Below are 69,123 nucleotides of genomic sequence, written 5' to 3' on the forward strand. Positions count from 1 at the left end.
ACTGATTCGGGCAGAAACCCAGATAGAGTTCTGATTAGGGGGTGAAGGCAAGGGGCTTTTATAAGAATGGGAAGGGGAATAATCACATTAATAGAAGGCGGGAATTTCTATAGGTGCAAATAAGTTACTCTTCAGCTATCCACAGTGCTGCTAGTTTCAGCAGTCAGAATGTGCACTTCGCAGTTGTTTGGAATACCATGTTGCTTTGTCCCAGTTATTTTGCCCATTTAAAACATTTCAGCCCTGGCTGGTGTGGCTCAGTGGATTGAGTGCCAGCCTACAAACCAAAAGGTCAAAGGTTCGATTCCCAGTCAAGTGTACATGCCTGGGTTGTGAGCCAAGTTCCCCACTTGGGGGCGTGTGAGAGGCAACCAACTGATGTATCTCTTGTACACTGATTTTTCTCTTCCTCTCTTTCTTCCTCCCTTTCCCTCTAAGTAGATAAGTAAAATCTTTTAAAAAATTCAAAGTTTGAGAAATCCAATGGACAAGGCAGTTCCTCTGGATGGTGACTCCAACTCCATTTTGAAGTGGCCCTATTTATATTATTTTTCACAGCTGAGATCGTCATGTCCTCAGAGAACAGAGTGAAGACTGGGTGTGTAACTGTAAATGTACTGTCTCTTTCGTAATCCACTCAGTGGGCATTTATCCTTTGGCTGCAAACTAGTTTTGTTTGGATATGAGGAATCTAGTCAGGAGCTGTTGAAGATTTCCTCTAGGCTGAAATGGGTGGATACAGGAGTTCTATTTATGAGGACCACCATTTTGCAAACTTTTTAAACACTTTTTTGTTGTTGTTCAAAAAACTTATTTACTATAAAGACAAAACACCTTTTAAAAATATTTTTTTAAAGACTTTTTAGATAGAGGAGAAAGGAGGGAGAAATAGAGGTAGAGAAACATCAATGGGTGAGAGATACATCCATCAGTTGCTTCTCACATGCCCCCTAGTGGGGAACCTGGTGTACTACCCAAGCATGTGCCCTTTGGTTTGCAGGCTGGCACTCAATCCACTGAGCCACATCAGCCAGGGCAAGATAAAAACTCTTTTAAAGAGAAACATCTATAAATACAGTAGCGAAATGGGAGGGCAACTGAGTCCAGAGCTCAAGCTGCATGTCACAGCTTGCCCAAAAAGCAGACATAGGGACTGGATTAATAATTGCACTTTTATTAATATCAGAGGCCAGCAATCTAAGAAGTTGGTGGGTTAAAACCCTAACATCCACTTGCCCTTGAGCTTTCAGAAGCCAGTTGAGGGGAAACATGGGAATTTAGGAAGGAGAAATTGCTAGGGGGAGATGAGAAGGGAGTCTCACAGCTTCTTCCCATGTTCTCCATCTTTGTTACAACACCTGCGGTTTATGGCCAGGAAGGTTATATATTCTCTGGTTAGGGTGGAGAGCTAGAAACCATTTGCTCTCAGGTGTCTTTGGTTAGGGGAGATAAGGTCTTGCGATTGACCATCCAGCCGGCTGTAAATTGCTCACACCTTATGGCCTTGTTTAATTTTCTTGCCTCTTTTCCCATTCCACATGCCCAGGTATTTTCCTAGCACCTTATTGTCCTGTCTCAGTAGGAGGGAGAGAACAAGGAGGGTGGTATTTGTTAGAACTTATTGTCAGTTATGAAGTAAAGTACTTTCAATGGTTAATCTGATTAATCTGAACCTACAACACTTTTGTGAGGCAGGGAAAAAACCCAGTTACCGAAGAAGAAGAAACAGAGAATTACAGAAATTTGGAAACTTGTTTAGTTAAGGAGGAACAAAAGAAAATCAATCTTATCAGTTTTTTTAAAGGTTTTTTTTTATTTTCATTTTTTGAGAAAGGGGAAGGGAGTGAGAGAGAGATGTAGGTGAGAGGGACAGGTGGATTGGTTCCCTCCCATGTGCCCCCAGCCGAGGATGTGGCCTGAAACCCAGGCAAGGGCCCGAGACTGGAATGGAACTGCGGGATGTCGCCACACACTGGGCCAACCCCAGTTAATAATGCCCAGTCATACCAGTTTTGATGTTGATGGGTGGTGAAAGATCTCCTGCGTTACAGTGGGGCGGTCAGGACCCAAAATGCTTTGCGACCGTGACCAGTAAGAAATTAGGACAGAGAACCCAAGGGTAGCAAGGTAATCTACAGGGAAGGAAAAGCATGACTTAAATGCATTTCCAGCTGAAATTCAGCAATTCCTGGTATAGGCGTGACAAAGATGCAGGCGAACAGAGTTCTTCAGGAAACAAGTAGGGACGTTTTCAGCAGCCACTACCGCACACTTTGTCCGGGTAACTGTAAGATCAACAGACTGAAAGTCGCCAGCCAACAGGAAGAATGTATTTGCTTACCCTGCAGGGTTCTTCCCTCGCAGACCCCCGAGGATAAAAGGAGCCAAGAGCTGTTTCTCCCAGGGGTTTACTCTCCTTTGGAGGAACCCGAGGGGAGAAGGCGTGGCCAGCGGTGGCCACGCCCTGCGAGAGGCTGGATGCTCGCCTGGTCCGCACAGGCACTCTCTCGGTTCATCTGCGCTTCCCAAGGTCTTTACAGCAGACTTCGCTCCAGGCTCAGTGGCAAAGAAGCCATGGCGAAGTCCAGAGGCCGTCTGTACCTTTGGATGTGTTTGGCTGCCGCGCTGGCGTCTTTCCTCGTAGGATTTATGATGGGTAAGTGTACAAACTCCTTCTCCCCAGCCCAGGGCCGCGCTCCTCCGCGGTTGGGCTCTGCAGGGCTCGCCTGGCCAGCTGAGCTTAGTTAGTGCAGACGGTGAACTCCCGGAGTTTCGGTCAAACTGGAAACCGAATGGAATGCACTTGGGCCTTTCTTCTGAAGTGTGCCTGAAATCCAGATTTATTAAATGCTCGGAGTCAGGGTACTCATGACGATTGTTGGAAAGACAGAGTTGTCACTATCCGCAGGTATGAAGACGGTGGTTTCAGATCCAAGCATTAATGAATCAAAGTTTGTAGTTAATGTGTGCGGCACTGCAAAAACTGTCCTTCCCTCATCATTTATTAAATAAGTATTTGTGGAATGCTCCATGTATGTCAGAGACTAGTTCCCTCAGGGAGAACAAGACAAAGGTCCTTGCCTTGATGTCTAACGTGAGAAAATGAAAAGAACTTCCCTCAAGTAAAACTTGCTGTAACCAACTCAAAATTACATCATACAGCAGAATTGGAAGTTTCCCTGCATTTCTTGTGAATATTCCTGTAAAGCTCACCATAATCTATTTCTTACTTAGGGAAGGGCTATTTTTGGCCTTTAGCTTTTATAAAAGTATAAAAAAGACTTTTAGGCATTATGTGTATACATTACATGGTGTGTATATGTGCATGTGTGTATTCGTCCCATAGGCTGGTTTATTAAGCCTGTCAAAGAAATCGACACGACACTGCGCTATCATCCAAGTATACGGCGGAACCTGGTATCTGAGATGAAAGCTGAAAATATTAAATCATTTCTTCGGTAAGTTTGTTTTGCATATTTGATCTTAAAAATGAAGTGTTTAAAATATTGCAGAGTGAGAAGTGTATTAAAAGTGGTTATATTCATGTGGGTAGTCTTCTTTGTGTGAAATTATACATCACATTCATTTATGGTAGTTTAAAATGTCCCTAAACCACTCTTAGGGTAAAATCTATTTGAATGTTTCAGGAGTCTTTCTTCCCTAACTTTATCCATAGAAAAATTATCTCAATGCTTTATTAAGAGATGTTTCAACTTTATGCAACTTTGGATTGCAACTGAATGTTACTTTTGTTCCCCACTGCCTGGATGTAATCAGCGATGTTATTTAAACATTATGTTCTGCCAGAAAGACTTAACTGGTTGTAAACGCTGATTTCGAGGAAAGGAGGTTAAAGTTTCAGATTCTGTCTGCCACAGATTAAACCTCTCTCTCATGTTGCAAATATACATAACACAAATAGGACAAAACAAGAGCAAAGGAATAAGTGAAAATCCACTAGTCTTCAGGCATGAAAAAGAGTAATATTGGGGGGAGTGATTATGAACTCCTTGAAGGCAATCACCATGACATTCATTTCTATGCTCAAACTATTTTAAAGGATTGTCATAAAAAATACCCCAGCTTTACTGAAGTGTAACTTACATAAATTTCTTCTATATAAAGCCTACAATTTGAGAGTATTGACAGTTGTATAATATACTCAACAAACCACCTGCTCAATTCTTAATACAGAAAATTTACATCATGCCCTTCGCATATTCCTCCCTTCACCCCCGACCCCAGACAATCACGGATCACTTTTATGTCACTATGGATTCCTTTGCATTTTCTAGAATTTTATGCAAGTGACTCATACAGTAAGTTTATTGCTTTTTACTGCTAAGTAGTATTACATTGAATGAATGTATTACATTGTGTAGATGATGGATGTTTGAATTTCTAGTTTTTGATTATTGTGAATAAAGCTGCTAAGAGCTTATGTTTACAGAATTTTGTGTGTATATATGTTTTCGTTTATCTTAGATGAGTGATTCTGGATGATATAACTAGCACATGTTTAACTTTTTAAAAAAATTTATTTATTCTAATTGTTGTTCAAGTACAGTTTTCTGTCTTTTCTGGAATGGGACTTCCATCCCAGCCCCCCCCCCAGTACTCCCCATCTCCCTCCCATTTCCACCCCCCTTAGTTTTTGTCCATTTGTCCTTTATACTTGTTCCTGTAAACCCTTCCCCTTTTCCCCTGAAATTCCCTCCCCTCTCTACTCTGGTCCCTGTCAGCCTGTTCTCAATTCCAGTGTCCTTGGTTATATTTTGCATGCTTTGTTTTGTTGTTTAGCTTCCTGTTAAAGGTGAGATCATATGGTATTTGTCTTTCACCACCTGGCCTATTTCAGCATAATGCTTTCCAGTTCCATCCATGCTGTTGCAAAGGGTAGGAGCTTCTTCTTTCTCTCTGCTGCATAGAATTCCATTGTGTATATGTACCATAGTTTTTTAATCTGTTCATTTACTGGTGGGCACCTACGTTGCTTCCAACTCTTGGCTATTGTAAATTGTGCTGCTATGAACATTTGGGTGCATAGGTTCTTTTGGATTGGTGTTTCAGGGTTCTTAGGATATAATCCTAGCAGTGGAATTGCTGGGTCAAAAGGCAGATTCATTTTTAGTTTTCTTTAAAAATTCCATACTGTTTTCCATAGTGGTTGTACCAGTCTGCAATCCCACTAGGGTCCCCTTTTCCCTACAACCTCTACAACACTTGTTGTTTGTTGCTTTGCTTATGATGGCCATTCTGACCGATTTAAAGTGGTATTTCATTGTGGTTTTAATTTGCATCTCTCTGATAGCTAGCGATATTGAGCATCTTTTCATGTGTCTCTGGATCCTCTCTATGTCCTCCTTGAAGAAATGTCTGTTCAAGTCCTTTGCCCACTTTTTAATTGGGTTGCTTGTCTTCTTAGAGTGGAGTCATGTAAGATCTTTGTATATTTTAGAGATTAACCTTTCGTCTGAAGTATCATTGGCAAATATGTTTTCCCATACAGTTGGTTTTCTTTTTATTTAATACTGTTTTCTTTAGCCACTCAGAAGCTTTATTTTGATGAGATCCCATTTGTTTATTCTTTCCTTTATATTCCTTGCTCTAGGGGACATATTGGTAAAAATGTTGCTGCGTGGAATATCTGAGATTTTCTTGCCAATGTTCTCCTCTAGGACTTTAATGGTGTCACGGTTTATATTTAAGTCTTTTATCCACCTTGAATTCATTTTGGTGTATGGTGTAAGTCGGTGCTCAAGTTTCATTTTTTTTTGCATGTAGTCGTCCAGTTCTCCCAACACCATTTGTTGAAGAGGCTATTTTTACTTCATTTTATGTTTCCACCCCCTTTGTTGAATATTAATTGCCTGTAGAGACTTGGGTTTATTTCTGAGCTCTTTGTTCTGTTCCATTGGTCTATGTGCCTGTTTTCATACCAGTACCAGGCTGTTTTGATTACAGTTGCCTTGTAATACAATTTGGTATCAGGTATTGTGATCCCTCCCACTTTGTTCTTCTTTCTCAAAATTGCAGCTGCTATTCAGGGTCGTTTATGGTTCCATATAAATTTTTGAAGTGTTCTATGACTGTGAAATATACCATTGGTACTTTAATAGGTATTGCATTGAATCTGTAAATTGCTTTGGGAAGTATGGACATTTTGATGATGTTAATTCTTCCAATCCATGAACACAGTATATGTTTTCATTTGTTTGTGTCCCCCTTGATTTCTTTCTTCAGTGTTGTGCAGTTTTCTGCATACAGGTTTTTTACCTCCTTGGTTAGGTTTATTCCTAGGTATTTTATTTTTCTTTTTGCTATATCAAATGGGATTTTTTTCTTGATTTCTGCTTCTGCTGTTTCATTGTTGGTATACAAAAATGCCTTTGATTTCTGGATATTGACTTTGTATCCTGCAGTTTTGCCCAATTCATTTATTAGGTCGAGCAGTTTTGGGATAGAGTCTATAGCATTTTCCATGTATACTATCATGTCATCTGCAAACAGTGACAGTTTTGTTTCCTCCTTTCTGATTTGGATGCCTTTTATTTTCTTTTCTTGTCTGATTGCTGTGGCCAAAACTTCCAACACTATATTGAATAGAAGTGGTAAAAGTGGACAACCTTGTCTTGTTCCTGATCTTAGTGAAAAAGCTTTTAGTTTTTGCCCATTGAGTATGATGTTGGCTGTAGGTCTCTCATATATGGCCTTTATTATGTTGATGAATGGTCAGTCTAATCCCACTTTGCTGAGTGCTCTTATCTTAAATGGGTGCTGTTCCTTATCAATAACTTTTTCTGCATCTATTGATATGATCATGTGATTTTTGTCTTTGCTTTTGTTTATGTGATGTATTACATTTACTGATTTGCCAATATTGAACCATCCTTGCATCCCTGGGATAAATCCCACTTGGTCATGGTGTATGATCTTTTTAATGTATTGTTGCATGCAGTTTGCCAATATTTTGTTGAGGATTTCAGGGTCTCTGTTCATCAGCAATATTGGCCTGAAGTTCTCTTTCTTTGTTGTGTCTTTATCTGGTTTGGGGAGTAGGATGATAATGGCTTCATAAAAAGAATTTGGGAGTCTTCCATTATTTTGGATTTTTTTGAAATAGTCTGTGAGGGATAGGGGTTAGCTCTTCCTTAAATGCTTTATAGAATTATCCTGTGAAACCATGTGGTCCAGGGCTTTTGTGTGGGGGGAGGTTTTTTTTTGTTTGTTTGTTTGTTTTTACTGCTTCAATTTCATCTGCTGTTACTGGTCTGTTCAGGCTTTCTGCTATTTCTTCATTGAGTTTTGGAAGATTATGTTTTTCTAGAAATTTGTCCATTTCACCTAGGTTTTCAAATTTCTTGGCATACAGTTCTTCGTAGTCATTTCTTACAATCCCTTCTATTTCTGTGGTGTCAGTTGTAATCTCTTCTCTTTCATTTCTGGTTGTGTTTATTTGTGTCCCCTCTCTTCTTTTCTTGATGACCCTACTTAAAGGCTTATCGATTTTGTTTATCTTTTCAAAAAAACAGCTCCTGGATTCATTGATCCTTAGAATTGTGCTTTTAGTCTCTATGTTATTTAATTCTGCTCTGATCTTGGTTATTTCTTTCTTTCTACTTGCTCTGGATTGTCTTTGTTGCTGTTCCTCAAGTTCTTATAGGCATAGGATTAGGTTGTTTGTTTGAAATGTTTCTATCTTTTTTTAGGTAGGCCTGTATTGCTATGAACTTCCCTCTTAGGACTGCCTTCACAGTGTCTAATAAGTTTTGGGTTGTCATGAGTTTATTTTCATTTGTTTTCAGAAAGTTTTTTATTTCTTCCCTAATTTCATTCTTGACCCATTTGTTGTTTAATAGCATGCTATTCAATCTCCATGATTTTGAGTGTTTTGTGATTTTTTTTTCTGGGGTTGGTTTCTAGTTTCAGTCCCTTGTGGTCAGAGAAAATGCGCGGTATAATTTCTATTTTCTTGAATGTGTTGAGCATTGTTTTGTGTCCTATCATGTGGTCTATCTTTGAGAATGTTCCATGCACCTTTGAAAAGAATGTGTATTTAGCTTCTTTGGGATGAAGGGCTCTATATATACAGTGAAGTCCATTTCATCTAGGGTGTTGTTTAATGCCACAATATTTTTGTTAATATTTTGTTTGGAAGATCTGTCCATTTTTGACAGTGGGGTGTTAAAATCCTCTACTATAATTGTGTTGCTGTCAAAATCTTTTTTGAAGCCCTTTAAGATTTTCTTTATGTATTTGGGTGCTCCTATGTTGGGTGCATATATATTTATGATGCTTATGTCTTCTTGGTGGATTCTTCCCTTGAGTATTATGAAGTGACCTTCTGGGTCTCTATGGACCTTTTTTTGAAGTTTATTTTTTCTGATATGAGTATTGCTACCTGGCTTTCCCCCCCTGTGTCTTTGCTTAGAAAATTTGTTTCCAGCCCTTCACTTTTAGTCTGTGTAGGTCTTTTGTCCTGAGGTGGTCTCTTGTAAGCAGTATATGTGTGGATTATGCTTTCTTATTCATTCAGCTATTCTATGGCTTTTGATTGGAGCATTTAATCCATTTACATTTAAGGTTATTATTGATAGGTACTTACTTATTCATTGCCATTTTTGTACCTTTGTTCCTCTCTATCTCTCTCTTTTCCTTCCTTTCCTTAGAGCAGTCCCTTTAGCATCTCTTGCAGAGCTGGTTTGGTGGAAGTGTATTCTTTTAGACTTCTTCTGTCTTGGAAGCTCTTTATTTGGCCTTCTATCTTGATTGAGAGCCTTTCTGGGTAAAGTAGACTTGGTTGCAGGCCTTTGGTTCTCGTTACTTGTAATATTTCTTGCTATTCTCTTCTTGCTTGGAGTGTTTCCATTGAGAAGTCAGTAGCTAACCTTATTGGGGCTCCCTTGTACGTTACTTCTTTTTTCTCCCTTTAAGATTCTCTCTTTGTCTTGGAATTTTGCCATTTTAATGATGATATATCTTAAAGTGGGCATCTTTGGGTTCCTCTTGATTGGAACTCTCTGTGTTTCCTGGATTTTTGTGACTTTTTCTCTCATCAAGTTAGGGAAGTTTTCCATCATTACTTTTTCAAATAGGTTTTCTATCACTTGCTCTTATTCTTCTCCTTCTGGTATTCCTACTATTCGGATATTATTACATTTCATATTGTCTTGCATTTCTCTTAATCCCTCTTCATTCTTCCTGATCCTCTTTTTCTTTTTTTGGTCTTTCTGGGAGTTTTTTTTTTTCTACTTTGTCCTCCAACTTGCTGATCCAATCTTCTGCTTCATCGATTCTGCTTTTGATTCCTCCCACTGTGTTCTTCAGTTCAGAAATTGTATTCTTCATTTCCTCTGTCCCTTGCTGATAGTTTCTATTTCCTTTTTCATGTTGATATAGTTTGCAGTGAGTTCATTGTAGTTCCCCTGTAGTTTCTGGTAGCTCATTGTGAGCTTATTAAACTTCCTAATAACCAGTGCTTTGAATTCAATATCTTATAGCTAACTTGCCTCTACTTCATCTAACATTCTTTCCGAGGCTTCCTCCTTTCCTTTCATTTGGGGATTGTTTCTTTGTCTTCTCATTGTTTGTGAGACTCTTCTTGTTAGTTTCAGCTTCTTAAATTGCTTTGTTTTGGCCCGGGTTTATGGTGTGAACTTCTGTGGTATAATACCTGTGAGATTCAGTGGTTTAGTCTCCTTGATCTCCCAAGCTCACTGGTCTTGAGCTGTCCTTTAAGTTGGCTTTGTGTTTGTCTTTGGGTTTTGATTGTTTTGGGGTTTTTGTTTTGTGGATCCTTCCTACCAGTTAACTGATGGTCCCACTGTCCACCACCTCTTATACACTAGTTCTTCCATGCGTACAAGGTTTTGAGGTTTCTCTTTTGCTCTTATTCAGTTGTTTGTACTGGGTAGTTTCTACACTATTTAGTTGTATTTCCAGGCAGTTCTTGGATTGAGGTTTGTGTGGTTTCCACTCCCTCCTTCACCTTCTTCTGTTGTTATCTGTTTGTTGTTGGGTTTCCTCTTCCAGTGGGTATCCCGGTGTTCACTGCTTCCACCTACTCTTTTTTGTGATCAGTTGGAGGGGAAGGCAAAATGGTTTATGACAGCAGGAGAGTATTCTATGATATTTACAGTAGCAGCCCATAGAGAAGAGATAGGAGATCTTTTGGCTATGTATAGTGTTAACTGTAATCTTCAACCCAACTAGCCACTTTTAAGAAAGGATGGAAAGAAGATAAGACTCTTGTTGGGGAGGGAAGGATTGTGAGTTGGATCTAGAAAGCAGTGAGGTTGTGGGAGGTCAGATTCTGAGGTAAGGTGAGAGTAAAGGATAGTAAATAGGTGTAGTGTGTGAGAGACTAGAGCTAACCAGTACAATAATAGAGTTCAGGAAACTGTCAAGTGGGCTAAGATCCAGGAGGGGTATTGTAAAATATTTACAATTGTATGGAACAGCTATTATTTACAATACTATTAGAGCAACAATCATATGACAATCTGTGTGATCTGGATAACATGAATGGGGGTATAGAACTTTGAGTAGTGTGCTAAAGGAACACAAGTGATGTGAAGGATAGTAAATTAGCCATACACTGTGGAAGAGAGAACAGAGGAAACCTGTCAAATGATACAGTATAACAAGCCAAGCAAAGAAGACTATCCTGGTGTCTTCTCTGAAGACAGAGAAGAGGAATACAAAAATACTATTAAAATAAAAGATGTAAAAATAATGAAAAAATACAAATATGCAGTAGTTTGTAGTTTCTCTGCAAAAGCAAAGTGAAATTTGTCTCACTGTCTCAACTGTTGGGATGCCCCCTCTTTGGGTCCAACTCTGGTCCTTTCACAGTTCCAAGTTTTTTGTATCACTTGTGGTTAAAAAAAAAAGGCAGGAGAAGGATGAAGAGATAAGATCGGGAAGAAAGGAAGAAAAAATAAAGCAAGAAAGAAGGAAAGAGAGTAAAAAGGTATTGAAAGATAAAACAATAATAAAATTATAAAAATTAAAAATTACTTAAAAAAAACCATCTGTTGTTGGTTTCAAACTGGCCAAACTGGTTTCCCTGGTCTAACTGGCTAACCGAGGGGCGATTGGTGTGTCCTTTCTTCCTTCCCAATTTGTACTCAGCCAGTCTTGCGAGCCCTCTCCCAAGAGCTAGTCTGGTGCCTCTCCCCAGCACCCCATACAGGGGATCCAGGTCTTCTTCAGAGCACTCTTTCCCCGGGGGTCATTGCCGTGCTGCAGTCCGCTGGGGTGCGGGCTGCCTTGGTGCCACGGGTTTGGGCGCAAACCCTTCTCAGTGCTATGGGGGGACGCAGGGCCTGTCGCCTGGCTGGGTGGGGAGCAGGCCAAGTGGCTATTGCAGGAGAATTCCCCTAACAGTTTTACTTTTTGAAAAATTCCTACTCAAGCCTGCCCCTCCGTACAACCCAATTCTTCAGCCAGACCGGTGACTACCAGGGTCAGTGCATGTCACTACGGGGCTCTCAACTCTCCCAAGTCGGCGACCACAGACTCCACGGGTGATCAAGGCCCTTGTGTGTTTGCCTTTTTGTCCTTATTCCTCTCTCTGCAACTTCAAGCAACCAGGTCTCTCCCAGTGCTGCTCAAACCCTGCTTGGCTGGGGAGGGAGGGAGCAGTTGACCCGGTTCTCTCCCAAGGACTCTGTGGCAGGCCCGCTGCTCCCAAGGAGTCTGTGGGAGACCCAGCTCTGCACACAGGGCACTGGGCCAAGGCTACAGCCATCCCTGTCCCTGCGATGGTCCCTGGGACCTTACTGTCCTGCAGCAGTCTCCTTACCATCTGGTTTTTCAGTGTCCACTACAATTTCTGCTCTCTTATTTTCATATATGCTGGGGTTCTGTTGGCTGTTTGCTCTGTTCCTCCATAGATCGGCCAGGTTTTTCTCCCGTGTGTAGGGGGAAGCAGAATCTGCTCCCTCCTACTCTGTCGCCATCTTCCCTCTCAGTCTGTTTAACTTTTTAAGAAAATGCCAGACTTCAAAAGAGATTCTGCCATTTTGCATTTATACCAATCACTTATGAAGGCAGCAGTTTGTCCCATCCTGGCCAACTCTTAGTATTGTTAGTTGTTTTAATCTTAACCATTCTAATGGGTATGTAGTGGCAATGTATTGTGCCTTTTGCATTTCCCTGATGTTAAGCATCTTCTACTGTGCTTATTGGATAGTTGTATATCTTCTTTTATAAAGTCCTTCCTTAAGTATTTTTCTGTTTTTAAATTTTGTTTTCTTATTTTTGAGTTGTAGGATTTCTCTATTCTGGATATAATACTTTTGTCAGGTGTATGCTGTGAATATTCTGTTCTATGGTTGGCCTTTATTGCCTTTGAAGTGAAGTTTTTGAAGAGCAGGAATTTTTAAGTACAGTGAATTTTTGTTTTATGTTTCATACTCCGTGTGCTGTCAGACTTTGCATATGAGAATTTGGGAAGATTTAAAAAATTTTTAGAAGTTTCATAATTTTAACTTGCACATTTAGGTCAGTGATCCACTTCCAGTTAATTTTGTGTGTGGTATGAGGTAAGAGTTGATGTTTTATGAAATATAAATACTAATTTATTCATGCAACATTTGTTGGAAAAAAACTTTTCTTTTTCTTATTGCATTTTCTTGGCATTTTATTCAAAATCACTTGACCATAAAATTTATGTGGTCTGTTCTTTTACTTTATATTTTCTTCTAATAATGATCTCTTGGTTTATATATCTCTATATCACACTATATTTTTTGGTATAGTCTAGTAGTAAGTCTGAAAATCAGATAGAATTAATCCTACATTTTTTTCTTAAAAAGTGCTTTGACTATTTTCAGTCATTTGTTTTTCTAAGTACATTTTAAAGTCAACTTCTCAATTTCTACAAAAAAAAAAAACCTGCTGGAATTTTAATTAAAACTGCAATGACTCTATGGATGAATTTGAGAGAGAAGTAACATTTTTAAAATACTGAGTTAATCCCTTCTTTCATTCATCTTGGGGGATGTACTACAATTTAACTTTCCCCTCACTAAGGGACACTGCCATTTTTTCCCAGTTTTGAGGCATTAACATTTGTATGCAGGTTTCATGTAATCATAGGTGTTCATTTCTCTGAGACAAATACCCAAATGTGAAAATTGCTAGGTTGTACATTTTTAGTGTTAGAAGAACCTGCCAAACTACAATATAATATAGCTGTACAATTTTATGTTTTCCAGTGGCATCATCACTAGTTTAAATTTTACTCATTCTGACAGGTGCAGAGTGATATTTCATTGTGGTTTTCATCACTAGTTTAAATTTTACTCATTCTGACAGGTGCATAGTGATACTTCATTGTGGTTTAAATTTTCATCCCCCTAATGGCTAATTAATTAATTATATTGAACATCTTTTCCTGTGCTTATTCATCATCTGTATACTGTCTTCACTAAAATGTCTGTTCATGTCTTTTGCCTATGTCTAGTTAGTTTCTTTTTCCCTTTTGAGCTTTGAGAATTCTTACATTTTCCAAATACGAGTATTCTGTAAGTTTTATGGTATATAGATATGCTTCCCAATCTGTTATTTGTCTTTTCATGTCTTAACAGGGGCATTTGCAGAGCAGAAATTTTTAATATTAATGAGTTTCAGTTTCTTGGTTTTTCCTTTTATGGATTATGCTTTGGGGTTTATGTGACTAGTCCTAGATCCGTTTTCTTCTCTCCCAAATTTTATAGTTTACATTTTACATTGAACTTTGTGATTCATCTAAAGTTAATTTTTATATAAGGTAAAAGGTCTAATGAGATTTATTCTTCTGCCTATGGGTATTTCTAGCACCATTTGTTGAAATGCTACCGTCTTTAATTGCTTTTGCACCTTTGTCAAAAATTAGTTGGACACAGCCCTGGCCACATTGCTCAGTTGGTTAGAGTGCCATCCCGATATGCCAAGGTTTGGATCTCTTGTCACAACACATATAAGAATTTGAAAAAGATTTTCTAGGACTATTATGAAATGTGAGGAGAATTCAGCTGAGATTTTCCATGAAGGGGAGAAAAAGAGGGAGAGAGACATTGATATGAGAGGGATAGATAGATTGGCTGCCTCTCTCATGTCCCCAAGTGGGGACCTGGACTGCAACCCAGGCATGTACCCTGACTAGGAATCAAGCCAGCAACCCTTTGGTTTGTAGGCAGGTGCTCAATGCACTGAGCCACATCAACCAGGGTTCTACTTTGTTTTAAAGTTTAAAGTAGCATAAGGTAGTAAGTTATGTATGAAGAATTTGCATGATGATTATCTGTGTGGAGTTGTCTTTACATCTAACTGAATACAGAAATTGACAAGAATAAAGGTAGAGTGAAATATATTGAATCCAAAGCCCAAGATTTGAATGAATGAAAGAGGAGTTACCCAGTTTTCACCACACCTAGCACGTGTAGCAGGAGGTAACTTTTGGAATGAGCTTCCAAAGAGTTGTTATTTTTGAAAGAAGTAAAAGGAAAAATATTTGAAAGAGTCAGTGGAGGATAAGAAGGAATGCCACCTGATCTTCTAGCCCTGAGATATTTGGAGGCATAAAAAATAAAACCACTTGCAGGAGAACAGAGTCCTCTGAAGAAGTCAGTTAAGGCAAGGAGCTGGAAACATTCAAAACTCTGAATGTCTATTCAGAGAAGAGTCTGAGGATGGGGAACTTTTGTCACGGATCCAGAGGGTTCAGGAGAAAAATGAAAGAGCTGAGAGAATCTAGGAGGGAAAGGAGGAGTTCAATTCCATTTTGTTAATGGAATTTATGTAGTAGGAATGGTTTGATTTTTCTCCAGGCTCTTTCTTGTTGGCAGGTCCTTAACCTTTGCCTGTTTGCTCTCCTTTCAGAGGGTGTATGTTTAGTAAGGGTTACCTTCCAGTTCAGAAATCTCTTGAATGGTCCATAATCCAATCATAACTCCCTTTCCTTTGGCAGTGGTTAGTTTGAGAAAAGGTGTATGATGCTACTGTACCTGAGGAAATGTGGGGAGAATTCAGCTGAGATCTTCCACAAAAAGCTTCCTTCTGTTAAAAGAAACACAAAAGAAAACATAGCTGTTCTGGTTTGTACGAATTTGTCCTCGACATTACGGTGTGAGTATGTAACACTGAGAGCTGTAATGGCCACGTCAGGACCATAAGGGAAAATTCAGCTGTAACGGGCATTATGCTCTGCTGCTTTTTCTCTTCTCTTCATTTCTTTATTTCATTTCAGCAGTTCTCTAAAATATGGGAGGGAAAAGTTCATGGGTAATCCTCTATTTTAACTTCAGAAAACATATACTTATTTTTCCTAATTGTAAGGATATTATCTGCTCACTGTGGAAAATGAAACAATTGCAAATTATATAAAGTAGAAATTAAATATTCCCAGCCTCACTTTAATACTTTTAGTCTATAAAAATGTTAATTTTTGACAAATATTGTATAAAGTATTAATATCTGTAACCTACAGTTTTGAGTTAAGGCTAAACAGGGTCTGGCAGAAGTAAGGCCAACTTGAGTGTGGCCAGTAGGGTAATAATATGGTTGTGATAATTTATGGTTTTAATCTGAACATTTCACCTAAAATGTCACATGGTGTGCTTGAGTGTGATATTGTTATGCTACAGAATTACATGCTTATGATTTTGTAATAAAAACAGGGCATTATTTGTGCCAGACCCTGTAGAAAGGGAAGTCTTCACCAAGGAGAAAGAGGCTTGAGGAAGTCCTAATGGACGATTAATAGCCTGCAGGAGGGAAAGGTGAGTGACTCAAAGTGGTTATGGAGGGAGATTCAGGTAAATAGGACACTTGTGTTTGAGTTGAAGACCTTCTGCAAAGGCTACAAGGTGGTCACTTTAGGAGAAAGATGCATCTCCTAAAGATTGTTTTTAGATGATACAGAGTGGAGAAGTTTGTAAGGAGAGGGGTGGAACATGAAGCTGGAAGGTGGAAGGTGCATCATATGAACAAGAGACCCAGCCCTGGCTGGGCTCAGATAGTTGCAATACCTTCCCATACACCAAAAGGCTGTGGGTTCCATTCCTGATCAGGGCACGTATGGAAGGCAGCCGATAGATGTTTCTCTCTCCCTTCCTTTTTTTAAGCATGTCCTTGGGTGAGGATTAAAAATAAAATTTTAAAAAAGAAAAGAAATAAAAAGGCCCCATATGCAATGCTGGAGTATGAACTAATAATGCAGAAGTAGGGAGTCAAGATTTTAAGCAATTGAAAAATAGGATCAGATAAATGTTTTTAAAATAATCGGTTTTTCAAGGTGAAACAACTACAACCTTCAGATTCTAGTCCTGGAGTCAAATCGTTATGGAATTGTGAACAAGTTCTTTAAGTATCCGGTTTTACAGCAGTCGGCTGCCTCTTGCATGCTCCCAGCTGGGACCTGGCCTGCAACCCAGGCATGTGCCCTGACTGGGAATTGAACCACCAACCTTTAGATTTGCAGGCCAGTGCTCAGTCCACTGAGCCACACTAGCCAGGGCTCTTTTCCCTCATTTTCAGAATGGGAAGAGTCCAGGAAGGGGTGTGAGGATTAAATGAGATAACCCATGTGAAAACACCTGGTCAAGTTCCTAGCATGTAGTAAGCATTCCAGGAAGGTTCATTTTCCTTCTTCTTCTTCTTCTTTTTTTTTTTTTTGTTCTATGGTTGATTAGAAAACCAATTTACAAAAGTAAATTGGTTTACAATTTTGTAACAATTTTACAAAAGAGCAACAATTTTGTTGCTCTACCGATAGGGGGGAGAGGGTTGGGAAATTTTTTAAATATTTACCTCAAGCAAAGTATATCTCATTAAGGACCACGGTTTGTGAGGGAACTTAAATGTTTCAAATCATTTAAACCCAGAACTAAGAGAACATTGCCCAAACCCAATTCAACAAACTTGTGTTACGTAATTTTTAGATAATAGGCAGGAACTAAGCTCGAGAAAATATACAACTAGAAATTCATGGACTTTATCCTTTTTTTAGTTTTAATAATGTATTTGTCCCTCAACTACTTCCTTTACATTAAAAAATTAAGAATATCATGAATGTTAGATAAAATAAAAAACACAGAAAAAATTACTCTTTTTAAGAGTAATTATCACCAGATGCAATTCATGGCAAGACTACTGCTTTTCTCTTACAGTCTAACTCTTACTTCATCTTGCTTGCATTAGATGACATCATAATGCCCATGGTGAAAATAATAGATTTTTCAGAAATGGGGGCCCTTGTAGCAACAGTTCAACAAATGCATGTAAATGTGTGTCTGTGAATACATCTGCCACAGATGCTGCACCTGGAAATGAGAACAGGAACCATTTATTATAAAAATAAATTGTATCTGTAATCTATACAGACCCTCCCCCACACAATCCTGAAAAAAATATGGCTTGTTAATTTTAAAGACTCTAGGTCACTAGAAAAGTTAAAGTTTGGAGGATAATCCTCACAAAACTGCAAGCTGTGTATATTTAAAAGATCAACATGTACATGCTTTTAGAGGTTTTCCTTGAATTTACAGTAAGAATGAGACTGAGGTTATCTCGTATCTAAATTAATCTCTAGAAGTAGCTAAACCATGTAAACCTTGGATTTATTTTTTAAATATATTTTATTGATTATGCTGTTACAGTTGTCCCATTTTCCCCTCTTCATTCCCTTTCATACTGCACATCCTCTCTCACCCACATTCCCCTGCTTTAGTTCATGTCCATGTGTCATCAGTTCTTTAGCTTCTACAATGCCCATACTATAAACCTTGGGTTTTTAAAGCAGCGTGGCAATCAAATCGCCGTCAGAGACCTTCGCTGCCTCCCCGTGCCTAGGGACCAGCAGGCACCAGGAAGAAATGAACGTAGATGTCTTTCCCTGTTGGGTGTTCCGAGCTCTTGAGCTTCACAACACTGCGGTGAACTGACATCTCTCACATACGTCACAGCAGCACAGGAAAGATTCTGCAGTGCAACACTGCCCAGCTACTCTCAGAAGCTGCCTGACTCAGGGGCTTGTTGTATATCTGATATCTTTTCTGATGATCTCCGTGTAACTAAATTTTGGGTCCTGTCAACATGGTTGCTTTTTGCTCAGCAGAAAGTACAACTGCCAATAGCCAAAGGCAAGAACAATAGGAATCAGAAAAACTCCAGTCATTTTAATTTTCTCCTCCCACCTCATTCTACTCTCCTTTTTGGCTATGGTTAGATGGGGTTCTTAACCTGGCAGAGGTCACAGCTGATCTGAGAGATACAAACAAACTCTTTTCTTAATTATCCTTATGTATTTTGGGTGCATAGGTTCAAGGTCATGAGAAGCTTGAACATTATGGCTTAACATTAGTCACGTACAAATGAAATGTGTAACAATATTTAAGAAAAACGTTTGTGTCTCTCAGATCAGCTGCAGCCTCCTGAAAGCTCAGGACCACTGCCCACCTCCCTGACCCCACAGACCTGAAGCGAGATGCCAGAAGCAAGGTGGGGTGAGGCTCTGCACTGGCCCTGGCAGTGTCCACTGTGAGGAAAACCAGCCCCAAGGGCCATGGTTGGCTCCTGCCCAGTGTGTATCAGCACAAAACAGTGTAATTGGTCCTAACACCAGACTTCAGCCAGATTACATTTAAAAAGGAAAGTCAGAAAGAAAGTTGCCTCCTTTGGTCAATGTTCCTTAATGTGTCAGCTTTATAAATGGACCTATATATAAAATGACTATATAAAATACCTTAAAATAAGAATTCCTTTACCAAACTATTCAATATAAAATTATATAAACTATCTCAACCTATGAAAACACAGTCCTATATAAAGTGAAGAAAAATAGGTTAAAATACAAAGTTAAAGCTATTATTAAGTTAAAGGTTAATTTATTTATTTTTTATTTTTATTGATTATGCTGTTACAGTTGTTCTATTCCCCCCTTCATTCCCCTCCACCCTACCCCCCGTCCCCACCATTACCCCCCCCTTTAGTTTATGACCATGTGTCTCAAGTCCTTTAGATTCTATATTTCCCATACTATTCTTGCCCCCCCATCTATTTTCTATCTACCATCTATGCTACTTATTTTCTGTACCTTCTTCCCCCTTCTCCTCCTCCCACTCCCCTGTTGCTAACCCTCCTTGAGATCTTCATTTCTATGTTTCCACTCCTGATCTAGCTGTCTTTTTAGTTTGCTTTTGTTTTAGGTGTGGTTGTTAATAACTGTGAGTTTGCTGTCCTTTCACTGTTCATGCTTTTTTAACTTCTTTTTCTTAGATAAGTCTCTTTAACATTTCATATAATAAGGGCTTGGTGATGATGAACTCCTTGAATTTGGTCTTATCTGAGAAGCACTTTATCTGTCCTTCCATTCTAAATGAAAGTTTTGCTGGATAGAGCAATCTTGGTTGTAGGTCTTTGGATTTCATGACTTGGAATACCTCTTTCCAGCCCCTTCTTGCCTGTAAGGTCTCTTTTGAGAAATCCACTGACATTCTGATGGGGACTCCTTTGTAGGTGACTATCCCCTTATCTCTTGCTGCTTCTAAGATTCTCTCCTTCATTTTCATTTTGGCTAATGTAATTATGATGTGCCTTGGTGTGTTTCTTCTTGGGTCCAAGTTCTTTGGGACTCTCTGAGCTTCCTGGATTTCCTGGAAGTCTATTTCCTTTGCCAGATTGGGGAAATTCTCCTTTATTATTTGTTCAGATAAGTTTTCCACTGGTGGCTGTGCCTTTCCCCCTTCTGGTACCCCTATAATTCGGATGTTGGAGCATTTAAAGATGTCCTGGAGGTTCCTAAGTCTCGTGTCATTTTTTTGAATTTTTATGTCTTCATTCTTTTCTGTTTGGCCATTATTTGCTTTCTTCTGGTCCACTCCATTGATTTGAGTCCCAGTTTCCTTTTCATCGCTATTGGTTTCCTGTGCAATTCCATTCATTTCAATTAGTTTCGCCTTCATATGTTTGTCTAATTTGTGGCTATAATCAACCAGTTCTGTGAGGATCCTGATGACCAGTGTTTTAAACTGTGCGTCTGAGAGTTTTGGTATTTCTTCATCACTTAGATTTATAGGCTCTGGGGCTTTGAGATCTTCTTGAGCCATTTTTGGTCTGTTCGCTCCCTTTAAGTGTGAGGAGCGGAGCCTTGGACTCCCAGGTCGCTGGGTTGTGACGGGGTGGGCAATAGGGCAGGGCCACCTGTATGTGGAGGCGGGGTCAGAGCGGGGAAATGGCGGCACGGCTTGCCGCTGGGGCTGCTGGCTCTCGTCCAGTGGCCCACTCCCTCGCTTGTCTCTCCACACAGGAATGCGCGACCCCAGTCAAACCGCAGCCCTGCTCCCTCGCTGTTTTCCCGCGATTGCTCGCTGAGTTGCCCACCAGGTCCAACCCTGCACCTGGATTCCGCGCCTGAGTCCATCTGACCGAGTTTTCCTGTGCAACCCTGCTTTACCAGCTGCTGGTTTCGCCCCTCTTACTGGTCAGGCTGAAGAATTTGTTGTTATCAGACTTCCGAAAAGTTCAATTTTCTGTGTTCTGGTTGTGTTTTCTGTTGCTATTATTTAGTTGTCTCTTAACTTGGTTGTGTGAGGAAGCACAGCGTCTCCACCTATGCCTCCATCTTGGCAGAAGTCCCAAGGTTAATTTAAAAATAACGTAATTACTGGTAATGCCAGAAACCTGCTGTTTGTCTGGTATTACACTTAAAATTCATTAAACCCCCAAACCTTAGCCAATCTCATTTATTTTCATCAAGAATTTATAGAATAGAGGGAATAATCCTAAAGTATGCATAAGACGATATCTCACAATGATGTGTCCTTTAAAAATGAACTCAGAACTTGTTAATGTGTAATATTTCACTGCCTCCTTTCTAGCTATTGTAAGTTAGTTACCCAGTGTACTGATTATTTCAGAATTTTTCCAATCAAAAAGTTAAGCTGATGAGTTTTTCCAGGGTCACCATCCATTTCCCCTTTTGAAAGAAGTTCCTCGATGTGCCCTTTTCCAGTCTTCATGCACCTCATCAGGCCTCCAGGAGTTCTCAGAAATGATACCTAGCGGTTGTGTGATGGCTTCGGTCAGCTCGTTAAATACTCCAGAATGCCAACCATCGGGACCTTGCGGGAGTGAGGGGCTTGCTCAGGTGGATGCTGTCGCGGACGAGCTGATCCCTGGTCATGGTCTTCAGCTTCAGCTTGGGGAAGCTCACCTGCTCCCTGCTGCGAGGGGTAGTCGTCTGGCTGCAGGGGTCCCCGTGGGTGCTCTTGGCCCAGCCCACGCATGGCACCCCCCAGCGGCTATTGGGGAGCGGGATCGCAGCTGGTCTGGGCAGCGTGGGCTGTGGCTGCGGCTCCTGCGTGAAGTAGAGGTCGGTGGCAGCAGCGACTTGTTCCCACACCCAGGCAGGGCTTCCAGGATACAGCGGTGGTGTGCGGGCGCCAGCACCCCCATGGTGTCCAGGTCAGCATCCCGGATCTGTGGATCTGCCTGCACACGTGTAGGTCTCCGAGCGTTATTCAAGAAGGACTCCGCGTGCTGCGGGGGCTGCAGGGCTTTACTGGTGAACTACATTGGTGCACAGGGTCGGACTAGCACCTGGCTGGCAAACTCAGCCGCAGAGCCCTAGGGAAACCGGCCGCACCGGTTCCAGAAATGTTAATCCTCCCCTCCAAGGGGAAAAACGAAATAGCAGTCAAGTTTTCCCTTTAAAAGAAAGGAGAAGGCCAGGCTGGGGTGGTGGGGGGAGGCAGAAACTTAAATAACAATTTTAAAAAATGTTTATTAAAAAAGGAAGAAAGAAAGGATAGGGCCAGAGACAAAAAAAAAAAAAAAAAAAAAAAAAACCATTATAAGAATCCTGAGGACAGAGAAGCGTAAGAGCGGCGAAGTGAGTTCCCCAAGCATCCCGGAGCTCGCTGGACTTTATCTTTTATGAGATAAAACGTTGCGTGCAATGTAATAAAACAACAGTAGACATATATGTTAAATAGACTGCCCAACTGGTTTCTGACAAACTTTTTTTCCCTCCCCAAGAGTGCCCTCGGTCGTTTACTGATGAGCAGCGAGAAGGCATGCCGTTGGTGTTAGAGGGGTGTTTGTCCAGGGTGGTGTCATACCTGGGCCCCTGCTGATGGTATGGATTTACCTTGGAATGCGTTCTTTTCCAGGGGAGCATAATGGGAAAACTACGGTTATGCACAAACATTTAAAAACTGGGTTAGGGCAGAAACATAAAATTTCCTCCTACTTTTCCAAGGTCTTCTGACTGGATTAATAATCGAACTAACATGAGGCAGATTAACAGGAAAAAATGACCAAATTTAACACACATGCATACATGAGGGTTCCATAAGAATATGGGGCTGAGCACATATCAGACAGTGAAGGCTCACAGTCCATCTCGAACTAAGATGGGGCATTTGTGGTTTTGGGACTTCAAAGGGCAGGAAGGCAATTCACATGGAGATGAGCAAGCAAATGTTTGCTAAGTACGTTTTCTGGGCTCTCTTTAACAATGGGGCACATTAGATGGGCTTTGTTACATTCCTCCCTGTCTGTTACACTTCGTTCATATAAAACTATAGTTATCTATAGTGATATCTTCCCTTCCTAGAACAGGTCCTGTATCGAAATTCTTTTAGTTCGTAAGAGGGAAGGCAAAGGCTTTCTTCTGAGATTTTAATTTCTTGAAAATAACTGGCTTAAAATAATCAATATCCCAAAAGTCTGGGGTGGCAAACTTTGCTCCCCCTCACTAGAAATTGGTAACGCTAGTGAGTTTCTTTATATCTCTGATATAGAAATGATAAATTAATGCCAAAAGAATGAGTAATACATCTTGACTACTTCTTATGCACCTCATTTGAATATAGTAGTCTTTAACTCTCCCTTGTATTTCATTTTAGTTCTTTCACAAAGCTTCCTCATCTGGCTGGAACAGAACAAAATTTACTGCTTGCCAAGAAAATCCAAACCCAGTGGAAGAAATTTGGACTGGACTCAGCCCAGCTGGTTCATTATGATGTTCTCTTATCTTACCCTAATGAGACAAATGCCAACTACATATCAATCATGGATGAACATGGAATTGAGGTGATGTAGAATTGTTGGTACTTCTCATACTTTAGAGCTCCACCTACTTATGTGAATTGTAATTCAGGGTCAAATGAAAATAAATTCGTTCATAGTGCAATGGAATTCATTTTCTAGAAAAATTATTGTTGCAAACTAATTATTCAGTGTTTACTATGTGAGTTACAGTGATAGGTCCTGAGACCAGAATGAAGACTAGGACATGGTTCCTTTGCTTAAATAAGGCGAGGCAGACATTAGAATACATATTTCAAATCAACGCAGTAAGTGCCATAAAGAGTATGATTAGGGTTCTTTATCTACAATAAAAAGGGCCATTTGGCCAAGCATTGACATAAGAATGTCCGAAGCTATAGAGAATTTTTATAAGAGTTTATTTGAGCCAAATTAGTAATATGATGGGGTGCAGCTTTTTATGCATTTGAAATTAAGAAGGGAACACAGGAAGATTACATGGAGGTGTGAGAAAACATGAGATTGAATTCAGGAAAATTAACAAGATTGTGTTCTCTCTTGAGGGTAGTAATTTCAAACGTATGTTAACCAGATGCACAGAAATAAAGGACAGAGCTTGCTTTAAGCAAAGATAAACTTTTTAACTAAAATTTTGTATGACTATTTTTACAAAAGACAGTTATGGAGAAATGTAGACATGAACATTGTATTTAAATGGAATAATAAACATTTTTTAAAGGAAAAAAGTTATATGACTAGAGTGTGACTACCCACCATGATCTCCCCAGTGAGGAATTTATGATCAGATCATCCTGTGAGATTACTTTCCATAGAACTTTTTTTTGTTCACATTGCCCTATAATTCAGAGAAGGCTTCCTGAAAGAGTTGATATGTGAATCATGAAAGATTCTAAAGGGTTCATTTATTCCATGAAAAAGCAAGATAAGAGAATTCTAGGTGGAAGAGAAAATATTGACAAAGCTTGGAGACATATACTAGTTTAGTGTTGTTAGGGGAATTTAAAGATTTTCTTTATTTCAAGAGTGTAAAATAGGAAGTGAGCCATGATAAGAGATAAATCAGTGCACAGTTGACTCTTGGATCACATGGGGTGAGGATAGCCAATTGCCATCCATGTATAACTTTTGATTCTTCAAAACTTTAATAATAGTCTATGTTCACTGGAAGCCTTACTGAAAACAAAAACAGTCAACACATCTTTTGTATGTTATATATATTATATACCATATTCTTACAATAAAGATAGAAAAAAGAAAATGTTATTGAGAAGATTACAACAGAAAATACATTTGTGGTACCATTTGTATTTATCAAAAAAATCTGCATATAAGTAGACCCATGCAGTTCAAAGCCGTGTTCTTCAAGGGTCAACTATATATGTTTTAGGGACAGGTCATAAAAGGACTGACTAGTGCATTGTCCTAAGCAGTGGGGAATTCAACCTCAGTCAATGGAAACCACTGACAAGTCCTAAGCAAGGAATGGTATGGCTAGCAAGCCATTTTAGAGAGTTTGAGCAGTCTGCACATTAGACCTAAATGAAGATGAGGCAAGGAATTCAGGTTGGAGTCTAAGACAAAAGTGCAGGTAAAAATAATGAAGCCCTGAATGAGGATGTTAGCAGGAATGAGGAAGAGGGGTGGTAGATTTAAGAAATATTTGGGAAGCAGTATTAGCAGGTGTTGATCAGTGATTGGAGGAAGGAGGTGAGGACAGAGTTCAGTTTGATTCCTAGGTTTCTTGTGTGGGTGGCTAGCTGGTGATGCTAACAATAACAACAGAAAATGCAGAGCCAGAAGCAGGCTTGGGGTGAGAGAGGATAAATTCACAGTTCAATGGCTGAGCTTGGACATGCCAGCTGAAATGCCCATCAGGCCCTTACACATATGAGGCCGAAAAGCCGGGCATCAAAGGTATATTAGGTATGGATAAAACTTTAAGTGTCAATAAGATCTGGCAGGTAGGGAGTAGGAAATGAAGCTAGCACTGTGCTGGGAATGAAACATAGGGAAACATTATTTAAATGCAGAGGAAAGAAAAGGGGCCCTCAACGAAGGTCAAAAGGAATAGGAGATTCATGAGAATGCCTCCTTCAAAGCCCTCTTTTTATACTTCAGCTGGGAACTTCTAGTTACTGAAATTGCATGCACTTACAGAAGTTTCTACTATTTTAAAGACAATGACGATGATAAAGCTCTTTCTCACTGTTGCTAGTGGAATTTATCTATTTGATCACAGAATCTAGTTTCAGGATGTTCTATCTTAAGTGTATCCTTGAGGGCAAAATGCATTACTGTTTGATAGCAATCTAGAAAATTTCTTTCTAACTTCGTGTGTTTCAATGCTTGCTAGATTTTTAAGACATCGTATGCTGAGCCACCACCAGATGGATATAAGAATATTACAAACATTGTACCACCATATAATGCTTTCTCAGCCCAAGGCATGCCAGAGGTAAAATAAAAGATATTTTCGTACTCAACCCTTTAAAACTTTTTTTGTCGTATAAAACTTACGTGGAGGACTAAACTAAGGGGATTAGGAAGGTCATACATGCTTATCTTTGAAATTCAGGACTATGTACACACTTCCTAAAAAAAAAAGAAGAAGAAGAAAAGCAGAAGAACACCAGAAAAAAAAATACATAAAAACCTGAGCCCGATGGAGCAGATGCTACTCTTTGAAACAAACTGATGAACATGCCTTTAATTCAGTAAAAGCAATGGATGTTTTTACATGCTTTTTCCTTTGTTCATTGGCTGACTTTGTTACATTATAGATTTATGGATGTGATTTTATGGATCACACTACAGAAGTTTTAAGATGAACACCATGGTTGGAAATTAAACATAGTTTTAAGATGAACACCATGGTTGGAAATTTTTAAAAAGTCATTTTAAAATGACTTTTATTTATTTTCTGTGACTCACTATCCACTGATCATTTCTGCAAAATAAAACACATGCTTTAAAGTGTTTTATGTGTTGTCATTTTTAAAACTTGTGAGCATATTGGCATATTTTCTGGCTGTTTCTACAGAATGAGCATGCATCTGTTTCTGTCACCCAAGCCAGGGAAGATTACTTTTGATGGTGCAGTTTTGTGAAGCATACTTATTTGTTGGTTTTCTCTTTAACTGGAGCAGTGTTATGTATAGTTTTTCTTTTTTGTTTTCCCTGCAGGGAGATCTTGTATATGTAAACTATGCTCGTACTGAAGATTTTTTCAAACTAGAAAGAGAAATGGGCATCAACTGCACTGGAAAGATTGTTATTGCCAGATATGGGAAAATCTTCAGAGGAAATAAAGTACTGTTATTTGTTTTTCTAGAGGGAAGAAGATAAAAAATATACCCTGTAAATGTAAATGAACATCTTACATCCCAGTTTCCAAAATTGCTTTCACCATATGGATATATGTATATGTGTTCATGGTTGCACAGGAAATCCTGTTTTTATGTTACCTCACATACCTAGAGAGGGAAATTATTTTAGATAATTTTACTACCAAAGCAATATTTGCTTTTTTATTTAATTAAAAAAATTATGCAAACTAAAAAATAATAAAACTCTCTCCTGTATTACCCACCCTCATTGCCCAATCATAATTGATCTTAACAGCTCTTTCCAGACCCATTTCTGTGAAATATGAATGTAAGTGTATGTCTCCATAATAATTTTAGATGTATTATTTTTTAACAAAGAGGGCATCAGAAACTATATACTATATAACTTCATTTTTCACTCAGCAATAACTTGTGGGTATAGTTTCATGTTTAAGAGTACAGGACTCGAGATCCAAGCAACCTAAGTTTTAGTCTAATCTGGGCTCCTATTCTCTTGATCTTGTACTGTGAGCAAGTTGCTTAACCTGCATGTTTCTTCATGAATAGAATGGAACTAATAATAACATCTATCTCTTATAATCCTCATGATGATTAAATGGCTTTAAGTTCGAAAACAAATCAGATAGTGACTTGTGCTTAGTAATTTCTATGTAACTATTGGTTAGGTAAATATCTCATTATTTTAGATGGTTACATAATGTTTCACAGAATTGATAAATAATTTATTTAACTCTCTCAGCAGATGCTTAGTGTGTCTTAAATTCATTACTATTGCAGATAATACCATTGTGAACATCTTTGTCAATATGTACTTCAACATTTGTGTAAAGGTTTTTTTCGCACTATAGATTCCTAGAAGTTGAATGCCTGAATCATATTGGGTATTATTTTAAAATTTTGACAGGTGTCTGATTACCCTTCAAACAAGTTGTGACAGATTGCACTCTCACTAATGTATGAGTGCTTTCTGAATATTAAAATATTTCAGTGGATCAAAACTGATCCATCTTTTACTACAATACTGGTAATGAAGAATTCCATATGTATAGGGTAGATTTTCTTATACATGGTTGATTTGGATTATTAGAACAATGTTTTCAAAAACACTGGGCCATTTTTCACCCACTATGACTATTTTGCATAGAATTTTAAATTAATTTAGTTCCACACATACTTACAGTGTTTATGATATGCCCAATTTTGAAGGGGAGACTGTTAAAAGTAATTAACTGTGCGGGTTCTCACAAACGCCCTCCATGCCATTGTTTTCTTATACATAAAACAAGAATACTAATAATAACACTAATCCCTTAGATTGTAACCCTAGGGGAGCAAAATATTTAAATGATATTTTAAAATACTTTTATCTGTCCTAACATAGAAATATGTACAAAATATACAAGTATAAAGAAGGGAGACATTAATTTTGCACTTAGGAACACTAGGAATGTTTCGCAGAAGTATAACTTGTTTGGAGTTGTGTAAAATACATGAGAGTTGTTAGGTCTACCAGAAGAGAAAAAATATTCAAGGCAGAGAACAAAATGAGTAACAGCATGGTAAAATGCAATGTCCAAATTTCCTTACATTATTAAGTGATTTTTCTCTTAGGTGAATAAGTCAATCATTTGCCATTTCTACATCATTGATTGCATACTGCCCCTGCAGGTTAAAAATGCCATGTCAGTGGGAGCCATAGGAATCATTCTGTACTCAGATCCAGCTGACTACTCTGCCCCTGGGGTGCAGCCATATCCCAAAGGATGGAACCTTCCAGGACATGCAGCCCAGAGAGGGAACGTGTTAAATTTGAATGGTGCTGGCGACCCCCTCACTCCAGGCTATCCAGCTAAAGGTAATGCTGTCACGGTCTACCCTTTTTTTTTTTTTTCAAAAATAGTACTTGCCTGCATAAAAGGCATAAAAGTAAGCAAGCATCCACAGAACAACATTAAAATTCTGTGCAAAGATAATATTTGGGATTGCTGTTGCTAGGAATTCAAAGACATTTCCCTTGTATTAGTTTCGGCTTTTCATTAGGTGTAGACATGGAGAAGGAAAAGTCAGTTGAATGATCTCTATTTTCTTTCTACCTTTAGTAGAGAGGAGATTCAGAAACAAGATCCTCATATCCAAAGTAATATTGTCCTTACCAAACTAGAATATAAAATTTCTCTTTTTTTAGTATATTTCATTGATTATAGTATTACAGTTGTCTCAATTTTTCCCCATTTCCCCAGTTCCCCCCTTCCCTCCTGTGATCCCCGATTTAGTTGTCTATGGATTGTGCAGGTAAGTTGGCTTCTCCATTTCCTTCTGTTCATAACATCCCTTCTGTCTATCTTGTACCTACCAGATTACATTTCTAAATCCTTGTATCTTTTCCCCTGTTCTCTCCCTTCCCCCTCCTGGCTGATAACCCTCCAAATGATCTCCATATATATAATTTTATTCCTGCTCTAGTTGTTTGCTTAGTTTATATTTGTATTTGTTTTTGTTTTTTAGATTCAGTTGTTGATAGTTGTGGGTTTGTTGCCATTTTAATGTTCGTAGTTTTGATCTTCTTTTTTCTAAATATGTCTTGTTAACATTTCGTATAATAAGGGCTTGGTGATGATGAACTCTTTTAGCTTTACCTTGTCTAGGAAGCACTTTAGCTCTCCTTCAATTCTAAATGATAACTTTGCTGGATAGAGTAATCTTGGTTGTAAGTCCTTGCTTTTCATCTGTTTGAATACTTCTTGCCAGTCTCTTCTTGCCTTCAAGTTTTCTTTTGAGAAATCAGCTGACAGTCTGATGGGAACTCCCTTGTAGGTAAATAGCTTTTTTTCTCTTGCAGCTTTTAAGATTCTCTCTTTATCTTTAACTTTTGGCATTTTAATTATGATGTGACTTGGTGTGAACCTGTTTGGATCCAACTTGTTTGGGATTCTCTGTGCTTCCTGGACTTGCTTCCTGGACTTGTCTATTGCCAAATTAGGGACATTTCCTTCATTATTTTTGCAAGTAAGTTTTCAATTTCTTGCTCACCCTCTTCTTCTGGCATCCATATGATTTGGATGTTGGCATTTATGGAGTTGTCCCAGTGTCTTCTTAAACTCTCCCCATGTTTTTGAATTCTCATTTCTTCATTTTGTTCTGATTGAATGTTTATTTCTTCCTTATGTTCCAAATCTTTGATTTGAGTCCTGTCTTCCTTCCCTTCACTGTTGCTTTCCTGTGGATTTTTCTTTATTTCCCATAGTAGAGCCTTCACTTCTTCCCTTATGCTTTTGCTGTATTCAATGAGGTCTTTGAGCATTCTGACCACCAGTGTTTTGAATTCTGCATTTGATAGGTTGGCTGTTTCCGAGTTGCTTAGTTCTTTTTCTGGCATTCTGTTCTTTTCCTTCATTAGGCCATATTTCTTTGTCTCCTGATTTTGTCAGCCTCCCTGTGTCTGTGTGCTAGGTAGAGCCACTTTGATTACCTTTTAGTATACCTGTTAAGTCATATGGGGTGAAGCCTTGGGTATTTGTCAGAGTGGGGTAATCATGGCTCTGTGTATGTGGAGGAGGGGTACAAGAAGGGACAGTGCCACTGCTGGCTGACTTCTGGGGACTTGTCTGGCCCTCACCCCATTTCAAGTCACTTCATCCACTTCCCATGTGAGACTGCTGTCCCTCCAGCTGCTGCCCTAGTTGTGGTTCCCAGAGTGGGTGGGTTTGCACATGTTCCAGGCTCTCTTGAGAAACTGGCAGTTTCTTCCTCCCCCTCCGTCCCCCTCACTGGGTTTCCAACCAGAAGTTATAGGGCATTCTTTTTCCTGGTGCTGGAGACCTGGGCTGCGTGGCCTGGCCTAGGGCTGGGCTTGCTGGCTCCCAAGGTGTCTCCCTGAGATTTATCCAACACATGTGAATGCAGGGCTACTGTTTCCACTGGCCACCACCACCTTGCCACCTGTCTATTGCCACCCCTGTCGCCATCCTCCTACCCATCTGGACGAATATAACTTCTTTAAATCCATGGCTCTTGGACTTCCATACAGTTTTGGGTAGTTTTATGGCAGTTCTGGGTGTTTTTCTGTTTTCAATGACTTGTGTTCCTTCTTCTGGTTGTGTAATGAGGCAAAGCTTCATTCCTACACCTCCTACACCTCCATTGTCCCTCTACACCTCCATTTTGATCAGAAGGTAGAACATAAGGTTTCTAAATGCCTAGTGATTTTATCCTTCTCTAGATCATATTTTTTCTTTTAAAAATACCAGTGAGTTTTTGTGTGTGTGCTATTTAATATCTAAAGTGTGAAAATTTTGACAACTATGTAACTATCTCTACAGTCAAGATAATGAACTTATTCATGACTCAAAAGTTTCCTCTCATCTCTTTGTAATGGCTCCCTCTGACCCCTTCCTGTTCCCTCCCTGCTAATCCATGGAAAACCACAGGGATCTGCTTCCTGTCGGCAGCGTTATTTTGAGGTCTATCCATATTGATATGTGTCTATACATTCCATTTTTGCTGGGCAGTATTCCATGGAATAGATATACTAATTTTTTTATTCATTTACTTGATGAAAATGTGGATTGTTTTCAGTTTGGGGGCTATTATACATAAAGCTGCCTGAGGAGTTGTATACAAATCTCTTTGTATGCAGGCTTTCATTTCTCTTTAGTAAGTACATAGAAATGGAGTGGCTGGGTAATATGACCCAGGTATGTTTAATTTTTTTAAGAAATTTTAAAATGGTTTTCTAAAATGGTTGTACCATTTCACATTCCAGGAGCAGTGTATGAGTGTTCCAATTGCTACATCCTTACCAACACTTAGTATGGTAAATCTTTTTGACACTATATTCTAATAGAAATTTGGGCTCTCCAAGTTGCAATTCTTTTTCAGTTTTTGATTTCTCTCAGCATATTTATAGTTTCACTGTACAGATCATGTATACCTATTTTCAGATTTATCTATAATCATTTAATATTTTATGCTCTCTTAAATTACATTTTCTTTTTTTAATCTATTTTTTAATTTGTATAGTTTTTTTTTCATTACCATTTAGTCCCTGTATACTCCCCTGCCCCCAGCAATCACCACACTTTGTCCATGTCCATGAGTCCTTTTTCCTTTTTGCTCAGTTCCTCCATCCTCTTAAATTAACATTTTAAATTTGTTTCCAACTATATTGCTAGTAAATAGAAATATTATTGTATTTCTAGAAGAAATATATTGATATTCTATCCTGCAAACTTGTTAAACTCACTAATTAGTACTTCTAGGATTTTGTAGATTGCATCAGAGGATTCCATCTTCTAGGATTTTGTACATAGAAAATTGTGTCACCTGCAAATGAAAACATTTTTCCCCCAATCTGGTTGCCTTTTATTTATTTTTTATTGCCTTTTGCACTGGCTAGTACTTCCCAAAATTTGTTGAAACATTGTTAGAGTATATATTTTTGTTAGAGTAGATATTCTTGCCTTGTTGCTGCCCCAAAGAGAAGTCTTTCTCTGTTAAATATGATATTATGTGTATGTTTTTTATAGATTCTTTTTTGTCAGATTGAGGAAGTTCACTTCAATGGTAATGAGATGAGCTTTTGTCTTAACACATGTATCTAGAAATATATATTGGATTTTTGTCAAATACTTTTTACTGCATCTATTGAAATAAAGTTGTTATATACTTTTGTTAAGTTACACTGATTGATTTTTGAACCAACCTTTTTATCCTGGGGTAAACTCTACTTGGTCACAATATATTATCCTTTTATATATCATTAGTATATTGTTGAATTTGTGCTAAAATTTGGTAAAATATTAGTCTTTAGGGATATCAGCTTATAGATTTGTTTTCTTGTAATATCTGTCATTTTGGTTTTTTTTAAGAGTTTATTTATTTTTAGAAGGAGGGGAAGAAAGGGAGGAAGGGAGGGAGAAAGAGAGGGAGAGAAACCTCAGTGTGTGGTTGCCTGTCACGCACCCCCAACTTAGGACCTTGTCTGTGACCCAGGCATGTGTCCTGACTGGGAATCCAACTGGGGACCCTTTAGTTTGCAGGTCAGCAGTTCGCAGGTTGGTGCTCAGTCCACTGAGCACACTCAGGGCTAATATCTGTCATGTTGGTATCCATGATGCTGACCTCATGGGATGAGTTGGTGACGGTCCCTCATCTTTATTTTTTTATGCAAGAGATTTTTGTGGTTTTTTAAAAAATTTTACTTATTTCTAGAGAGGCAGGGAGGGAGGGAGAAAGAGAGCAAGAGCAACATCAATGTGTGAGAGATGCATCTATTGGTTGCCTGTTGCATGTCACCAACTGGGGGCCAGGCCTGCAATTGGAGCATCTTCCCCGCTGGGAAATCGAACCAGTGACCCTTTGGTTTTGCAGTCCAAGTGCTCAATCCACTGACCCACACCAGCCAAGGCTATGCAAGAGTTTTTAAGAATGGGTTTGATTTTGTCTATGAATGTTTGGTAGAATTCCCCACCAGATCCATCCAGTCATTAAGGTTTATTTGTGGGAATGCTTTTAACTACATATTCAATTTCATTAAGAGATATATGGCTGTTCAGGTTAGCTCTTTATTCTTGAGTGAGCTTTGATAGTTTGTGTCTTTCAAAGAGTTTTTCCATTTTATCTAAGTTACTGAATTTATGGGCATAGATTTGTTAATAATATTCTCTTGTTATTTTTTTGTTTGCAGGTACTGGAGTGATATTCTCTTTATTCTTGATATTAATGATATATATTCTTTATTTTCTTTGTTCCCTGATCTGTGTTGCTAGAGATTTATTGATCTTCTGAAGGACCATTTTTTAGTTTTACTGATAATTTCTATCCTTTTTCTGTTTCCTATGTCTTACGTTTGTTCCCTGGTCTTTTTTATGTCCTCTCTCTTACTTTTCTTCATTTATCTTTGTTTTCTAGCTTCTTAAGGTAAAATCTGCAGCCATTTGTTTGAAACCTTCCTTTTTTCTAAAATAGGTGTTTCAGTGCTATGATTCTATTTTGGTTGAAAGTCAAAGTCCTAAGGAGGTTTTTAAGCCTGGCAATATTTTTCCACCTTTCTTTAGTGAGCATATTGTGTTTGAATAAAATCTTTATTACTTTTTTCTAAGATCTCTTTAATTCCCTTTAACTTTTTTACAGTTATTTCTAGCTTGGGGATATGAGACATATTTTCCAGACAGCTGGTAAACTGAGACGTCTCTAATGATTCAAGATATCCTTGAGAAATTAAAGTATTATTTAAAAAAAATTTAATGCATTGACTTGAGAGAGAGAGGGAGAGACATCAATTTGTTATTTTTCTTATTTATGCATTCACTTGTTAATTCTTGTATGTGTCCTGACCAGGGATCAAACCAACAATCTTGACATATTGGGATGACCCTCTAACCAACTGAGTAATCCAGCCAAGGCAAAATGAAATGTTCTAGAAAAATTTAAGAGAATTATGTGAATGTCAAAGCAAGTTTGGGCCCTGGCTGGCTTAGCTCAGTGGATTGAGTTCAGGCTTGCAAACCAAAGTATCAGTCAGGGCACATGCCTGGGTTGCGGACCAGTTCCCAGCAGGGGACACATGAGAGGCAACCATACATTGATATTTCTCTCCTTCTCTCCTTCCCTTCCCCTTTAAAGATAAATAAATTAAAATCTTAAAAAAGAAAGTTTGGGAATCTACAGTACCTATAATTGATTTTAAATTAGAATGTAAATGATTTAATATCTTACTGTTGAATTAAATAGACCATATTAGTAAAACAATCATTAATTTGGGGGGAACTTGTATTTTGACATTTTATTCATTAACTTTGAATATAATGTCAAATGTATTACAAATCTGTAAGAATTGTAAAAAAATCTTTTTTCTCTACCCCTGGTTCCAGCGTTTAATTGTTTTCACTTTATGCAATTGATTTCTGCAGAATACACCTTTCGACCTGATGTTAAAGAAGGAGTGGGAATGCCCCAGATCCCTGTGCACCCCATCGGCTATAATGATGCAGAAGTATTATTACGGTATTGTGTTCTTGTTGGATATGAGATTAAGATATTTTGCACCAATGTGTTCATTGTTTTTTCTAGAACCAATGTAACCTAATTATGTTAAAAGTCTTGGGTCAAACTAGCTCCTGAAGTAAGAAAAACAAAGCATACCTTTATCCCCCTATAGATGCACGGTCAGTTTAAACCCTAAGAAAACATTACTCTTTTTGCTACAAATGAAAGTCTCAAAAGTGAAACTATGTCCGAAGATAAAAATGTTTATTTGAGACTTTTTCAAGTAATTGTATTTCCTTAGATATTCATTTGGTATTTGTGCTTGACCTGTTTTATTTAATTTTCTTTATTTTATTATTTTAATTTTGTACTTGACCTGCATTTTAAAAATATGATAAAGCCCACCACTCATTAGATGTGTGGACTTGGGCTATTCACACAATCTTTCTATGATTCAGCTTCTTTATCTGTAAAATGAGGACAGAAATAGTTTGTTCCCAATAGGATTTATAAGAAGTAGACAAGATCATGCATGTAATGTTTTTAAATGTGGTAAACATTCAATTAATGTTTGCTATTATATGCATTCTGTAATTGGAAATCCCTTTCAAATCTAATTTATATATTTTTAAAAATGTCTGTATCATTGCAGCTTAATAACTGCTTTAGGAATGCCTACTGTGTAATGTGTAGCTTTAGTAGAAGTTAGTTTCTCCTTAGCACAGTCATGGGTTTCATACTTGCAGGATTTATTGGACCTAATGCATGCCTACATAAATAAATAAAGTCAAAAGTCAGGGGGCTGAAGCTTTCCTTTTCTCCTCACTATTTTTTTTCTCCTTAACTCTCATCACTAACACATTGAATAGTTTGCTTGTGTATCTGTTACGGCTCTCTGGTTAGAAAGCAAGCTCCCTAAGGGAAGTGGATTTTGACAGTACTTAGTAAATGCTCAGTAAGTGTTTGTTAAATGTATGAATGAAATATCTCACCATCACACTTGGTGAATATTTCTAAGAAATTGTGATGTTCTGCCTTTTTTTTTTTTTTTTTTGTGTCATTTTCAGCCATCTGGGAGGCACAGCTTCACCAGATGACAGCTGGAAGGGAAGTCTTGCTGTGGATTACAACATTGGGCCTGGCTTCACAGGGCAAGGCTCCTTCAGGTAACTACCTTTAACAGCCTGCAGAAGTTTGATATGTTTAATGGAAAAATGTCAGGGTAACTGTTCTACCAGGTAGATTTCACTTATCTTCGTTTTCCCATTTTTATTTTATTTTTTAGAAGACTTTATTTGTTTATTTTTAGAGAAGGGAAGGGAGGGAGAAAGAGAGGGAGAGAGACATCAGTGTGTGGTTGTCTCTCAAGTACCTCTACTGGGGACCTGGCTGGCAACCCAGGCATGTGACCTGACTAGGAATTAAACCAGTGACCCTTTGGTTCGTAGGCCGGTGCTCAATCTACTGAGCCTCACCAACCAGGGCTGTTTTCCCATTTTTAATAACGAGTAAGTGATCATTTTATATCACTGAAGTATTTTTAGAATAACATATGCAATTTCTTCCAGTAGTGATATTACAACATTTAATTCATAAAGTCTCAAAAATTGAGACTTTGAATTTATAGATTCAGTATTTTAACACGTTTCAGTTAAAGTTTTAGAACTGTTTTCATAACACTTTCAGAATGCGTGTGAATCACTAGGCTAAGGTAAGGGAAAGGAGTGAAAGAGAGACAGGATGCCTTTACTAAACATTTGACTGTGTGGGTGGGTTAAGTGAGTCACATGAGCAAGCATGTAACTATTGCAGGGCTCAATACACTTAATTGTTATTAACGCATTAGAGCACTGTTGTAGAGGAGGAGTGATAACAGCCTGCTTGTTTATTGAGCTTAATTTTACAGAAAGGGTAAATTTTCCACTGGATGAGGGCAAGCAGGAAATGCCAGCTAGAGAGATCAGCTTGAACAGAGTTGTGAAACAATGTAGCATGATTTGCCTGAAAGGTGGAGAGAAAAGACAATATAACACTGATAAATCAGAGAAATAAAACTTTTTATTTTTTTTGTTAAGTGTATTTTATTGATTATGCTATTACTGTTGTCTCGCTTTTTTTATCCTTTTTATCCTTCTCCACCCTGTACCTTCCCTCCCTCCAGCCTTCCCCCGCACCCCTTAGTTCATGTCCATGGGTCATACATGTAAGTTCTTCAGCTTCTCTGTTTCCTATACTATTCTTAACCTTCCCCTGTCTATTTTGTACCTACCGATTATGCTTCTTATTCTCTGTACCTTTCCCCTCATTCTCCCAGCTAAAATATTAACAATTTTAAATTTTTTCACTTCAACTACATGCTTAAGTGCTTAGAAGTAAAATATCATGATGTCTGCAACTTGCAAATATTCCAACAATATTAACAATAATTTAGGTGGTATATACATAAGAATTCATTAACCTATGTTAGAGTTTTTTGTGCTCTTGAGATTTTTCATAATTAAATGCTGAAAGAAAGCTGTTAGACATAATCTGTATATGAAGTAATTTCTTCCCTTGTAAATTCTAGGAAAGTTAAAATGCATGTTTATAACACCAATAAAATTACAAGGATTTATAATGTAATTGGAACTATCCGAGGATCTGTGGAACCTGGTGAGTCATAGAATATTTAAAACACTTTTGTTTTTACAAACATTGAAAGAATAAGATAATTGTACTCAACAGTTGATTTTTTATGGTGACATAAAACAACTAAATTTGAAACAGAAAAGCACTACTCTGAAAGAAAACTTTACCTTATAGTGTTGATTTTTTTCCCCCTATGGAGGGAACTCGAGCAAGAGGAAGTTTTACTTGAAGAAAACCTAAGTTACAATATTTCCAGTGTGCTCCAAGTTGTAGCTCTTTTGAACGCCTTCTCTTCCAGACCGGTATGTTATCCTGGGGGGCCATCGGGACTCCTGGGTGTTTGGAGGCATTGACCCAACCACTGGGACCGCTGTTTTACAAGAAATTGCTCAGAGTTTTGGGAAACTGATGAGCCAAGGTAAATCATGTTTCTTTGGTGGGTAATAACAAAAACTGACTCACTAATTTTCTTTTATTTTTAGGCAGGTGTACCTAACTATGCATGTTAACAATGATTACAGGCTGGAGACCTAGAAGAACTATCATTTTTGCTAGCTGGGATGCAGAAGAATTTGGACTTCTGGGTTCCACAGAATGGGCTGAGGTAAGTAAGACAAAGAAAATTATTTTCTTAGTCAACTGGGAACAAATATGTATATCTCAGGATGTTCACAAATATATTCCATTACCTAATATGGTTTTAATGAAGACTCAAGAATTTAAGAACTTGAGTTTGCTTTTACTTTCACATTAGTTTGGGAAGACAGAATAACTTCTTAAAATCTATACATTCAGAAAATAGCCAAGACTGTTTCTGACAAGTGAATTGACTTATCTGAAAACTCACAGATCCCTGGAGTTCATTTTCAAGGTCTTAGTTTCCTTGGAATTCTTCTATCTAAGAAAACATAAGATGTTCTATTAAAATGTCTTTCATTATAATTTCACATTTGTGAATTTCACATAAAATTGCAACCATACGTATACAGGGTCTGGCAAAAATGATACCCCTTTTTATTACATAAATTTTTTTACAAAATCATAAGCATGTAATTCTGTAACATGACAATATGTATTCATGCACACCATATAACATTTTTTATTACTTTATTTTATTTATTTATTTTTAGAGAGAGGGGAAGGAAAGGAGAAAGAGAGAGGGGGAAACATCAATGGTTGGTTGCCTCTCACAAGTCCCCTACTGGGGACCTGGCCTGCAACCCAGGCCTGTGCCCTGACTGGGAATCAAATCAGCAACCCTTTGGTTTGCAGCCTGTGCTCAATCCACTGAGCTACACCAGCCAGGCCCTATATGCCATTTTAGGCCTCATGTTCAAATTGCTGTCCACCTCGTGCAAGACATACACGTACCCTGCCAGCCATACTCAGTGGCGTTATTTCTGCCAGAGCCTGTATTTCACAATTCACAAAAGTGCCTGATTATTGAGTATATGAGAATTTTGTAAACAGACTTACTTTAGCTGTTTGCCTTTAGAATTTCTGAGATTTTTTTCTTCAGATATGACTGACTTTCATTTGTGACTACCTCTTAATGCTTTATCCTTAAGTGTCTCTCCCAGGCCACCTTCTTTCATCTTTTTCTCTTAGCCCCTCTGTCGAGTAACCCTTAAATTCTTAAATGTACAAGGTAAGCTCATAATTCTTATAAAGGGAGGTGTACTATATAAGCACTTACTCTCCCACCACCATCCTCTGTAAGTCCATATTGTTTTCGTAAGTCCAGTCTTTATAAAGGAGTTTCAAACATGTCACACATTTCTTGACATTGGCTGTGGTTCTTATAATGCTTTCCATCTGAATCATTTTCTCTTATTTTACTTTAAAACAATAGGAATCAAACCAGTATGGGGGTAAGTAAAATCACACATGTAGTTGCCTGTCAATCACTTATCTTCTTTTTTTTTATTTTTTATTTTTAATTTTAGACAGTGGGGAAGGGAGGGCAGAAGGCGGAGAGAAACACCAATGTGAAAGAGAAACGTGGACAGGTTGCCTTCTGTACATGCCCTGACCGGGGACCAAACCCTCAGCCCAGGCAGGTGCCCTGATGAGGAATTGAACCATCAACCTTTTGGTTTGCTGGATGATACCCAACCAGTTGAGCCACTCTGGCCAGTGCAATCACTTATCCTTTTCATTCCATTTATATTGCAAAGTTCTGTTGTCACATTGGTATTATAAACATGCATTTTGGAAGTAGACCAGACGAATGAAATCTCATTCATTGAGTTCATTTACTTTTAGAAATAATGTAATTTAATGTGAATACAAGTATATATGAATTCATGTCTCTGTTTCTATAATTTTAGCAGCTTAAAATAAAGATTAAAAATCTAAGATATAAAATAATATGCTTTGCATTAAATACATGTGGGTTAAAAGACAATTTCATGACTTTCTAGTTTTCTATCAGATTTTTTATCATATTTGACAGCATACTCCCATTAAATATTTAAGGAATCTTCCTTATTTATAATGTAAATCTTTTACAATGGAAGCCCTGACTTAATATTTTTCTATAACAGAGGCAATTACCATCTGGCCTGTGTGGGCAAGAGCAGAGAAGTGGCGGTCCTCATTTGTGGCATAACCTCTCAGTTTTAATGTATTTTTTTTATTGTAACATGTTCTTTATTATTGTTGTTTAATTACAGTTGTCCTCATTTTCTCCCTATTACTGTCCCCCTGCCCTCTCCAACCCCACCTCCTACATTCAATCCTCCTCTCCCCCTTGTCCATGGGTCCTTTATACATGTTCCTTGACAACTCTTCCCCTTTTTTCTCCCATTATCCCTTTCCCTTCTCCCCTCTGGTCACTGTCAGTCTGTTCTGTATTTCCACGTCTCTGATTCTATTTTGCTTGCTTGTTTGTTTTGTTGATTAGGTTCCACTTACAGGTGAGATCATATGATATTTGTCTTTTACCAGCTGGCTTATTTCACTTAGCAAGATGCTCTCTAGTTCCATCCATGCTGTCGCAAAGGGTAGGAGCTCCTTTTTTCTTTTTGCTGTGTAGAATTTCATCGTGTAAACGTACCACAGTTTTTTGATCCACTCGTTTACTCATGGGCATTTAGGTTGCTTCCAGCACTTGGCTATTGTAAATTGTGCTGCTATGAACATTGGAGTGCATAGGTTCTTTTGAACAGAGGTATAGATCAATGGAACAGAATAGAGGGCTCAGAAATAAACTCATGTCTGTATAGGCAAATAATATTCAACAAAGGGGGCAGGAGCATAAAATGGAGTAAAAGTAGCCTCTTCAACAAATAGTGTTGGGTGATCTGGACAGCTACAAGTAAAAAAATAAAACTTGACCACCAACTTACGCCATACACAAAAATAAATTCAAGATGAATAAAAGACTTAAATATACGTTGCAACACCATAAAAGTCCTAGAGGAGAAAATAGGCAGAAAAATTTCAGATATTCTATGCAGCAGTATTTTTACAGGTGTGTCCCCTAGAGCAAGGGACACAAAGGAAAGAATAAACAAATACAATTTCATCAAATTAAAAAGCTTCTGCATGGCTAAAGAAAATGTCATAAAAATCAAAAGGGAAATATCCATATGGGAAAATGTATTTGCCAATGATACCTTGGACAAGAGTTTGATCTCCAAATTATATAAAGAACTCACACAACCCCACACCAGGAAGATAATCCAATTTAAAAATGGGCAAAGGACCTTATAACATGCTCTTAGTAAGGCAGTAAACTAGAAAGACAGAGTTAAAGGGTGCTCTTGGCGTATTTCCATCTGCGTGTAACATTAACCCTTTTCTACCTTATACCGTGTGTGAGTATAAAGGAGTCAGTCAGTCTTGTATTTGTCCTAATGTCTTTCCTTCTTTCTATTTTTACTGTCCTCTCATTTTTTGTTTTTCATCATATCTTCTAATTAAAAAATGAAATTTTCTATTTTTCACATTTGTGTTTTAATTTTTTTTCTTTTTTCTTGTTCTATATTTTTCACTTTTAAAATGCTACAGTTATTTGGATATCCAGTATCAGTGGATCTCAAAACTTCAATGCCTGCATGGATTTCCAGGGACACATTTTAGAAATTAAAAATTTCCAGGCCTTTCAACAATTCTTTTTTTTTTTTTTACTATTTTATACTTTTTATTATTCTTTTTCTTTTTATTATTTTTTTAAGATTATATTTATTTTTTTAGAGAGGAGAAGGGAGGCAGAGAGAGAAACATTAATGTGTAGTTGCCTCTAGTGTGCCCCTACTGGGGACCTGGCCTGCAATCCAGGCATGCGCCCTGACTGGGAATGGAACCAGCAACCCTTTGATTCGCAGGCAGGTGCTCAATCCACTGACCTACAATAGCCACAGCTATTTTTCTTATTTTAAAAGTATACTTAATTGATTATGCTATTACAGTTTTCCCAATTTTTTCTCCATTTTATCCCCTTCCACCCTGTACGCCCTTGCCTCCAGGATCCCCCACACTTTAGTTCATGTGCATGGGTCGTACATGTAAGTTCTTTGGCTTCTCCATTTCCTATACTATTCTTAACCTTCCCCTGTCTATTTTGTACCTACAAGTTATGCTTCTTATTTCCTTTACCTTTTCCTCTATTCTCCCTCTTCCTTCCCCACTGAAAACCCTCCATGTGATCTCCATTTCTGTGATTCTGTTCCTGTTCTAGTTGTTTGCTTAGTTTGTATTTGTATTTGTTTTTGTTTTTTACATTCAATTGTTGATAGTTGTGAGTTCGTTGTCATTTTAATGTTCATAGTTTTTATCTTTTTCTTTTTTCTAAATAAGTCCTTTTAACATTTCATATAATAAAGGCTTGGTGACGATGAACTTCTTTAACTTGACCTTATCTGGGAAGCACTTTATCTGCACTTCCATTCTAAATTATAGCTTTGCTGGATACAGTAATCTTATATGTAGGTCCTTGCCTTTAATGACTTTGAAAACTTCTTTCCAGCCCCTTCTTGCCTGTAAGGTTTCTTTTGATAAATCAGCTGACAGTCTGATGCGAACTCCTTTGTAGGCTACAATCTCCTTTTCTCTTGCTGCTTTTAAGATTCTCTCCTTATTTCTAAGCTTGGGTAATGTAATTATGCTCTGTCTTGGTGTGTTCCTTTTCAGGTCCAACTTCTTTGGGACTCTGAACTTCCTGGACTTGTATGTCTATTTCTGTTGCCAGATTGGGAAAATTTTCTTTCATTATTTTTTTCAAATAAGTTTTTGATTTCTTGCTCTTCCTCTTCTTCTTCTGTCACCTCTATGAGTCCGGTGATGGAATATTTAAAGTTGTCCCAGAGGTTCCTAAGCCTCTCCACATTTTTTTCTGAATTCTTGTTTCCTCATTTTGTTATAGTTCAGTGTTTATCTCATTTTGTTCTTTCTAAACCTTTGATTTGAGTCTGTTTCCTTCTTTTCACTGTTGGTTTCCTTTATATTATCTTTTTTTCACTTTGTATAGCCTTCAGTTCCTCCTTTATTTTTTGACTGTACTCAGTCATTTCTGTGATACCAGTGTTTTGAGCTCTGCATCTGGTAGATTGTCCATCTCCTTATTGCTTAGTTCTTTTTCTGAAGTTTTGATCTGTTCTTCATTTAGGCCATCTTTCTTTGTTTTGGCATACCTGTTATGTTGTAAGGGGTGGAACCTTTGGTATTTGCCAGGGCGGGGCAACCCACTTTACTGTTTGTGGCACTGTATGTGGGGAAGGGGCAGAGAGAGAACAATGCTCACTTGCTCGGCTCTCAATAGCCCTCAGTCACTTCCCCTGTTACCCACAAGCAAATTGCACCCCTCTGATGCTGATTCCTGGGTAGATGGGCTTATGTATGTTCTGGGACCTCATGGCCCCCTCCAGTGGATTCTATAATGAGAATGGCAATTTCTCTCTTGCAGTTAGAGGTTTTGAGGCTTTATTTTCCTCCCCTGGAACCCTGGGTTGTGTGGCCTGTCTCAGTCCCTAGTTTTTTCTTCCTGTTTTTCTACACTCAAATGTCTGCCTGGTCTGCCAACAGCCACCTTACTGTGTATCTTCTCCTCCTCAGCTGCCTATTTCTACCTTCTACCAGTGTGGATGAAAGTTTCTCTTTAACTTCTTGGTTGTTGGACTTCCTGAAAAATCAGGACTTCTGATTCAATTTTCTGGCAGTTCTGATTGTTTTTGTTTTTAAATTGGTTGGTATTCTTTTGGTTGTGCAAGGAAGCAAAGTGTATTTGCCTACACCTCCACCTTGTCCAGAATCCTTGCCTTTCAGCAATTCCTATTCAGTAGATCTGGGGTGGGACTCAGAGTCTGGGAGCCTTGCCCCTTCATATGTTGGTTCAGGGAATCAAGGAACTACACTTTGGAAATATTTTTTCTCTGAGGCTCCCTACTCTTGTTGTAAACAAAGTACAGCATCATAATATTTTTTTCTTTTTTATTTCATTCCACTAATGTTGTCAGCCAATCAGTTAGCAGCATTTTCCAAAAATTACAGTTGAAGACATAGGTATTTGATTCATAAAGTAGTTGCAGGCCACTTTTATACTAAATTAACTGGCTTCTTTTGTTTTTATTTTCACAATCACAAATACTATGAATTAAGTAACAACTTTGCTTCAAATATAGGAGAATGCAAAAACGCTTCAGGAGAGAAGCGTTGCTTACATCAACTCAGATTCATCAATAGAAGGTAAATTTGATTCATAGCTAAACTACTATTGGTCCTATTTTTTAAGGAGTATTTACCATTTGCCTATCTTGGATTCCTATTTAAAACTCCAGTATTAACCACATTCTTCTTATGGATGGATTAAAAGAATTTGTTTAAAATATTTCCAAAGAAAGACTTTACAGAATTTTTCATAGAGAATTACTTTCTGTATTGGAACAGATTTTAAGTAAGCACAAACTAGAGGCTTTCTGTTGAACCTGACATGTGATATTTTTGTCCTCGGCTTTCGGTGTATTGTGATTATGTCTAGATAAATGTCAGTGCATACTCACTAACCACTGACATGCTCTAGTCTGTTGTCTTGCTATATACCATTAACAGAATGAATAAGGAATGAAAGGTGCAGCCTTAGTATTTTCTTTGCCAGACTCCCCCTCAGAGACACTGTGTTGGGAATGACCTGTACGATTACTGTGGGGGCTGCTGCCTCAGCAGCCAAAGTCCACCTGTCCCTTCTGTGCAGTGTGTGCTCTGCAGCCTCTCTTGCTTCTGAAGAACTATTTCTACCCTGTTTTCATTTCCTGGGAGTGATGCCTTTGGTTTAAGTCTATTATATATTATTTATAATTAGAAAATAAAGTTAGAATTAAATATAGATTGGAATTTCATTTGAAAGTATGAAAATACATGTTTTTATTTATTTTTCAGGCAATTATACTCTCAGAGTTGACTGTACACCCCTTCTTTACCAATTGGTGTATAAACTGACAAAAGAGGTATATAAGTAGGTTTGTCTTATGTTTTCTAATGAATGGATAAGTAAACAGTCATTGTTCTTAATTAGTGCTACTTATTTTTGAACTGGTGACAAGTCAGAACAAAAATCACTAATACACGATTTATATGACATTACAATTGAGATAATATTGCTAGTCTCTCTGTTCTAATAATAGTTCTTATTGTACACATCGTTGTAATGTATAGAGTATATAATTTCATCTGGAAGGGGCATCTTGATATAACAGAAAGAATACTGAGCTGGAATGGAAAAGCCTTGGTTCAAAGATTGCTTTGGCTATGCATCTATCTGTTCCTTCAACAGGTATTGAGTGGGTACTAGTTATCAGGCGCTATAAAATAAATTATAGCAGCAACAATGAAAAATGACAAGGTTACTGAATCTAAATACTTTGTAATCCAGAGAGGATACAGACCTGTAGATGAGGAATTATAGTTCACTGGAATATTAGATACTATATACAATGGAGAACAATTATGGAATACCGAACCTAAAATCCTGGGGTGGCTGGGGAAGTTGGGAAGCATCAGAGGGTGCTTACAGAGTAATTAATGCTGGGGCTGTGCAATGGAAGGATGTGAAAATAAGGGAGAAGGCATTCTAAGCAGAGGACACAATTCCCAAAAAAGATGTGGAGGTATGAAAGGAAATACTTCCTGACCTGGACGTAGCTCAGTATGACCTATGCACTAAGTATGTGTGGAAAGATGGGGTATGACAGATAGGCCAAGGAGTTCAGAAATCTAATGATGGAGAAACTAATGAATGTTTAACAAGGTTGTACATTATCATATTTGTTCATTAGAAAAATCATTCTGTATCAGTGTAGAGAATAAGTTAAGCCATAACAGGCCTAAAAGCAGAATGAAAATAATGTCACATGTTTATCACACAGAAATATTATACATACTAGTTGATAAAAAGAGTACTCTGAAAACTAACATACTGAGTCTCTAAAAATTACATAATCTATTAATTTACTGTGTGCTACTTTAAATAGTTCCATGTTATAAAATTTAATTATAGAAATGTTTCTGACAGGTAGGTAGGTATCACTTAGATGGCAGCGTGAAGTATAGGTAACACTTTGTGTAGGTGCTATTTCCCAATTTCCCTTAATCTTGCCCTTTCCGTTTTGCTGTTAGTGTCTTTAAAAACTAGTTCTGCCAAGAGAGTCCTCCATTATGCCCATCACAACTTTCTCATAACACTGCATAGCTTTTGATCCTTTCATTGGAACATCCCATAAAAACATCTTATCTTAAAAGCAAGCTGTATCTAAAAAGAAAATCTGTGTTGGCAGAACCCTAAGAATATGCATTTATGCTTTGGGTCCTACAGAGCTGGCTTCTGCTGGTGAGACCAAAGGTAATAAAAAAATTCAGGGCCAATAAGGGGGAAGCTTAGCTTTGTACAAAGCCAGATGCCTATGTATGGCCGTACCAAAACTCAGTAGAAAAAGGACCCTTATTCTCCTGTAAACTGATGATTACAACTTTATCAGCCCCTAATATATGTGGGCACAGTCACATTATGCTGGTGAGAGGAGGGTAGAATGAGGTAGTAGAGAGAGTCGAGCTGAAAGAAGGGCAGCTGCCTGATACAAGCAAGAAATGGGACCAGGTGTTGATACAGTGGAGGAGGGGCAGCAATTTTGACAGTGCGTATAGCTGAGACAGAAAAGTCTGATCTAGGATGTCCGGGACAAAGGGACACAGTTTTGGTTCGTGCTAGACTGAGATGGCATGATTCCGGAAAATGAAGAGAATTTTGTAGGGAATTTTATCCAAGCAGAATGTAGGAACTGAAGCAGGATCTCAGCTATTGCAAACTGGCAGGAGCCAAGTAGAGTAGAACCCAGTCACCTGGCAGGAAATGAGCAAAACATCCCTGCAGCTGCAACATGCTAGCAGGGAAGGGAGGCCAACATGCTCACAGTGGAGTGCTGTGACTGTACCCAAAGACCCCTTCCGTGATGATGAGCAGATAACCTACTCTGTATAAAGGCCAGAGAAGATACCAGAGGAGATGATGTTTAGGTTGAGATGAGTTCTACTCTCCCCACTTCCACAGGTGAGAAAACTAGGGTTTAAAGCAACACACTAGAGGTTATATAATGCTTTCCAAATTGCATAAGTAGGGTCTGCCGTAGGTGCATTTTTTAATTTATTAAAATAAGCAGGAAATTTTATCCTTAGTATCCTGCAAATTACCAGTAGGCAGGCATCATAAACCAGCATAAATTTGGGCTAGTTTTTCCTTCCTACTTATAAAAGCATGTCTTTCCCTCCATCCCTTCTTTTGATTTTATTTTTAGAGAGGGGAAGGGAAGGATAAAGAAAAGGAGAGAAAGATCAATGTGTGGTTGCCTTTCGGTGCCCCCTACTTGGGACCTGGCCTGCAACCCAGACATGTGCCCTGACAGGGAATTGAACCAGAACAGTTACATGCATATGTAACTTTATGTTCTACTCTACTTGGCTCCTGCCAATTTGCACTCAGCACTCAGTCCTCTGAACCACACCAGCCAGTGCAGAAAAGCATATTTTCCTACATCAGCATATATATAGTTAGAAATTGGTATCAACTAACATGGTTTTATGTTGGCATAAATTTAGCTGCTTCTGCCTGTAATTGCCAATATTTGATTTATCTTTCCAGATCTCCAGCCCAGATGATGGTTTTGAGAGTAAATCTCTTTATGAAAGCTGGTTGGCAAAGGACCCTTCATCTGAAAATAAAAGCTTCCCTAGGTAAATTACTCGATTGTGTATTTTCTACCACAGGATAAACTGAAGTCCCCTTTACCCCGTGTCTCCCCAGGCATGCAGTTCCCAGGTGCCTCATCAACCAGAGATAATCCTGAAGGGTCCCTGTGTACAGCCTTTGATGTGCTGATCTGGGAACAAGCACAACAGTTAACCCACAATAGAGATCTAGTTTTACAAAATTGTAGTCAAAATTATTTTGCCACATTATTAGGCATTACTTTGCATTCTTGCATAAAATTTTATTCAGATATGTACTAATTCATTAATAATATAAACTTCAGATGATGATGAAGTAACAAACGATGGATTGTTTCTCAAGTTATTAATGGGCACTATCAATAACCACCAAATTGTGTCATTGCCTGTCAGTCAATTTGGATTTTAAGTATTATTTTTTTTAGTTCATGTCATTCACCTAACAGTAGCTTTCCTGAATTGATTATAGATTTTAAAAACATCCAAGGCTTCAATCTAAAAAAAAAATGTTTAGAAGTATATAGTCATGGTTCTTCATGCATATGTAACTTTATGTTCTGCTTTACTGACTTACCATTATATTATGAAAAATTTTTCATGTCATTTATTTATATATATAGTGGTCTTTAATTATATGCAAAAATATATTATAATTAGATTTCTGTAATAAGGCACATTTAAATTCTTCATAGTCTTAAGCATAGACTTTCTCATGGCAATATTACTAGACCATAATTCTCTAAGGGCAGGTACCATACCTTATTTGTGTTTCCCTCTAAATACCACAAACCCAGAAAATATGGGAGACAGCATAGTCATGAGGCTGCCATTTTTGGTGGCACTGCCAAACTGGCTGCAGTCACACTATAGATTTACAGGTTTATCACACCAATATCCAGCAGACAACACCAAAGTCTCTTGGGGGTGGTATGTCTTCCTAATTGCTATAAATGTGCCATGAACTCCCTTGCAATTCTTAGGACAGGATTCATTGTCCCATTTAACTTCATATTATTTATTTATGCTTGTTTGTGTGTGCATGTATGTATGTGTTCATTTACATTCTACATCTAGAATCAACAAGCTGGGATCTGGAAGTGATTTTGAAGCTTATTTTCAGAGACTTGGAATTGCTTCAGGCAGAGCCCGTTACACTAAGAATAGGGTAAGCCACTTTATTTTTGGGGATACATGGTACTTCCATCCACATTCCTTTGGTTAAGAATTCTATCCTCTAGTTGTTTGGTACAGGCACAGGTGGACATTTCAGGGACAGGGACAGACTGCACATCCCTTTGTAGATGGACCAAATAGTAATTTGGGTTCTCTTGTGACTTTCCACTGCCAGCGTTATTCAGTGAAGCGGTAGTTGACAGAGTAATGTCAGAAGTTGAGCTGGAATCAGAATCAAGTAGTTCACATCCTTTTCCTGACACAGGCTTTGTTGGGAAATCTCATTCTCCTAGTCTGATCTGCTTCAATGTACTTTTCCTGGAGAAAACATGAAGGTGGAGAACATGTCTTGGTTACGGGAATGCTAGGCTAAAATTCTTTATTGTTAAGTACTTGGATACGCCAACAGATACCACATTTATTTGCCTATGTTATAAATGTCACAAACTAAAGTGAGATTTCTCATAGATTTTCATACTGGGTTGGCCAAAAAGTTTCTTTGGTTTTTTCTGTAAGATGGCTCTAGTAGTGCTTAATGGTCTTGAACTTTGTTTGAAACAACTTTGTTAGATTGTACTGTGACAGCCGTCATATCAGTGTGCATTTAAAAAAAAAAACACCAAAATGGCTGAATTTTTGTGTAGCCATGTTAATAATGATGATGGAAAAAAGTACGAAACATTTTTGGCATGTTATGCTATACTGTTTCCAGAAAGATAAAAATAACTGAAATGCAAAAAACAATTTGTGCAGTATATGGAGAAGGTGCTGTGACTGATCAAACCTGTCAAAAGTGGCTTGTGAAGTTTCATGCTGGAGGTTTCCTGCTGGACGAGGCTCCACATTCAGATAGACCAGTTGAAGTTGTAGCAATTAAATCAAGACATTAATTGAGGACAGTCACTGTTGTACCATTCAGGAGATAGCCTACATACTCAAATATCCAGATTGATGAAATTATTGCTGAAGAGGAAAAATGTGTCTTTTATGGAAAACAAAAACATAGACTTTTTAGCCAACCCAATAATGATCAAATCATTGCAAAATACCAATATCTTGCTTGTTTAGAATATGTGTACATAGCCTTTGCAAACCTGACCAGCTGAATACGACTCAGAACCAAACAAAAACAGCTCTAGAATAACCCAAAATAAATGCATATTTTTGTATACTAATACTCATCATACTTACTACAAAAATAATGCACATTACCTCTTCCAATGCCTGTTTACTTTTATACTCTGTCACCCTTCTGAAGTTACCTAGTTTCTAAGAATGTAGTTCAAAAATAATACTAGACAGAAGGAGTGAAACTAATAAGAGAATTCCTTTTGGTGATAATAAAAGCAGTGAGAACAGCAATGTAAAAATAGGTAAAAACTAAAGACAGACCTAAGAAGTAAAAAAATATATTTTTAAAAGAATTTATTTATTTATTTTTTAGAGAGAGGGGAAGGGGAGGAAGAGAGGGAGCATCAGTGTTTGAGATACATCCATCTGCTGTCTCTTGAGCACCCCCAGTGGGGAACCTGGCTTGCAGCCCAGACATGTGCCCTGACTGGGGATTGAACCAGCAACCTTTCAGTTCTCAGGCCTGCGCTCAATCCACTGAGCCACATTAGCCAGGGAAAAGTCCAGAAACATTTCTGTAGGAAACCAGAATGTGATAATTTATGTTTTTATAATGGTAGTATTTAATGTTATAATACCAGTTAAATGGCATTTGCTTATGCACTGTTTAGGGAGACGGGGAAGGTGCTTAAATATATAATCCTTCAGCTATATAGACACCTAGCTTCCCGGAACCTTTCATTCCCAGCCAAATGACAGATAATTTTAAATTGTGCTGCTTTGCAACTGGAGTATGAACTCAATTTTAATTATTAGAGACACAATGAGAATTTTCAAGAAGCAATATTTTGAAAGATTACATGAATTATAAAATGAAAGGTAAAATTTTAAATCACTGAACATTTGGTGGTAGTGTTTTAGTTAATTTGATTTTACATTTTTTTCTTTATGTGATAAAACTTAAGGTTCCAAATGGTTGTATTTTTTCTGTAATCATTTTGTGATTACATAAAATATTGTAATTCAAATATGTAATGTTTGTCTGCCCTTGGTTTTCCCCCCACCCCCACCTTTTCTTTAGAAAACAGATAAATACAGCAGCTACCCATTATACCATACAATTTATGAGACGTTTGAATTGGTAGAAAATTTTTATGACCCCACATTTAAAAAACAGCTTTCTGTGGCTCAGTTACGAGGGGCACTGGTTTATGAGCTTGCAGACTCTCAAATCATTCCTTTCAATATTCAAGACTATGCAAAAGCTTTGGAAAACTATGCAACAAGTATCTACAACTTATCCAAGAAACATGACCAACCACTGAAAGATCATGGAGTATCATTTGGTAAGAAATGACTGAGCAGGTATTTTATAATCTTTAAGTTAGAGGTTTAACCTATTTCCCCTCATCATCAATACATACTATTTCATTCTAGTTTATCCCTGCCTCACTTATTAGTGCTGACTTCTAGAAAAAAACTTTTAACACCAATTGAACACCGTAGTTTAATTTGGTATTTGTAAGATGAATCCATTCTACTTAATGCTACAAATGTTGCATTTCCCCTTTATTTCTGCCTTTAAAATATTTTTACTGTTGTAAGAATACTATAAAAATGCAATACACTATAACACAAATATTGGAAAGTAAAGAACATCACCAATTCTACTACATAATAATTATTATTACTATGTATCTCTCAATGTTTTTTACGTGGCAGTGTTTTTACAATTTTTTTTTTTTAGATTTTATTTATTTATCTTTAGAGGGGAAGGGAAGGAGAGAGGGAGAGAATATCAATGTATGGTTGCCTCTCATGCAACCAGTTCCCTGCTGGGAACTGGCCTGCAACCCAGGCATGTGCCCTGACTGGGAATCGAACCTCGATACTCTGGTTCACAGGCCCGCGCTCAATCCATTGAGATACACCAGCCAGGGCTCCAGTTTTTTACATAGCTTTCCTTGCACAGTTGGCCATTTTGTGGTTATTATTCTACAAAACGTGGATGAACGACTGTGTAGTGTACTTGCATTGAGCATTGGGTCTGGTTCCAGTCCTGCCTCTAATATTTATTCACTGTGTGAACTTGGGAAGGTTACTTAACCCCTCTACGTGTCAGTTGTTTTATGAGCGAAATGGTAAAAAGAATAGATGTTTCCAAGATTGCTGTGAAGATTCAGTTGGTTGACACATAGGAACAATGGTGACTGACACTTAGTGCTCATAACTGTTACCTGTTATCAGTTTTGTTGCAACCATTTTATTATGCTAAGAGTATATATTCTTAGTATATACCATAAATATCAAATACATACTGAATGTCTATTGTATACCAAGTACTGTTTTATTTCCTGAAACATATAAGGATGTTTAAGATAGTCAGTGTCCTCAGAGAATTTCAGGTCCCATGTGGGAAGAAGATGACAAAATGCAAGTTGTTATAAAGATACACTCAGAGTAAGTACTAGAGGAGCACAAAGAAGTCAGTAATGGTACTTGAATATGATTACATAAGAATTAGTAATCTTCAGAAAGTTATAAGCAGCAGGCACTAAGATCTAGAAATAAAATGAAGCAAAGAATCAGAAAATTGTGTTTAGATTGATATGATAAGGAAAATGGAGAAGCAAAACAAATGGACACAGCAGGGCCTGCAGCAGATTGACAGTCATAGTTCCATGGCTCTCCGGCATCCAGTTCTCTTTCTAAATGCCCCGCTTTCCTTTTGGTGAATTGCAATTTTATCAATTTGTGTAAGTCAGGGTCTAGTTCAGAGAGAAAGCACACAGTTACAGTGAAGGACTCTTTATACAAGGTTAATCGATTTACCTGCCTGTTTACCTTAATGCCTCTCTCCTATTTCCAAACTCTCCATTTATCTTGGTGACACTCCATCAACATTAAACATTCTTATGTCTTTTCTGTCTTAAAAAAGAGTTCTCCTAATGTGCCCTAATTCCTTCACGATCAAAATTTTTCATTTACTGCCAGAAAAAAAGCAGTCCCTCAAATGTTTTAATGAAGGAATGAAAGAATGACAAATGGATGGATGCAAATCTACACTTTCATGTCACAAAATCCCAGAGATACATTTCAGTTCTTATCTATCTTTATTTCTATGCTTCATTTGAAATTTAAAATTTCTTCTGAGAGAAACATCAATGTGTGGTTGACTCTTATGCGTCCTCTGCTGGGGAACCTGGCCTGCCACCCAGGCATGTGCCCTGACTGGGAATGGAACTGGTGACCCTTTGGTTTGCAGGCCAGTGCTCAGTGCACTGAGCCACACCAACCAGGGCTGTATATCCTAAACTCTTGAAAGTTATTTTCTTAAGAATCAATTTAGCCATTTTGTATTTGATACATTACAATATTTTAAAAACAATTTCCATGGTTCTGCAAGAAGGCTCAGTAGAAAAATGGTTTCAGTATTAGTCATATCAACTTGGAATGGGAGGGCAGAAATATGAAGCACTTGTGTTTACTCATTTCCCTTCTGCTTTTCTATTTTTGAAAGATTCTTTATTTTCTGCTGTGAAAAACTTTTCAGAGGCTGCTTCTGATTTCCATAGAAGACTTGTAGAAGTTGATGTTAATAAGTAAGTTTCAAATGCAGTTAAGTTTCAAATGTGAAGCCCTACTGTTTTAAAAAGCAATCTGGTTATACTTGTAAGCATCGAACCCTAAATCACTGCTACTCAAATTATGGTCTGCAAACTGGGAACATCAGCCTTATGCTTATTCAATATTATTTTAAAATACAGATCCATGGTAAGAGTTATAATTATATGTTTCTTGTTCTCAAAGTCCCATTGCAGTGAGAATCATGAATGACCAACTGATGCTCCTGGAAAGAGCATTCATTGATCCCCTTGGCCTACCAGGAAGGAAGTTCTACAGGTAAGGAAGCAACAGGTATTCCACTTAAGGACACCACAAACCTCACTATGACCAAAAGTAGCATACGCAAGGTGTGTTTTAAACAACTGCCATCGATGAGCGAAAGGTAAATATGTATACTGAGAGGAAGATGAATAAGTTTATGCATAACAGTATAATTTTTTATGTCAGAAAATTAATTTCTTACTGTGTACTGCTTTGTTGCAGATGTAAATTATAAATGACAGTTGTTATTGTAAATGACAGTTGTTATTGTAACAAAAATCTCAAAGTCATAGATTCTCAAAAGGGATCTCACAGCTCATGTGATTGTATTTTCTACATAAATCTTTTCTAAAGGATTTCAGATATAGGCAAAGCTCACTATTAGTGAGCTTTACACATATTGCCTTTTTTACAAATTGAAGGCAAAACCCTCCACCAACAAAAAGATTGTGAAGCTCTCTTTATGGCAAACCTCGCTTTAACTGCAGTGGTCTGGAACTGAACCGACAGTATCTCCAAGGTACGCCTGTATGTAGTTATCCAGCCTCTGTTTGAATCTTCCAGTGATGGGACGCTTACTACCTCTTAAGGAAGTCCATTCCATTTTAGTAATTTAGTTCCATTTAGTAATGCAAAAAATTTTCTTCATAAAAATCTGTTTCCTGTAATTTTTCCTTTTGCTGTCCAAAATCAATAGAGTCAATCTAGATCTATTTCCACTTAACATTTTATGTTTTTGAAGATGGTGCTCATGTTTGCCCTAGAGGAACAGCCTCCTTTTCTATCTAGACCTCCAGGTCATGGTTTCTTGGCAGCATTCTTTTGGGTAGTCTCCAGTATCTCTCAAGGTATCTCTTAAACTGTGCTTCCTTGGTAGAAATGAGAAAGGTCCTATCATTTACAATCAGAACAATTTGTGTTCTAGTTCACTTACACATGTGTAATTCAGAACAAGTCACTTCCAGAGTGTTTTCATCTGAATTAAGATGCTCAAAACTGCTATTTTACAAGGCTGTTTATCATCAAGTAAATTGCATTTAAGATAGTTCTATATGTTGCCTTTCTTATAAATATTAGGGATTGGCATTAAAATTTAATTATAAACACAGGACTTTCAGCCTTGCTCTGTCCCATACTAAGTTTAAACTGGGTAGATTATTTCTTTAAGCCTCAAGTTGCCCAGATGTAACTGGAGATTATAACTGCTTTCACCCCATAGCTTATTGATTTAAGGTATGCAGAAGATTTAGTTTAGGGAGAGATACACCCAGTAAATGGCTGATAATTTTATAAAATCATAAATAATATGCACATAAATATTTGACACTAGCGGAATAACTATCAGTTAAGTGTTTACAATGTATCGTTTTAATCCTCTCTTGCCTGGTATTAGTCTATCTTTAGATATGTATTTTTTATTTATAAGCAAAAATCTCTCAATAAATTCAGATTCTGTAGAAGCAAACAGAATAAAAAGGTACTGTACTCCTTCAGGATCCTCTTATAATCCACATGCAAATATCTCTGTTATTTTCTTCAGAGAAGATCAGTGTTAAGAATTTAGTATGAAATTTTAAATGCATTTAACCATGTATATACTGCCTATAAGAGACTCACTTCAGAAGTAAGGACACCCATAGGCTGAAATTGAGGGGATGGAAAAAGATATACCATAGAAAACAGAGTAGCTACACTTATATGAGACAAGGCAGACTTCAAGCTAAAAATAAGAGACAAAGAAGGTCATTATATAATGATAAAAGAATCAATACCTCAAGAAGATATAACAACCACAAATACATGTGCACTCAATATAGGAACACCTAACTATATAAATCCGATGTTAACAGAGCTAAGTGGAGAAATAGACAGCATTACTATAATACTGGGGGACTTCAAGACCATAGTTACAGGAATGGGTCGATCATCTAGACAAATTCAGTAGGAAAACATTAGCCTTAAATGATACAATAGGCCAGATGGACTTATTAGATAGATATAAAATATTTTACCCAAAAGCAACGGAAAACACATTTTTCTCAAGTACACATAAAACATTCTTGAGGCTAGCTCATATATTAGGCTACAAAACAAGTTTAACAGATTTAAGAAGACTGAAATCATATCAAGCACGTTTCCCAACCAGAATAGTATGAAATAGAAATCAATTACAAGGGAAAACTGGAAAATTCAAGTATGGGGAGATTAAAAAACGTGCTACTGAACTAATAGGTCAATGTAGAAATCAAAAGACAAATAAAAATATACTTTGAGACAAATTCAAAGCATACCAGTCTTCTGAAACTCTTTCACAATGTAGACAATGAGGAAGAAATTTCTAGCTCATTTTGTGAGTAGTCTAAGGATACCCTGACACCTAAACCAGATATGGACACCAGAAGATAACAAAATTACAGGACCACATTCTAATAAACTTAGGCACAAAAATCCTCATCCAAATATTAGCAGGTTATAATCATGATCAAGTGGGATTTATTCCAGGTATGCAAAGATGGCTCACCATATGCAAATCAATGTGTAGACCGTATCAACAAAATGAAAGATAAAAATCCTATCTCAGTCAATGCAGAAAAAGCATTTAGCAAAATTCAACATCCATTTATCATTAAAAAAACTCTCAACAAAGTGAGTATGGAAGGAACGTACCTCAACATAATAAAGGCCATATATGACAAGCCTGCTACCATAATACTGAATGGTATTGAACACTGAGCTTTTCAGGAATAAGACAAGGATGGCCACACTCTAACCACTTTTGTTCAAAATATAATAGGAAACCCTAAAGACTCTACCAAAACCTGTTAGAACTAATAAATAAATTCAGTAACATTTGCAGGGTAAAAAAAATCAATATACACAAACTATTGTGTTTCCATATATTAACAATAGCTATCAGACAGCTAAATGAAGAAAACAACTCTATAATTGCAATAAAATGCCAGGAATAAATTTAACAGAGGAAGTAAAATACCTGAACACTGTTTTATAGCTATAAAACATTGTTGAATGAAACTAAAGATGACAAAAAGAAACAGAAGGAGCTCATACTCATGGACTGAAAGAATTTAACATTGTTAAAACATCCACACTACCTAAAGCAATTTATAAAATCAATACAATCTTTATCAAAATCTCAATGGCACTTTTCGGAGAGATAAAACAAAAAATGCTAAAGTTGTATGGTACCACAAAAAGACCCCGAATAGCTAAAGCAATCCTGAGAGAAAAGAACAAAGACAGATGTGTCATTCCGACAGCAAACTAGACTACAATGGTATAGCAATCAAAACAATATGGCACTGGCAGAAAACAGACAAAAAACCCCCAAAACAATGGAATGAAAATGAGATCCAGAAAAAACCCTCATGTATGTGCAGAAATAATTTATGACAAAGGTACCAGAATATACAGTGGAGAAAGGATCTTCAATAATTGGTTTTGGAAAAACTGGATGACCACATGCAAAAGAACGAAACTAGAACACTATCCTCTTATGCCATACAGAAAAAATTAACTCAAAATGGATTAAAGATTGAATGTAAGGCCTGAAAACAAAATATACAGGAAAAATATAGGTGCTCAGCTTCTGGACATAAGTCTGCAATGTTTTTTTGTGAATTTGATTCCACTAACAAAGGAAACAAAAGCAAAACTCAACAAATGGAAGTACACCCAACTAACAGGCTTCTGCACAGCAAAGTGTCAACAAAACAAAAAGGTAACCAACAAATGGGAGAAGATATTTCTTAATGATACTTTGATTAAAGGGTCAATACCCCAAATATTTAGAGAACTTATAAAACTCAACAACTACAGAATAATCTGATTAAAAACATCACTCTGGTCAGGGGTTTACTTGGTTGGAACAACATCCTGTACAACAAAAGGCTGCAGGTTTGATTGCCAGGCGGGGCAAGTACAGGAGGCAACTGGTCGATGTTTCCCCCTCTCTCCCCCCGTACACTGTCTCCCTCCTTCCATCCCTTCCTCGTTTCCTCTCTAATTATTAGGAAAATGGTATCAAAACTGAAAGACAAATGACAAGTGTTAGAGAGGATATGGGAAAAAAGGGGACCTTGGTATGCTGTTGGTGGAACTGTAAATTCGTGAAGCCACTAAGGAACAACAGAGTATGACGGCATCTTAAAAAATTAAAAATATAACTACCCAGCAATTCCACTTCTAGGTACTGATTTGAAGCAAACATCACCAATTAAAACAGATTACATTACCCCTATGCAATTGCAGCATTATTTACAATAGCCAAAATATGGAAACAACCTGTGTCTGTCAGTGGATAAAGAAAATTAGATCTCTATATGTATAGATACAGATAAAGATATAGATACACACAATGGAATATTATCGAGACATGAAAAGAATGAAATCTTGCCATTTGCAACAACATGGATGGACACTGAGGGCCTTATGCTAAATAAAATCCATCAGAGACAATACCATATGATCTCACTCGTATATGGAATTCAAAAACAAAACAAAAAACGAGTTTACAGATGTAGAGAACAGACTGGTGGTTGTCAGAGGCATGGGGTGGGGTGCCCTGAAATGGGTGAAGGTGATCAAAAGTTACAAGCCCGTGCCTTATATTCCCTATATAATGTACAGCATGGTGACTGCAGTCGGCGCTACTGTATTGCCTGTTTGAAAGTTGCCAAGACAGTCAATCTTTAAAGTCCTCAAAGTCCTCATTACAAGAAAAAAATTGTGTAACTGCACATGGTGACAGGTGTTAACTGGACTTTGTGTGGTGATCATTAGGTAATATACACAGATATTGAATCATTATGATGTATACCTGAAACTAATGATGTTGTATTTCAGTTATACCTCAATAATAAAAAAGTAACTTAAAAATAACAGTTTACATTGCTATTTTTACGTTTCTGTCTGCAGTGGTATGAAAACAATTTTTTCTTTCTGATTAGAAGAATTATTAATTAAATATGTATGACGTACTCCCACTTTTCCCAGTAACTCCTTTGAAAAATGCCAAATAGGCAGAATTTTTCATTTGGTTAAATAAAAATTCATTTTGTTTTTTTTTTTCAACATCTAACAACATAGATCAAATCAAAACAAGCCTATATATTTTTTTAAAATGTTAGATCAAAAACTTTCAGCATATGTACTGGATCAATGCTATTTTCAAGGTCTGTTATTTCACAAACTTCAAGAAATAATAAAGTATTATTACCAGATTTATAGTACAGTAAAATTCTTCTATCATTTAGCACTGATAAATATTGGATTAAAAGTTGAGTAATCCAATGTGTACATATACATATCCTACAGGCATATATATGTGTCTGTATGTATATATATATATATGTGTGTGTGTGTGTGTGTATATATATATATATATAATCATAAAATCAGTGTTGAGATTAGTGGTAACTGAACCAGGAAAATTTATAAATATTTTAAATAAAATGTTTTTACTGTGGAATATATTTAAACCATTCACCTTAAAATTCAGAGGCATAAATGTGTTATAAAAAGCATGCCTGAAATTAATTTCTGCAAACTTATCTGAATTGTGCATAATACATTGAAACTATCATAACGATTCCCGTAAGTAATATTTCCTTCATTCTCCTTCACTGAGCACATTTTACACATTTTAATACTCCTTTTACCACTTTTTCTCTAAGGAAATTTCCATACATTAATTGCTCTGCAAAATAAGGGTGTCCCCCAAAGATGTCTATTTCATAATACCCAGAACATGAACATGTTTGGTAACAACAAAGAGGAATTAAGGTAGCAGATAGAATTCAGGTTGCTCATCAGGTGATCTTATGCCCAGAAAGTTTACCCAGATTATCAAGGTAGGCACAATCATGCAACCACAAGAGTCCTTAAAAGTGAGAAAGGAAGAACAGCAAGTTAGATGACGCCATGTGAAGAGGACTTACTGTGACTTGCTGTTGCTGGTTTTGCAGATGGGAGATTGCAGGAGGTCTGTAGAAGCTGGGAAACTATAAGGAAGTGGATTCTCCTTTAAAACTTCAGCAAAATACAGCCCTGCTGATACTTGATTCCAGCCCAGTGAGAGCCAGTCAGTTCCTAACTTACAGAACTATAGGACAATAAAATTGTGGTAAATTGTTACAAGAACAATAGAAAACTAACACACTTTGTAGAGTATTAAATAAAGCATACTTTTCTTGTAAACAGAAGTGAAAATATGTATAAAGAAGTCTTTAAAAGCTGCAAAGCATTATGAAAATACAAAATCATTTTCATTATGTCCTGAGGGGAAAGTTGAGGAAAAAAAGATTCTAGTGTAAATGTAGCCTACACCACAGTCTGCTATAGTTCTTGATACCTCTCGAATTTCAGAAATGTTCACTGTGAAGGTGATGTGTTTTCATGATACAGTTGAAACCTTGAGAACTAGACCAGAGTTTGAACTGTATGAGGCTAGGATAGTTTTGGGGTCTATCAGTCATGAAAGGGTATTTGAATTGGTTAAACATTGTCCATTATCAGATTATCTCTTTTAGCTAACTTCCTGCTTTATTAAAATTTATGTGTGGTGGTTATGCAATATTATATATTGGGTGTACACTGTGTTGTCTCCTCTGTGGATGTCCAGACAGTTAGATAACTTACATACACAACTTAAGAGAACCCAGTAACCTTCCAACTGTACAGCTTGGCAATATGATGATTCATGAGACATGTCTTAGCAAATGCAAATTGTGAGTTCCTTTCTTTGCTTAAAATTATACTGTTAACATAAGTATCTGAAATCGATTATATATGTCATTTTGGAGTAACAAAAGTGAATGCTAAGACAAAGAATACTTAATAAGATGTGCTCTAACTAAAGGGAATGAGTTTAAACAAAGGCATATAAGATATATGTAGACTCTTAGCTCAACCTGTCTTTTTTTTTTCCCCCAATAGACACATCATTTTTGCTCCAAGTAGGCACAACAAATATGCTGGAGAATCATTTCCCGGGATCTATGATGCTATGTTCGACATTGAAAATAAAGCAGACCCACATTCGGCCTGGAGAGAAGTAAAGAAACACATTTCCATTGCAGCCTTTACAATTCAGGCAGCAGCAGGGACACTGACGGATGTGGTGTAGTGAGGTCTCAGCCAGTGGCACTATTCATGAAAAGTCTGGAAGTCGGGGGATAAAAATCCATCTTCATGTTTTGACTTTAGAGTTCCACCTTATTAATTGGAAAAGTTTTTTTGGCTCTTTAAAAAAAATGTGTAACTTTATTCCCAAAGTGTTAATCTAATAAAATAAAACAAAAAACTCCAGTTGTATGTAAGGTTAACTGAAAATTCCCTAAAGTGAAGTATAGCAAGGAACTTGCTCTCAGACATTGCTGGAAGAAATGTAAAATGGTTTAACCACTTCGGAAAACAGTTTGGCAGTTTCTTATACAATTAAACATATACTTACTGTATGACTTCAAAATTCCACTTCTAAGTATTTGCTAAAGAACAGGTGGCTAACACAAGGCCCGAGGGCTGAGTCCGGCTCTTCACCTTGTTTTATCCTACCAGCACCTTGTTTCCACCCAGAGGCAGTGCCCAGCTTAACTGTCAAGGAGTAGTTACGTTTATACACTCTTAAAATTATATTCAGCCCTTTGAAGGCAACCTTGAAGCTGATACGGCCCCTGGTGAAAATGAATTTGACACCCCTGTAAGAGAAGCAAAATACGATCACAAAAAGACTCTTGTATGTATGTTCCTAGTACCTTAAAGAGAATGAATTCAAAGGATGAATGGGAAAAATATGGTATATCCACAGTGCAATACTACTTATCAATACAAATGAAACAACTGCCAATACATGAAACATTATTGGCAGATGTTGAGGAAAAGCCAGACACAAAAGATTACCTAGCATATCATTCTATTTATATGAAGAAGAGGCAAAACGAATCTGTGGTGTTAGAAATCAATTGAGTCGGTGATGGCCTGGAGCAAGGGGCAAGGGGGAAACTGGCTGCAAAGAAGTATAAGGATGCTTTCTGGGACGATGGGACTTTATTGTGATGGGAGTCATGGTTATACAACTGTATACATTTGTCAAACCTCATCAAACTGTAAACTTACAATGTGTGAAAATTATACCTCAATAAATGTGATTACATCCCTATTACTTCAAAAAAGAGAAAAGAAAAGTCTGGCAGGGAAGCCAGTAATAGCACACCTCTTGTGAAATCACCGTGAAGTACAAATCGTAAGGAAAAAAGAATAATATACATACTTCTAATAGCTTACCTCTAATGAGTAATGTGTAAGTGACAGGTAAAGAAAACAGGTGCCACAAATCTTCATAATCTGACTTCCATAAATATATATCAGCATCTGTAAACTTTTATTCAGAGTCTCAGAATTATGGGTAAACTAATAAAAGCTTCAACAACCTTGGATGTTCAATAAGCCAGAGTTGAGAATTAAAAATTTAAAAAGCCATTATAAGCAGGCACACTAAGTAAAATAAGAAGTGACCACACAAAGTTTGCAAGAAGAAACTACCCTTGCTACCCTTGCTTACTAACTAACACCACATTTTTTTAAAAAAAAAAAAACTTACCCTAGGGCATTTTCCCATTGCTTTTAGAGAGGGAGGAAGGGAGAGAGAAACATCGGTGTGAGAACATCAGTTAGTTGCCTCCAGTATGTGCCCAGACCAGGGATCAAACCCACAACCTAGATGTGCCCAGAGGGGGAATCAAATCCACAACCTTTTTGGTGTACAGGACAATGCTCCAACCAACTGAGCCACAACAGCCAAGGCACCAACAACACAACAAAACTGGAAGTATTTAGTTGAGGAACAAACACTTCCTATATATCTCAATAATACCAGAGGGGATCTCACTGGATCTCCATGAAAAATGTAAGTGGAGAATAACACAATAATGTAACAAATAAGGTGATTCTGCAAGAGCAGTTCTTAAAAGTGATACATACTAAGAAATTAGATCTCAAAGAAGGAACTAGAAAAAAGAATAACAACCTCAAAGTTAGCAAAAGGAAGGAAATAATAAAGATCAGAGTGGAATGAATGCAGTAGAGGTCAGAAAAAAATTCAAAGAATCAATGAAGCTGAAAGCCAATACGTTAAAAAGTTAAAAATGTTGAATCTTTAGCCAGTCTAAGGAAAAAAGACGACTCAAAATTAGAAATGAAAACAAACAACTGGTACTAACACATAGGACCATAAGAGACTACAGTACTATGAAAAATCATAAGCCAACTATTAGATAACCTAGAAGAGGTGGATAAATTTCTAGAAACATAACCTAGCAATACTGAATCCAAAAAATGGAGTATCTGAACAGACTACAGATGGGCAAAAAGACTGAATCAGCAATCTAAAACCTCCCAACGCTGAAAACTCCAGGAGGCATGGCTTTACTGGCAAAGTCTACCAAACACTCAAAAAAAGTTAAGACCCATCCTTCTCAAACTCTTCCACAACTTTGAGGAAGGGGGAATATTTTCAAACTTATTCTTTGAGGGCAGCACTGTCCTAATACCAAAGCCAGTAAGGATACTAAGAAAACCATAAATCAATTTCCCTAATGGATAGAAAAATTCTCAACAAAATACTAGCAAACTGAATTCATGAACAAATAAAAAGGGTCACACAGCTCATATTGCTTACAAATTTGTTGAGCTGAAGAAGACTGATCATCTGGAAACAAGCTGGAAGACGGCCTTAGTTTTTAAAACCTGGTGATGCTGCCAGGAACCAATTGATATGGTTCCTGGTGAGTCCATGTGTGTTGAGAGCTTCTCTGACCATCCCCCTCTGGGTTGCTTTGTTTGTGAGATGAGACAGACAGTTGCTGTTGGTGTCATCCAAGCAGTGAACAAGAAGGCAGCTGGAGCTGGCAAAGTCACCAGGTCTGCCCAGAAAGCCAGAAGGCTAAATAGTATTATCCCCAACACCTGGCACCCCAGTCTTAATCAGTGGTGGAGGAATGGTCTCAGAACTGTTTGTTTCAATTGGCCACTTGAGTTTAGTAGTAAGTAATAAAGGACGGGTTACTGATTAAATGCATTGTAAAACCATCAGAAGGAAAGGAGATTGGGGACCATGTAGCTTTTTTCTGTGGGTGGCAGTTTTTAAGTTATTAGTTTTTAAAATCAGTACTTTTTAATGGAAATGACCCAACAAAACCTGTCACATATTGAGACCCATTAAAACAGTTTAATAAGAAACCTGTGTGTTCTTTCGGTCAACAGTAACTTTCTTTTACATTATTAAGGTTAAAAGACTTAAGAGTAGCCCATTATCTATTGCTGGTGTTGTATTTGCTGATGATTGAGAATTGGATAAATCTGTTAGGGTTTTTTCTATGTGGGAACTTTTTTCCCCACTTTGTCCTAAGGGGAGTAATCTGTTTACACAGTAAAAGCTGTAGGAGGAGCTCTGGTGCAGCACTACACAGGTTAGGACAGATAAAGAAACTGTTTATGTGTAAGCTAGCTTATAAAGGCCAAATTCTGGTATATTAAGTCCATGTGTTTCACATAAAAATTTGTAGTTAACATCAATATTGAGTAAATTTGTTATGTCAAATTCTAGTTTCCATTTTTACTAAAATGTGAATTCATGTTTACAAATGATGAGCTAGTTTAAAGAACTTAAAATGCAGCTTAAATAGTATTGAGTACTGTCCTGCTACAGTTAATTGTATCTAGATTCTAGGAAAGATAAATGATACTGGAAGTTGGGGGGGGGGAGATTATACACCAAGACCAAGTGGGATTTATGCAAAGATGGTTAACATATGCATATCAATAAGTGTAAAACATCACATTAATACAATGAAAGATAAAAATCATATATCTCGACAGATGCAAAAGGAAGCATTTGACAAAATATAACAGCCTTTTATGATGAAAACCCTCAGGATAGTGCATAAAGAAGAAACATACCTCAACATAATAAGGACCAAAAATGACAAACCCACAGCTGACATATACGCAATGGAGAAAAAACTGAAAGCCTTTTCTGTAAGATATGAAACAGGACTAGGAAGCCCACTCCCACTCCCCTTACTGAACACAGCACTGAGAGTGCTAGCTCCCGCAGTTAGGCCAGAGAGTGAAATAAAAGGCACACAAACTGGTAAGGAAGAAGAAAACCTGTCACCATGGCCGATAAGATTTTGTACACAGACATTCCCAAAGACTGAACCAAAAAAATCCCCCCAAAACTGTTGGAAATAATGATTTCCATGAAGTTACAGGATATAAAATTAACATACAGAAATCAATTACATTTCTACACAGTAAAGATGAAACATATGAAAAAGAAATAAACCAATCCTACTCACAATATCATCAAAGCAGTAAAATCCTTTACCCAAATAGAAAAACCGATCCTTTCTTCAAATAGGAGAAACAGTCCATTCTTCAACCAAATAGAAAAAACAATCCTAAAATTTGTGTGGAATCACAAAAGTCCCCAAAAGCCAAAGCAATCCTGAGGAAAAAGAACAATACTGGAGGTATCACACTTTCTGTGAATAAAAACAGTATATTATTAGCAAGAAAAATAGACACAAATGGAATAGAGTTCAGAATTAACCCCTGCTTATGTGGTCAACTAATATTTGACAAAGGAGCCAAGGACATCCAGTGGAGAAAGCACAGTCTGGGGAAACTGTCCTGGGAAAACTGGATAGACACATGCAGAACAATGAAACTGGATCAACGAATCAAAGACTTAAACATCGGACCTGGTATTATAAAACTCCTAGAAGAAAATGAAGAGAAGCAGTTTCTTGTGTATTGGCAAGGAATTCTTAGGTATGACACCAAAAGCAAAAAACAATGTAAGTGAAAACCAACAAATAGGACTATGTCAAAATTTAGAACTTTTGCACAGAAAAAAAGAACAATTAAAAATTAAAAGGCAACCTACAAAATGGGAAAAAAGGTTTTTGTAAACCATATATCCAATAAGGGGTTAATAACAAAATATATATAAAAAGTATGCAACTCTAACAAAAGTTAAAAAAAAACAAGCAGAAGAAATAAACATTTTTCCAGCGAAGATATCCGAATGACCAACAGGTACATGAAAAGATACTCAATATTGCTCATTATTAGGGAAGTGGACATTAAAACCACGATGAGACATCACCTCGTACCTGTTAGAATGGCGATTATCAAAAATACAAGATACAAGTCCCGGCAAGGGTCTGGAGAAAAGAGACGTTATGCACCGTGGGTGGAATGTAAACTGGTGTGGTGCAACCATATCCAACATGTGTACGAAGTTTCCCTCAAAATTAAAGATAGAACCACCATACGATCCAGCAATTCCATTTCTAGGTGTTTATCTACATAAAATGAAGGCCCTATTGAAGATATATGTATGTACCTCTCTGTTCACTGTAGCATTACAGAAACAACTTGAGTGTCCATCCATAGATGAATAAAGAAAATAGAGTACATATACACCAGGAAAAATGAGGACATTCCGATATTTGTAACGGCATGAATGGACCTTGAGCAGATTATAATAGGTAAGTCAGAGAAAGAGACAACTGTTGCAAGGTAACACTTACTGTTGCGAACCGTGCTGCCTGGTTTCAGGAGCTGTAACCCAGCCCCCCACCCCCACGGCTAAGGCTGAGTGAGCAACCTTTGGACCATAAGCCACCAAGGAGACAAAGCTTATCTTCCCACCAGGAGCACCGCTTCTGCTTCTTCCATAAATGGCCACCAATGCTTGATCAGTTAGCCAATGACGGGTAAGATTCCCCAAGGAGGGAACCACCTAAGACAGGCATGATCATGTGGAGGCCCCAGGGAAGGACTTGGGGGGCTGTGGAGAAAGGGGGTGATGAGCCCTTGCCCCTCGGCTTTGACGAAGCCCGAGTCCTGTCTGTCTGCAAGAAGTTTCCGATAATTCCTCAGCTACCTGTCTCCTCTGCCTGACTTAAGCCTAAAAACAATGACAGAGGGTGGTGCAGCCCTGTGCTGGGAATGGCAGGCTCCCCGGGTGATCAGGTCTGAGAAAGGATATGTAAAATCCTGTGAAGCCTGCTTTACTAAGAATACTCTTAGTTAAATGATAAAGGCCCAGGCAGAAAATGAGTTTGTTCTCCCAAAGTTTTATAGCCTTTTAGTTGATAGACTCTGACTTAGAAGAAGCCCTAATAGTTCTTTGTAAGCTATCTATCTACTGTTTACTGCCTGACAGATTAAGTTGTACCTGAACTCCTGCGGAAAAAAAAAAGCAATAAAAGCCTGTCTAGGCAAGGGTCAGCGCATTCTCCCCTTGAGAGGGTGGCCAGGCCATTCTGAGGTGCTCTCCCCTTGAGGGAGTAGCCATGCCGTCCCTTTTCCTCCACAGGACTCAGTAGTCCATGTGAATTTGTCTCATGTCTCCTCCATAACACCAAGAGCCGGTGCCTGCATCCACTTATATGTAGAATTTTAAAAAGTTAAACTTGTAGAACAGAATAAAATGGTGGTTACCAATGAATGGGGGTTGGGGGGCAAAGCAGGTGTTCTTTAAGGGCATAAATCTAGAATAATAGCCCTAGAGATACAATATAATGTATAGTACAGTGAATATACACAAAATACAGTATAATAATCAAACTTGCTAAGAGTAGAACTTAATTATTCCAACTACCAGAAAGAGGATAATTACATAATGTGATAAAGATGCTAAGATCACTACCACAGCAATCCCATCGCAATATACAAATGTATCAAATTAACACAATGTACACCTTAAATTTAGTTATATGTGATATATTAAAAGAAAAACACTAGAGAGGAAGGACAGCTGCTGTATCTGAGTCCTTATTATCCAGCATGATGCCTCCGTAAGTTCTCATTGTTTCAATCGTACACAAATGCAGAGAGAACAAATAAACTCCCATGTAGCCATAACTCAACTCAAAGAATCATCCCTCAAAACAAACTATCCCACTTCTTTTTTCTCTAAGCATTTGTGACCAATTTACATAGTCTTAAGCATTGTTCCCCTAGCACACCATTTGTTGGTCTGTCTCATAAGGATATTTAACAAATTGCAAAGATATTATTTTACTAGTAAGTGTATTACCTGTTCTATTACTGACTATAACATTTAAGTAAACCATAAATTCCTATTACAATGCAATAATTTAAAAATATAAACATGCTTAATAAAAGTTGTCTAATATAAAAAACTAGTGAACAAAAAGCATTTGAAATATATGTGTACATTTTAATTCATAACATCTAAAAATTTATTCTACAAAGTTGGAAAGCCAATGTGTGAAAAAGTCGTTTACTGCCATTTAAAAATTGTTATTAGTCATGCTACTACAGGTAACCTGATTTTCTCCCTTTCCCCACTCCCAGCACTCCTCACTCCCTCAGGCAATCCCCACTCCACTGTTCATGCCATGGGTCATGCATGGAAGTTCTTTGGATACTCTATTTCCTACACAGTACTTTACACCCCCATGACTATTCTGTAACTACTTATTTGTACTTAAGTGTTTTATTAATTATGCTATTACAGCTGTCCCATTTTACTCCCTTCTATTCCCCTCTGCCCTGCACCCCACCCCCTCCATCATTCCCTCACCTTAGCTCACAGGTGGCAAACACAAGACCTGGGGGCCAAATCCAGCCCTCCACCTTGTTTTATATGGCCCAGCACCTTGTTTCTACCCAGTGGCAGCGATAAACTCCTTGCTCCTAGGTTAATGAGAAGTTACATTTATACAGTCCTAAAACTCATTTGGCCCTCTGAAGGCAAGGCTGATGTGACCCCCAGTGAGAATGAGTTTGACACTCCTTAGTTTATGTCCATGGGTCATACATACAAATTCTTTGGCTTCTGCATGTCTTCTATTATTCTTAACCTCCCCATCTATTTTGTACCTAATATCTATGCTTATGCCTAGTACGTTTTCCCCTATTCTCCCTCCTCCATCTCCACTGATAACTCTCCACGTGACCTTCACTTCTGTGATTCTGCTCGTCCCCCCCCCCCCAGGATTGGTTGTTGATAGTTTTCTTTTCCTTAGTAAAGCCCCTTTAACATTTCATGTAAGGGCTTGGTAATGATCAACTCCTTCAACTTGACTTTATATGGGAAGTACTTTACCTGCCCTTTTGTTTTAAATGATAGCTTTGCTGGATAGGTCAATCTTGGATATAGGTCCTTGCCTTTTGTGAGTTGGAATACTTTCCAGCCCCTTCTTGCCTGCAAGGTTTCTTTGGAGAAATCAGCTGATAGTATTATGGGAACTATTACTGTCTCTTTTGCTTGCAGCTTTTAAGTCTCTCCTCTTTAATCTTCGGTAATGTTAATTATCATGTGCCTTGGTGTGTGCTTCTTTTGGTCCACCTTCTTTGGGACTGAGCTGCCTGGAAGTTTATTTCCTTCCTTTTCAATTCCAAGTGGAATTGTTATGTACTTGTTTATTGTTGCAGCCTTGTTTTAAAGTATATTTTGTCTGGCATAAGTATTGCTACCCCAGCTTTTTTGTTTGTTTCATTTCCATTTTCATGAAATATCTTTTTCTATTCCTTTCAGTCTGTGGGTGTCTTTTGACCTGAAGTCTCTCATAGGTAGCATACATATGGGTCTGGTTTTCTTATCCATTCAGACAACCTATGGATTTTGATTGGAGCATTTGATATATTTGCATTTAAAGTGATTGTTGAAGAGACCAGGAGTGACTGCCTCATATGTCTT

General features: G+C 37.6%; 1 protein-coding gene and 1 pseudogene across 3 annotated transcripts; one reads left to right on the forward strand and one right to left on the reverse strand.

The window, feature by feature from the left end:
• The first annotated feature begins 2,495 nt into the window (after positions 1-2,495).
• NAALAD2 (N-acetylated alpha-linked acidic dipeptidase 2) lies at positions 2,496-60,708 on the forward strand. Of its 3 annotated transcripts, none has more exons than XM_037162011.2 (19): positions 2,496-2,656; positions 3,347-3,458; positions 22,896-23,082; positions 25,412-25,513; positions 26,242-26,367; positions 28,074-28,260; positions 34,316-34,409; positions 35,459-35,557; positions 36,958-37,043; positions 37,318-37,437; positions 37,541-37,623; positions 43,643-43,706; positions 44,397-44,464; positions 47,149-47,240; positions 48,309-48,399; positions 50,560-50,824; positions 53,032-53,080; positions 53,289-53,381; positions 60,321-60,708. In XM_037162011.2, exons 1-19 carry the CDS (start codon positions 2,575-2,577, stop codon positions 60,508-60,510), a joined length of 2,190 nt encoding a protein of 729 aa, XP_037017906.2. In that variant the 5' UTR covers positions 2,496-2,574; the 3' UTR covers positions 60,511-60,708. The 3 variants fall into 3 exon arrangements, with proteins under 3 accessions (XP_037017906.2, XP_037017905.2, XP_037017907.2); XM_037162010.2 differs by having other exon boundaries at positions 52,999-53,080; positions 60,321-60,707; XM_037162012.2 differs by lacking the exon at positions 26,242-26,367 and having other exon boundaries at positions 52,999-53,080.
• On the reverse strand, positions 21,045-22,063 carry LOC119061452 (sterile alpha motif domain-containing protein 5-like; annotated as a pseudogene).
• Positions 60,709-69,123: the final 8,415 nt, after the last annotated feature.

This window comes from Artibeus jamaicensis, unplaced genomic scaffold, assembly GCF_021234435.1.
Source record: "Artibeus jamaicensis isolate MK-2021 breed Jamaican fruit bat unplaced genomic scaffold, CSHL_Jam_final contig_64, whole genome shotgun sequence".
Taxonomy (NCBI): domain Eukaryota; kingdom Metazoa; phylum Chordata; class Mammalia; order Chiroptera; family Phyllostomidae; genus Artibeus; species Artibeus jamaicensis.

Coding starts and splice junctions, on each gene's coding strand:
- NAALAD2 (XM_037162010.2), top strand. CDS start 2,575: ATGGCGAAGTCCAGAGGCCGTCTGTACCTTTGGATGTGTTTGGCTGCC. Junction 26,368..28,073: donor AAATCTTCAGAGGAAATAAA/GTACTGTTATTT, acceptor CTGCCCCTGCAG/GTTAAAAATGCCATGTCAGT. Junction 35,558..36,957: donor ACAGGGCAAGGCTCCTTCAG/GTAACTACCTTT, acceptor TGTAAATTCTAG/GAAAGTTAAAATGCATGTTT.